The sequence below is a fragment of the Lactuca virosa genome, chromosome 5, assembly GCF_052849685.1.
Source record: "Lactuca virosa cultivar CGN04683 chromosome 5, Lactuca_virosa_CGN04683_v6, whole genome shotgun sequence".
Classification (NCBI taxonomy): domain Eukaryota; kingdom Viridiplantae; phylum Streptophyta; class Magnoliopsida; order Asterales; family Asteraceae; genus Lactuca; species Lactuca virosa.
The window spans coordinates 317833136-317905224 of record NC_136430.1 but is presented as its reverse complement, the minus strand read 5'-3'; the positions used below and the strand labels follow the sequence as shown (position 1 = coordinate 317905224).

Here is a 72089-nt window from a genome sequence, read left to right as displayed (position 1 = left end):
CCATGTCTCATATCCATACTCCTGGTGTTAGTGGGCCAGGAGTTGGTGCACATCCTTCTAACCATGGCGAAAGTCATGGGCATTCACGAGAGTGAACTTATAAGGATTTTTCTAATGCCAAACCCAGGACCTTTAATGGGACTGGGGGAGTTATGGCACTAAGGCAGTGGATGGAGAAGACAGAAGCAATTTTCAAAATTTGCTCATGTCCGGAGGGTAGCAAAGTTAAATTTGTTGCCTGTACTTTTTCAGATAGGGCCCTAACGTGGTGGAATGGCCACATTAAGTCACTTACTCTGGTAGTGTCTAACTGTATCAGCTGGGAGAGCCTAAAAGCCATGTTAATGCAGGAATACTGTCCGCGAGGGGAGATACAGAAACTGGAGCAAGAACTATAGGGTCTTACAATGGTTGGTTCTGACATATCAACCTATACCAGTAGGTTCTGTGATCTGGCAATTCTTTGTCCAGATATGGTTCCTATGGAGAGAAAAAAGATTGAGAGATATATTTGGGGTATGTCGCCCCAAATTCAGTCAACTTCGAAGCCTATTACTTTTGACAGTGCCAAAGTGCTGGCACAATCTCTTATCGACCACGGAGCCCGTCAAAACTCTGTGGTTTCTCTTCCAGAACAACCCACGGAGAACAACAACAACATCAAGAAGAAGGGTTGGAACAAGAGGAAGGGCAAATCTCCTCTGGAACCTGCAAAGAAGCAACAAGTAGTGGCAGTCCATGCTACTACTGTACCTGCTACCATACCCGCTACTGTACCTGCTGCTGTCCCTAATAACCTTGCACCAACTAAGCCCTATGCTGGTAGCCTCCCTAAATACATCAAGTGTAATTTTCACCACAACGGAAATTGCCGAGAAATGCAGTGACGTAACTGTCGGGTTATGAGCATTCTAACACTCCTAAGTGTACATGCAACCCTAAATACCTTGGATCTATGTTTTCTCTATTATACATACAATTATGAACATCCAAGGTATTATCCTAATCTAGCATACAAAATAATAAATATAACAAGATAGAATACATACCTCTTTGATGTAGAATGTCTTCATGAAGCTTGAGTGCCTAGTGCCCCAAGTGTGACACCTCAAATGGTTCACACAACACCAAATACACTTGGAATAACTTGAGAGAAACTTGAACACTCCTTGAAATCGTCTAGCCCTCACACTCACACATTAGTGCACGATTTCTTGAGCCATGGGATTTTTTTATATGGTGGCTATTAGGGTTACACCATGTAACTCATAACTTTAGCCATTCCTTATGCTCCATGGATTTTAACCTCCATGGAGTATCCATGGGTCACCCCATGGACTTAGTCCAACATAAGGAATCTTGGATCACAAGCCTATATATATAAGAATGAATGATTTACACAATCAACCCATATATTTAATTAGTCTCCTTTTGATCACTTAATTAATTCCAAATTAATTCTTGATCAATACTAATTAAATAACCTTATTAATATATTAGAACTTATAATATATTAACCAACCTTAAGTGTTATTTCTCTCATTATAGTCTATCCAAATGCATGATGCCATGCAACCCAAATGGACCATGCCGGGTCGGGTCAAGTCTTACCAGTTATAGTTATGGACTTAGACGTTAATCCAACAGTAACTGCAACAGGAAAGGGCATACTGCCCAATTCTGTAGAATACCACCCCAACCACTTAACCAAGTACCTGCCGCTGGAGTAGGCCGAGCATGCTACCAATGCGGTGATGTGGGGCATTTCAAGAAAGATTGTCCAAAAGCTGGAAATGGCGGTGGAGTTGGGAGGATTCTAGCACTAGGTCATGAAGAAGCGGTGGCAGACCCTGCAGTGGTCACGGGTACGTTCCTTCTCAACAATACTTATGCATGCATTCTATTTGATTGTGGTGCTGAGAGGAGCTTCGTGAGCCATAATTTTAAACATATACTAAATCAAAACTCCCAACCACTAAATGAAACTTTCACAGTAGAAATGGCTAACAGGAAATCTGAATCCACCAACAATATATACATAGGATGTATCCTTACCTTGAATGACTTGTCTTTCCCAATAGACCTTATGCCGGTCTCTATCAAAAGTTTTGACATCATAATAGGTATGGATTGGTTGTGCCCCAACGATGCCGACATCCTATGTTATGAAAGAGCTATTCATTTGAACTTGCCAACTAACGAAACTTTTATTATCTATGGCGACAAACCCGGAACGAACCTTCGGATCATTTCTTGCATCAAGGCACAGAAGTACCTTCACAAAGAGTATTGTGCTTTCTTAGCTCACTTCGTAGACAAAAAGCAAGAAGTGAAAGATATCGCGAGCATTCCAGAGGTTTGAAACTTTCCCGATATCTTTCCCGATGATCTTCCAAGAGTACCTCCCGAACGACAAGTCAAATTCCAAATCGACTTAATCCCTGGAGCTACCCATGTAGCCAAATCCCCCTATCGTCTTGCACCTTCTGAAATGCAAGAATTATCCAGCCAGCTTAACGAACTCCTTAGAAAAGGTTTCATAAGACCAAGCTTCTCACCATGGGGAGCACCGGTTTTGTTCGTAAAGAAGAAGGATGGATCATTCCGCATGTGCATAGACTACCGCGAGCTGAATAAACTTACCATCAAGAATCGATATCCTTTGCCTCGTATTGATGATCTGTTCGACCAAATTCAAGGTGCGAACTACTTCTCGAAAATAGACTTAAGATCCGGGTATCACCAGTTACAGATTTGGAGGAAGACATTCCCAAGACCGCGTTTAGAACTCATTATGGTCATTACGAGTTTATAGTGATGCCATTCGGATTGACGAATGCACATGCTGTGTTCATGGACCTAATGAACAGAGTGTGTCGTCCATTCCTGGACAAATTCGTCATAGTCTTCATCAACGACATCCTTATCTACTCAAGAAGCAAAGAGGAACATGGCCAACATCTTCGTCAAGTATTACAAACCCTTAGGACAGAAAAACTCTATGCGAAGTTTTCAAAGTGCGAGTTTTGGATTAAGAAGGTTGAATTCCTAGGTCACGTGGTCAGTTCAGAAGGAATACACATGGACCCTTCCAAAATCAAAGCAATTGAAAACTGGCCAGCACCCAAAACACCTACAGAAATCCGACAATTCTTAGGTCTTGCTGGCTACTATCGCAGATTCATCCAAAATTTCTCCCGAATCGCTAAACCGCTTACCACCCTGATGCAAAAGGGTGTATCTTTTAGTTGGGGAGAGAAGCAAGAAGCAGCATTCCAAATGCTCAAACAATCCTTGTGCAGTGCACCGATCTTGTCTCTACCCGAAGGGACAGAAGACTTTGTAGTGTACTGTGATGCTTCAAATCAAGGGCTTGGGTGTGTACTTATGCAAAGAGGAAAGGTTATCTCCTACGCCTCAAGACAACTTAAGACGCATGAAGTCAACTATACAACACACGACCTTGAACTAGGAGCGGTGGTGTTTGCTCTGAAGATCTGGAGACATTACTTATATGGCACGAAATGCACAATATTCACGGACCATAAAAGTCTCCAGCACATCTTCGATCAGAAAGAGTTGAAAATGAGACAACGACGATGTGTGAAGCTACTGAACGACTACGAATGTGAAATTCTTTATCACCCTGGTAAAGCAAACGTAGTAGTTGATGCCCTTAGCAGAAAAGAATACTCGGGACGCCGAGTAAAGTCGTTGACTATGACAATCCATTCACATCTGTCCACGCAGATCAAAAAAGCTCAACTTGAAGCCTTGAAACCCGAAAACGTGACAGGTGAAACTCTGAGAGTAATGGATAAGAACTTCGAAGTCAGGGATGATGGAGTCTATTATTTCATGAACCAGATCTGGACACCAAAGTTCGGTGGTTACAGAGACGTGGTTATGAATGAAGCACACAAAACCAGATACTCCATTCATCCAGGTTCAGACAATATGTATCTGGTCCTGAAGAAACTATACTGGTGGCCTAACATGAAGGCCGAAATCGCTACCTTTGTGGGCAAGTGCCTTACTTGTGCCAAAGTCAAGGTAGAGTACCAAAAACCTTCAGGTTTATTACAACAACCTGAAATCCCTGAATGGAAGTGGGAGCGAATTACAATGGATTTCATAACCAAATTACCCAAGACTTCGGGTGGTTATGATACTATTTGGGTAATCGTCGACAAATTAACCAAATCCGCACACTTCTTGCCAATAAAAGAAGCCGACAAGATGGAGAAACTAACCAGAACTTACCTCAGGGATATTGTTAGACTGCATGGTGTACCAATATCTATTATTTCGGACCGAGATAGTAGACTCACCTCTCGTTTCTGGCAGTCTTTACAAAACTCTTTGGGAACCAGGCTGGACATGAGTACAGCCTACCATCCACAAACCGACGGACAAAGTGAGAGGACGATTCAAACATTAGAAGGCATGTTGCGAGCTTGCGTGATAGACTTTGGAAAGGCATGGGATATTCATTTACCCCTTATTGAATTCTCTTATAACAATAGTTATCACACTAGCATAAAGGTTGCTCCATTCGAAGCCCTCTATGGCCGCAAGTGCAGATCTCCTCTTTGTTGGGCTGAAGTGGGTGACACGCAGCTAGCTAGAGGTCAAACTCCAGGCAGTGCTCTCACTGGTCCGGATATTATTCGAGAAACCACCGAGAAAATCGTACAAATTCGAGAACGACTCAAAGCGTCTCGAGATAGACAGAAAAGCTACGCCAACAAAAGGAGAAAACCCTTGGAATTCCAGGTTGGTGACCGCGTCTTGTTAAAGGTCTCACCCTGGAAGGGCATGATACGCTTTGGAAAGTGTGACAAATTAAATCCAAGGTACATAGGACCATTCGATGTTCTTGCCAGAATCGCTCCTGTAGCTTACAAACTTCGACTACCCCAAGAACTAAATAACATTCATCATACCTTCCACGTTTCGAACTTGAAAAAGTGTCTATCCGACGAGACTCTGGTAATCTCACTCGAGGAAATCGATTTAAACGAGAGCCTCAACTTTGTGGAAGAACCCGTAGAGATTCTAGACAGGGAAGTTAAGAAAACTAAACAAAGTCGTATCCTGATAGTGAAGGTTCGCTGGAATGCAAAACGGGGACCTGAATTCACTTGGGAACGGGAGGATCAAATGCAACATAAATATCCACATCTTTTTCCCTAGTCTATCTGTAATGCTAATTTTGGGACGAAATTCTCTCTAACGGGGGGATAATGTAACAAACCGTTATTTCAAACCTATGTAATAATGTAGGTCAATTTGTATTTCTTTTTAAAATAATAAAGAGAAATTTTAGCATACTGTGTATATTTACATAATTGAACCTCAAAAATAAATTATTAAACAATCTCAATTGGGATGAACCAAGTGATAGAGATTGTAACAAGGTTTCCAAAAACATAAAGAACACTAAAATCCGAGTTATAACGAAGAAGTTATGACCAATCGAAGATCCGCGACAAAACCGGCAAAACACTGTTCAGTGTAAAAACTGAATTTTCAATAAAAGGATTTTTAGCCTTAACAATCTAAATGAAAGTTATATTTTATGTTAAACCGAGAACTTTCATAAAAAGAACGTCAAAATCTGACTTAATATGAGGAAGTTACGATTTTCTAAGTTTCAGTATAGCAGTGTACAGCTAAAAACTCGAAATAAAGATCGAGTGATTTTTAGCCGACACAATCTAAACAAGAATTGAAGGTCACATCAATAGTAGTACAACGGTAAAAAGACAGACAAAAACGGACGTCAGATGAAGAAGTTATGAATTTTTAACGGATTTCCTGTCCCTGTCTGTTAAAAATAATAATATTAAAAATGAAGTCAAAATCAGCCGACGAAGTCTAAACGAAAGCCGTAGAGTATAATTTTACCTACGCGTGCATATAAAGAACGTCGAAAACGGAGCTCGTATGCGAAAGTTATGATTTTCGAAAGTTTTTGGCACAAAAATCAAGAAATATTGAAAATCGGGCAATTTCGCAAGGCTGACCTTCGGCCACGTCACATCGCATGCAAGGCCTCCACGTGTCATCTTCTAGTTGGACCGCAGTTCACCATGTAGCATTCTGATTGGACCGCAGCCGAGGTCCACTAAGCAGCTGACACCCTCGCATGAGACACCTCCGGACACCCCTCGGACACATGTCTTCTTCCCATTGGACCGAAGTCCGGTCCAGTCCGAAGCCACCACCTGCGAGCCACCTGTCCGAAGCAGCCTCCTTCCTTCGCCACCTGTCCGAACACGCGTCAGTCTCGCATAGCTTCGGATCCGAGGCTCCGGCCTATATAAGGCATGCGAGGGCTTCCGAAGAATTCACATATTTCACCCCAAAATTCATCTTTCTTCACACTTTCTACCCCCACAAACATATTTACAATCCATAAAGCCCCGATATCCTATTTCAAACCCTAAGAAAGCCTCGAAGCCCTGAGATTCCCGAGAAGTTAACCTCTCTCCAGTCGACACTCTGCCCGATTTGAGCCGGTTTTTCGTCAAATAAACTCCTTTCCGGGAAACGAAACGCTGTCCGAATCACCACCTATCATGTGAGTTCATACCCCCGTATTTTCATAATTTCTACTATTTTAAGAGGGGGAGGGGGGATACAAGCCTAACACAAGAACTTTGTGTTATAAAATCATGATTTCAAATCATGATAAAATGACATTAAATCATCAAAAATACTCAAAACATTAAACTCTTTTATAATCTTATATTTTTCCCCAAAATTCATATTTGTATATATATATATATGTATATAAATAAGATTTAAAAGGCTTAGGACTGATAACTCATTCTGGGTCCTTTTCCTTGTTTGGATGTGGGCTTATAGTTCCGGTTTTTGTCCGAGTGTCGTTTAAATTTTACTTATATATAAAATTGTGTATGTATATAAATATAAAAGTTATTTCATCAGTTCAAATACCTTTGTAACATGTTGAGCAAGGGGTTACATGCTAAAAACAGTTAAATACCGATTCAGAAAGTACATATAAATTATAATAGGTATAATTTATGATACATAGAACAATAATTCATGATTCAAGCATACTAGAATACACTGTTTTACAAGAAACAAGGGTTTTGATTTCAGAACAAATCAAGGGTTTACACTTGTCAAATACATGTTCGGAATACTAGTTCAAGAACATACTGTCAATCATTTATTTCAGAATGATTGGGTTTTCATGACTAATATACATGTAATGTTTATATGCTTTTTATGAGACATTCAATTTAGGTTGTTTAATTCATTTTAGACAACCAAGGTAAAGTCCTGGCATTATAACTAGAATCTCCAGCCCGGGGATCGAAACAAGTTGTGTGTAGATCTATATCGGGATTGATAACCCCGCACTCAGGCTACTAGCTACAGTCAGGCATACACGCTAATGAGTGGCAATTGTTATCAACAGTTTAAACGCCCACAAAGCGTTTGTTTCAGGCCAACCGTTATAGTATGGTTATTATAACTCATTAAAAAGATATTAACAATACGTTAATGTATAAACAACTAAACGAAAGTACACCTTCAAAGTACCAGTTTACAGAATACATACTACAATGGTTCAATACAGTTTTCAATAACAGATGGTGGAGCCAGGCACACTCTCAGTTACAAGTTTTTCATAAAGGAATACAAATAGAAAACATTGATACAAAGAGAACGGTTTTATGGGAATAAAACTACTTTTCATATACAACAGAAAATATAGGATTTTCTGGAACAGTTTACATATACAAGATACAGAGATACTCTTTCAAACATAAACACTTATGCACTCACTCAACTTTATGTTGATACTTTCTTTTCAAATTACTTGTATTCTCAGGGAAATAATACACAGGTACTCCTCGAGCTTTTTGAGAAGATGGAGCTATGTTGAGTCATATCTTCTTTTGTATAACTATTTTGGTTCAATATATATACAATGATTGAACACATGTAAATACTTATACTTTTTAAATACAATGGTTGTTTGTACTTTGATTACTATGATGCATGTGTTGTGATACTACAATTGAAGTCCTCCACCCCCGGACGTTTCTGCCGTCTGGTTTGGGGGTGTGACAGTTTCTCCCTCATCTGCGCACCACTCCTCCTTCACCTGTCTTTGTCGATGATAAACAACTGGAGTTATAACTGCAGAACTTGTTGAAAACATTTCACAAGGTTCCACCAAAAGTTAGAACTCAGGTACTATATCTAAACTTGTTTGATAAATAGATGCACTTATAGAAGAAGTAGGTCTGGTTTGTATTTTTTTCATCTCTTAGTCGCACCAAAGAAGAAGTAGGTTAGGTTTTTGTTTGATGAAGTTAGTACGGATACAAATAGATCTCCCTCAAACTAAAAAATAGGACCCCTAAATCTTGGAAGAACAAAAATTTGTATTTTGTTCTTTTCCCGACATTGTTGTATAAAATATAGTCTATTCGAAGAACATGTACATGAGTCTGGTTGTTCAGACTTTTGTGTGATATTTTATAACCTATTTTCTGATTTTGTGAGGTTCAATTCAAAATTTTCGGATTTTTGGCAACTCAAGGCCTAATTCAAGGATTGTAATCCAAGGATTCACTGAAGCGGACATTGACAACGCTCCTGTTGAGCTTTCTTGGTGGTTGAATAATCAGGTATTACTGTAACCAATATTTCATTGTATTTTTATGTAATTGGTGAATAAATAGGTATTTATTCCATTGCAAAAAAAAAAAAAAAAAAAAAAAAAAAAAAAAAAAAACTGAAAGGGAAACCTGAAAGTTTATTTTATCAAAGTTAAGATTTTGACATAAATTTAGTATTTTTTATTAATTATTCTTAATGTATTGTCGGTAGTAAATCTATCAGACCTTTATAGCTTAAATTAAAAATTTTAGTATTTAGATTATTTTGAACAAATTGAAGACATCTAATTGTTACTTGAACTTATCTAATTGTTACTTGAACATCTGTCTACTTCTATTTGTTTTACTTTTTATTGTTGCAATGTTGAATATGATGTCCTGTGTACTTGCTTTGGTCTAAACAATCTAGCTATGAAATTTATTTCCAACTAAATCAAACCACATAAAATCCAAACTCCCAAGTCCTTTTATCTTAGCAAACTTATCAACTTTCATCTAGATCCTTTTCAAATTCTTCAAGGAATTAAGTGACAAATAAAGAAAAACACGTTGAAACGTTAATGGAATAACATGTATTGGCAATATTAACAACATTTCAAATTTCTAAATGGTTTATATCTATGATATTAGTTACAACTATGAAAATCTTTTGGTTGAATTAGTATTTTACAAAGAATGTTGGATAGGATACAAAGGATGAAATTTTCTATTTTTTCTCAAAATAATCTCAAGATCAATTTTTTTAATTTAAGCTATCATTTTCATGCTTCATGTTAAGAAAACATTGTTGTCTTATTTGAATTCTAATTATTGATAAGCACTTAGAATTGGTAAGATACTCATGTAGTTCTGTTTGACCAAAGCAGGTGAAACAACAATTTATTAAATATTAATGAATCAACATAACTGTCATGATTACTACATGATAATGCATGGATGAGTTAGTTTCATGAATTTATAAAAATTTCATTCTGATGTTAGATGTTAGTCAATTTATCAGTTTTGAATTTCCTTCATAATTTGTATATGTTTCTATTATGTAATGATGGTTACTTTTTATCTTTTTCTATTATGTAATAATGAGATTTAATTACATGGTGAACAATTGACCTTGCATCTCGACTCCTACAGTACTCCCCAAGTCTTATTTCTGATACCTGGTTTATTTTTCATTCCTGAATCTCCTCGTCGCTTGGTAAGATTCATAAACTTGAGTTTAATCAATTAAATAACTCCCTTAATTTCATATAATTTAATCTATATTTGTTTGCTTTTTCTATTATTAAGATTGTGAAACATCTTTCCAAGTTTTGCAGGTGCTTTATTTAGATATTTCCTCTGAATTTAATGAGATCAAGGTATAAGATTTAATTAGTATCAATTTGACATTTCTGAAAATTATCCTAAATTCCCATATACTTGATACCTATAATGCAATTCAAACAGAGATATGTGGGAAACTCAGGAAAACGAGCTACAATTTGATTTTCTAAACTTAATAGTATGATTCACCAACTTTCTACATTTAAATTTAACTTTTTTTAATCTTAAAAACATTTAGAATCAGTTTTCTATTTTTTTCTTGTTGGACTATGTCATACACATAGGAATATGGTTACTTTTTCGTCAACACCTTAGTTCTGTTATTTGATTTATTATGAATATATTAATTTTTGTTGCAAGGTGATTGCATCTATCATGTCTTTTCCAGATTCTTCAACAGTTGAAAGGTTACTATTGTTGCTTAAATACAACAATGAGGGGCTGTAAATGAGACAAGTCTTGAGCAATTAAGAACTGAAAGTTGTAATAAACTCAAAGTAGAAACAAAAGCATAACAATAAGAAGTTAGGGAAAACCTCTTAATAACAGAAGCAATAAGATGTCCCTTAATAGCAATGTAGTATTATGATATATAGTTAAGGAAAACCTCTTACAATCAGGTCCCCTTAATACCAATGTATTATAATTTTTTGACATGATGTGATTGGATGAAATTGATTGTTTTGGTATATATTTGTTTCGATATTTTTGTATTATGCGTAAGTGAGTATCGTAAAGACGCGTCGTAAATGTATATCGTAAATGGTTGCTGAAGTTTATGACACGCAAATGTGTGTCATCTTCATTTATGACAGGGCTATAATGATACGCAATGCGCGTCCTAAACGCGCGTGGTAAGGTTACGACACGCAAATGCGTGTCATCTTCCTTTATGACAGGGCCTTCCTTGACACGCAATGCGTGTCGTAAATGCGCGTCGTAAACGTATGTCGTAATTGCGCGTCGTAAATTCGTGTCGTAAACAGACGACGGGCAAAGGCGTGTCGTCTTTCGTTATGACAGGGCCTTCCTTGACACACATTTATGTGTCGTCTGAGCGTTTTACGACACGCATTACATGTCGTAAAAGGCTTTTTTGTAGTAGTGAAATGTTGGTGAGACTGTAGAAATACAAATAGAATTAGGAATGAGTGATGTTGGTAGTGGTAAAGTTGTTGAAGTTGCAATGGAAGTTGTGGCAGAAGATTCGAGATTAATCATCCCTTCATCCATATTGACATTTGTGTCCTTATTATATAAGTTCACAGTGATGTCTGAAGTTCTGACCTCCTCCCTAAAGGACTTGGTATTCGAAACCTCAGATTGTTTGACTAAAGCATTCTCACGGATGTTGGTTTGTTGTTGGTCAACCGAATCGATGTTTGCACCCGTATTTGATATGTTTACAGTAAGATCAGAAGTACTTGTCTCCTAGAAAGTCAATTTCATAGGGACATCCTTTCGTGGTGATCCAATAAAAGAATCCTCAATTTGAATGTCTGACCTGTCACTATCACTATCATTCTCAGTCTCGAATGTTACTTCCTCAAGTCGAACTTCAGCATGATCATTCTTTTTCTTCTTTATCTTTTGCACAACATCTATAGCTCATCGCTTCTTTGTTGCTGGGGAACCAGGACTCGAAATCTCACGGATTACAACTCCTCGTCTAGTAAACCGTAACTTCTTAACTCTTTTGTAACAACACTTTTTCCCAACTGGTGCACTTTCCTGTGTAATTATATCTATATTTGGAACAGAAGTTTCAACAACAATGGACTCCATAGTCTCGACAACTGGCTCTGGCTCTGGAGTAGGTTTCGTGATTGCAGAATCAAAAGTTTTTTTGGATGGCTTCTTGGTTCGTTTGAGTACCCCTTTACCAGTCTTTGTTGGTATAGTCTCTTTAACCAAATACTCCTCTACAGCTTTGAGCTTAGATGTTTGTTTCTTTGTCTTTGGAACGTTATACCCTTTTGAAAAACCTTCGACCCCCTTTTAAGAAACCTTTGGTGGAAGAACACCAGTTCGAGTTGAATCAATGGAAGCCAAATACTCCACCAGCAATTGATTCTTAGGGTCCACTAGATTGAGTATCGAATCAGGGATTCGAGCAACAACAGGAAAAATAGTAACATCATCAAGAATCAACTTAGGAACTGTCGTTGTGGGAAATTCAGTTGTAACAACCCCTGAAGGAACAAGAATATTTTCTTGGCTGTAAATTCCCTTCAAAATTAACCCCTAAAACCTAGCACTCGCCACTCCAGTTACTAGTTTACAATGCGAAATCGAGGTCCCCAATTCTTCCAATAGTAGAGAAGCATAGTCTACATTCATAATGTAGTATAGACCCGCCAGCACTGACCAAACCTCTAGTTTAGCTTTATCCAACCCAGAACTCCTCCCTATCAAGCACCTTAAGATAATCCCAAACAGAAAACTCCAAATACTAGGAAGACTCGACTTCTTAAAGGAACTAATATTCACCAGAGAAGGTTGATGTCCCATATCATTGAACATGTGAATAACCTGATCATTAGAAACTTCATAAAAGTTACCTGAAGTTGGTAACTTCAATATTTTGGCAAACTGCTTCCGAGTAAACTTTATCGTCTTTAAAGAGGAACTCTAGAAAGTGCGACCTTTGGCTGTCTTGTTAAAAACAGTTGTAGAAGCAACACGAGATAACCATTCCATTGGAATCGCAAATGTTCCAGATAGAGAAAATGAAAGAACACTGTTGTTCAAAATCTAACCAAGCAGATGAAATTCACTCGGATACACATCCAGAGATGGAATTAGATGAAGATTGGTGTGCAAAATCTTCATCATCGGTTGGTAAATTTAATCTTCATTGGTTGTAACAGGATCGACATTGAGTTGAGTAGCAGCCATTTGAGATAATATTTTTAAGAAATTTGGAATGAAAACCGCTAATGAACAGTTAGGGTTCTTGTAAAATTGAGAGAGCATAAACTGAAAATCAGAAGACCAATTTGCCTTATATAACTGGCGTGAATTTTGAATTCAAACCGTTGTCCAATGGAAAAATTCCACGTGGAAAAGTGATGAGTACTTTTCTCCTAAATTACCGTGCAAATCTTGAACTGTCACTTCAACCAGATCGTTCGCTTCCCCCAATCAGATAAGAACCGTCAGAAGTTTCGATACCAAGAGAGATCATAAAAGTTTTGTGACCAATAGAGAACCATCCTTCAGCATGGAGGCTAGGCTCATTCACTTATGGGAAGGATAAGTAAAATCATTTGTTAGTCTTTGCAAAATCTAAGTTTCGAGTTGGTAATACCCAAAACCTCAAGGATTTTATTGCTTTCGTGTGCCAAAGAATGAGATAAAAGCAAGAAAAAAAATTGTGGGTATTGTTGATGGGATTTAGGTAAACAAACAAAACTAAAACCCTTAAGTTTGCATGCAACCTAAGTAGGATCTATGTTTTCTCTATTGAACCTATAACTAAGAACATCAAAAATAACCCTAAAACCCCTAGGATATTTTCGAAAAATAGAGGATATGGTTTTAGGATTACATACCTTTTAGTTGCTATAGCAAACAACTAGAAATTTCTTTTCCAAATCTCTTGGAAGCTAGCACCACAAATGTAGTGCCTCTAATGGAATCACACCCAAGCTAGCAAGAGGATAACTTAAGAGAGAGGAGATGGGATAATCAATTTTCGTCCAAGGATTGTAGAGGGAAGCAGTGGAAGAAATCAAGGGGCTAGGTGTTCCTTATATAGTTGAAAATACTTGGGGCTAAAGCTAGCGTTTAAGGGATAAGCTCTTCATTCCATGAGGTTCTAGAGCCTTCCTTTCTCAACTATCAATAAATAACCAAACAGTCCCTATACTTTTAATTAATCCAATCAATCCCAAAATTAATTCCAATTAATTTCTGATTAATTATTAATTAAATAATATGATTTCTAATTAATATATTATTTTCATAATACATTAATAAACCATTTACTTAAATTATTATTCACATGATAAATTAATCTCTCTCTCTCTCTCTCTCTCTCTCTCTAAAAGTCATCCTATCTAATTGCTAGGTTTAAGGGCAACCCAAAAGGATTGTGCTACTATCAATTCAGGTATATGCCAATTTTAGTTATGAGATTAGACACCTAATCCAATAGTCTCCCACTTGGATAAGTCTATAACTATAATTTCCAGTATAACTTCTGAATCGGTCAACAAATTATAGCTTCCAAATGTCGTTGTCGAACTCTGACCCAGTCAGTTACGTGTTCTAAGATAAGTGATCATATAATCCTCTGTTCTGCAAGATATCATTTGAACACGAGACATGGAATAGAATTAATCTTATTGTCCAAGACTTTGTTACATGATTTCTGATTTGTAATGACATAGAACTTCTAATTGAACACATCAATTTAGTCCTGTCCGGGATCGGCACTATAAGTCAACACCAAATCACCGAGGGGCTCAAAGATATCGCTTTTCCCATTCGAGAAAAAGGAACGAATAAACTTTGACTTGTATGCTTGCACCATTTACTCATCAAATCATGCATGACAATACGTTTTATAGCATTAAGTTACTGATGCGTTTACGTATTGTCAATGCACAACCGACTTGTAAACTAAAACTCATATATATCTCCGTTATAAGATTATAAGATGTTATCATCTCAGAATTACTCATGATAAATTCCATGAAGTAATTCTCTGAGCGTGGGTTTATCCAATACTTAAATCTCCATTTCAATGTACTCATGGACATTGTAGCAATACCATTGCTATGTCTAAAACTCTTTAGACAATCTACAATTCAATTCATGATAGTCTTAATTCACTACATACTTCCAAAAGTACGAACGATTGTGGAGTTTGAATAATCAAATTATCCGGGAAGTAAAACATGCAAAATTGAAACACAGAAATAAATAATTGACAAAGCAGTAAACAAACTCATAAATAGTTCTCTATTATTTAATAACCAAAATCAATTACATTTAATATGTTTAAAGTTTCAAACAAAAATTTAAGTAACTACTAAAACTAATATCATCTCTCAGGCCTATGCTCCTGGCATGCTGAATGTGGTTAGCCTTACTCAGACCCTTTGTGATTGGATCTGCACGATTCTCTTCAGATGATATTCTCTTCACAATGAGACGACCTTCTTCTACTCTATGTCTGATGAAATGGTACTTTTTGTCGATACTCATTGATCTTCCATGATCTCTTGGTTCCTTTGTCAAGGCAACCGCTCCTTCATCATCACAGAAAAATTCCATCGACTCTTTAATGGTTGGAACAACTCCCAGATCTCCGATGAATTTATTCAACCAAATTGCATCCTTCGATGCTTCACTTGTCGCTATGTATTCTGATTCACAGGTTGAATCAGCCACTGTCTCTTGCTTGGAACTTTTCCAAGTAAATTCTCCTCCATTTAAAGTAAACACCCAGCCAGATCGAGAACAGAAGTTTTCCCTATCAGTTTGAAAGTTGGCGTCACTATATCCAGTTGTTCTCAATGTATCACTGCCACCAAGTACTACGACCCAGTCCTTAGTCCTTCGTAGATACTTGAGAATATTCTTAACTGCTATCCAATGAGCTTTACATGGATTTCCCTGATAACGACTGACCATGCTCAAAGCAAAGGACACGTCAGGGCGAGTACATGTCATAACATACATGATTGATCCAATGGCGGAAGCATATGGAATCTGACTCATTTCTGCCATCTCTGCATCGGTACTCGGACTCTGAGTCTTACTCAGTTTGGTATTACTCTGGATTGGCAGTTTTCCTTTCTTGGAATTTTCCATACTAAAACGTTTTAGCACATTTTCCAAGTATGTACTTTGACTAAGTCCAATTAGTCTTTTACTCCTACCCCTTTGAATTCTTATCCCCATAATATATCACCTAGGTCCTTCATAGCAAAACACTTTCCAAGCCAAGACTTAACCTCTTTCAAAGTTGGAATGTCGTTTCCTGTAAAACGTATGTCACCAACATACAATACAAGGAAGGTTACTATACTCCCACTAGCTTTGACATATACATAGGACTCATCTTCACTTCTAGAAAAACCAAACTCCTTGACTTTCTCGTTAAAGCAAATATTCCATCTGCGAGATGCTTGTTTCAACCCACAGATTGATTTCTCAAGCTTACACATTCTATTAGGAAACTTTACCTCAACAAAACCCTCTGGCTGACTCATGTAAACATCCTCAACCTACTTCCTATTAAAGAAAGCGGTTTTGACATCCATCTGCCAAATTTCATAGTCATGAAAGGAAGCTATTGCTAGCATTATCCTAATAGATTTTATCTTAGCCACTGGTGAGAAGGTCTTATCATAGTCAACCCCTGGGGTTTGAGTAAAGCCCTTTACAACCAGTCGTGCTTTGAATGTGTGTACATTACCATCCATGTCGGTCTTTTTCTTGAAGATCCATTTGCAACCTACTGTCTTCCGACTAGGTTGTTGATCAACCAAATTCCAAACTTGGTTGTCATACATGGACTTGATCTCGCTGTCCATTGCCTCTTTCCATTTGGCTGCCTCAGGTCCTGCCATTGCTTCCTTGTAGTTAAGTGGTTCATCCAAATTTACCAGTATACTATCATTGATAAACGCATCACCATCTGTAGTTATATGGAAACCATAGAACTCAGGTGTCATACTAACTCTAATAGAGCGACGAAGAGGTAATGAATTGTCAACTGGAATCTCTTCCTCTGGTTGAATCCTTGCATCTTCAGATGTTCTCTTCAAGATCAATGGTGCTCTGACTGTCCTCTTTACATATAAGCTCTCTCTCGCGAAAGAATCTTTTTTGTGGTACAAAGACCACGTTCTCACTAGGTCTGTAGAACAAATATTCAAAGGAATTTTGTGGGTAGCCGATGAAAATACATCTCTCACTTCGAGGTTCAAGCTTATCGTGAGTCTCTCATGTAACGAAAGCTTCACAACCCCAAACCTTGATATGTGCTAACGAGGGAACTTTCCCTGTCCACATCTTGTGAGGTGTTTTGGCAACCTTCTTAGTTGGGACAAGATTAAGAATATGAGCAGTAGTATCTAAGGCATACCCCCAGAATGAAATTGGAAGAGAAGCTCGACTCATCATGGAACAAACCATTTCCAACAAGGTTCGGTTGCGCCTCTCAGCCACACCATTAAGTTATGGTGTCCTAAGAGGGGTCAATTGTGAAACTATTCCACATTCCTTGAGGTAGTCATGGAACTCGATACTAAGATACTCTCTGCCTCTATCTGATCGAAGCATCTTTATCTTAAGTGATTCTTGACTTCATGTTTAAACTCTTTGAACTTTTTAAAGGTTTCTGACTTATGTTTGAATAAGTAAATATAACCAATTAACCATATATACTATAATCATATGTAAATGTTATATAAAAACAATTTGCATCCCTTGTGGTGGATCTGAAGGGCCCACACACATTTGTGTGTATGAGTTCCAACAAACCTTCTCCTCTTTCTCAAGATACAGTGAAATGTGATTTTGTCATGTTACCCAAAAGACAAGAATCGCATGCATCATCTGACCTTAGGTCAAATGATTCCAACACTCCATCCTTTTGGAGTTGGGCGATACGTTTGATGTGTCCAAGATAACAATGCCACAAGCATGCTTTGTCTATACCATTATACGAATCAATTTGAAATACACTATTGCCTAAATTGTCTACACACATCACAGTTTCATACACACCATTACAAGGTAAAGCTTCAAATATAAAAACACCATTTTATAAACTAAAATAGAACCATTCAAATCATTAAAAGAATATCTAAAACCTTGTCTGAACAATGAATGAAAGGAAATAATGTTACATGTCATTTCTGTTGAGTAGCAACAATTTATTAAATCTAAACAAACACCACTACTAAGCACTAGACTATAAACTCCAATCTTGGTAACAGGTGAAGATCGCCTATTCCCCATGATCAAGTTCATTCTACCGTGATCCACCTCCTCATTTCTTCTTAGCCCTTGTAAATCGAAACAAATGTGAAATCCACATCCTATATTAAGGACCCAAGAACGAGAAGATGATGAGTTATTAGATGACATAGTGAATATACCTGCAGCAGTTGGATTCACTTTGCCATCTTTGATATCTTGCAGATACTTCGATAAGCTTCTTTTCTAACGCCCCTTGTCGTTGTAGTAAAATAAAATAGCCTCTTTGGGATCAGAAGAGGGTGGATGATCAGAACTGTACTTTCCTTTAGGGTCACTACTAGATGACCATGCATGAGACTTTCCCTTCCAATTTTGCTTGGGAGGACCTTTCCTCTTTTTACTCTTTCCTTGTCCAATGGCTAGGACGGGAACACTAGCAGGAGTGGAGGCTATACTTTTACCTTTCATTCTTGCCTTAGTAGTCTACACAATATTGTGCAATTGAGCCAAGGTGGTCTCACTGTTGTTCAGATGATATGTCAAAATAAACTGATCATAACAACTAGGTAAGGAGTTTAGGACTATGTCAATAGCCAACTCCGCATCAAAATACACATTCAACCTAACAAGGTGCTCCACGTAGCGTTGCATTCTTTGCACGTGGCCACAGACAGATTCTCCCTCCTTCATCTTGCATGCCATGAGGGATTTGACCACTTCGTACTTTTCTTGACAAGTTCGCTTATGGTACTTTTCCATAAGGTCCTTGTTCATGTCGTAGGGCCAATAATCCTCATAAAACCTTTGCAGCTCAGGGGTCATGGTGGCTACCATGATGCAAGCAACTTTTGTTGCATCATCGTAGTGATTTTGGTAAGAGGCGTATTCTTCAGGAGTAGCTTTGCCTTCTTCGACTTCAATGAGTTCCTTTTTGAGAACATACTCTTTGTTCTCAAATCGAAGGGCTGTCTTAATGTTTCGCATCCAATCATTATAATTGGAACCATCCAATATGAATTTGGAGTAGATAAAGAGCAAGGAGAAGTTATGGTGGTTGGAGGAGGAGGAAGTAGAAGCATCAGTTGGAGTAAACATCTATAAAAGGAGGTAGTTTTAGTTAGAAAAGAATAATACTTAATATATTAACCCAAAATAAAATATTAAGGCTAGGATCCAACTATATAATTCACAACTTAGAAAAGGGATGTCGTAATCTAATTGTAAATTTTATAAATGTAGGTAAATGACGATCTACCAATTCCACCAATAGTAAATGAAATTCAGTTAAGTGAAATTCTTAAGTCTTTTGAGATTCATTGAAACTATTCAATGACATATTTAATCTCAGATTATGCTTTTCTATTCGTGACTAGGATACCGAGGATCATAAACAAGATGTGAATAACCATACAAATGTGCTTGGCAACCTCATTGTCATTTATCATCCCAATTAATTTGCTGGTAAACCACACACGCTACATCAACAATGATAATTTATGATATACCCATTACAACTCTTTATTAGTCTGTATTAGTGTGTTGGTTAACCACACACGCTCCACTAACGACTTATAAAGTGTAATACGTAATTTCATGGGTCAGCATACAAATTCACATTTTTCCTAAAGTAACTAGATTTGGGATTTTAAAAGAAAAATCTAGTACTTTTTAATATCATTATACTTTTAATGAGAATTAATGTCCTATCAAGTCCGTTCTGCTAACGACCCTCCACCAATCAAGGAAGCGGTGGGTGAGAGTGGAAACCCCTTCAACTACCATTTTATAGGAAGTTTCCTTATACCCCTTTATAGATCGGCTTTGTGTATGAGGCATACTAACGACTTGACTGACTTATTCTCATACATATAATATATTAACAATTTATAATAATATATAAGGTGTATTTTAAAGTTTTCAAAATACTAGGGTTTATATTTTAAATTTCAAAATTAATGTCTAATTAATTAAATTTAAAATAAACCAATAATGATTTAATTATTATCTTTTAATTAACAATTAATTAAATAAATTAGATCAATTAAGGATTATATAATTAAATTAATCACATAATTTAATCCTAATCCTTACCCTCTAATTTTTGAAAATTAGGGTATAGGATTTATCCAATTTTATAATTATCCCTTTTAATCATATTAAACTAACAATTATCTAATATATGGAAACCCTAATGACCTACCATTTTCGAAAATACTTGGGGAGGAATGCTAGGGTTTTAAATTCCCAAAACTTGGGGAAGGGGGCTAGGGTTTCTAAAACCCTAACCCTATTCGAAACTCATGGCCTTTTATGGTTTAATTTCTCTAAACCCTAATTGATATATTCTTTTATTATAACTATTCAATAGAAAATAAACCAAACGCTCTGATACCACTGATGGGATTTAGGTAAACAAACAAAAATAAAACCCTTAAGTTTGCATGCAACCTAAATAGGATCTATGTTTTCTCTATTGAACCTATAACTAAGAACATCAAAAAGAACCCTAAAAACCCTAGTATATTTTCGAAAAATAGAGGAGAGGGTTTTAGTATTACATACCTTTTAGTAGTTATATCAAACAACTACAAATTCCATTTGAAAATCTCTTGGAAGCTAGCACCACAAATGACGTGCCTCTAATGGAATCACACCCAAGCTAGTAAGAGGATAACTTAAGAGAGAGGAGAGGGGAGAAGCAATTTTTGTCCAAGGCTTGTAGAGGGAAGCAATGGACAAAATCAAGGGGCTAGGGGTTCCTTATATAGTTGAAGATACTTGGGGCCAAAGTCGGGGTTTAAGGGATAAGCCCTTGATTCCCTTGCTTGGTGACCAAGCAGGCCAATCCCCTTATCCAAGGGGCCTTGGAAGAAATCATTCAGGCCTTACCCTAGATGATTTTTGTCCACCTCATTCCATGAGGTTCTAGAGCCTTCCTTTCTCAACTATCAATAAATAACCAAACAGTCCCTATACTTTTAATTAATCCAATTAATCCCAAAATTAATTCCAATTAATTTTTGATTAATTATTAATTTAATAATATGATTTCTAAGTAATATATTATTTCCATAACACATTGATAAACCATTTATTTAAGTTATTATTCACATACTAAATTAATCTCTCTCTCTCTCTCTCTCTCTCTAAAAATCATCATGTCTGATTTCTAGGTTTGAGGGCAACCCAAAAGGACTGTACTACTATCAATTCAACTATATACCAATTTTAATTATGGGCTTAGATACCTAATCCAACAATCATGATATCAGAGATTTCTTTGATATGAAAATAGAGTGATCCCGGGTAAAGGTATCTTCATTCGACATCAAGAAAGATGACAAATTGCTTGTGTGGTTTCCCGTGAAGTACAATAAAAAACTCTTTGAGGAGTATGAAGGGCCTCTTTTTCATTAGGTTCGAAGGTAGTTTCGTTTTGACATAAGTTCACAACTTAACATAAGTGTGACATAATATGTAAAAAATACTTGGATGACTAGTGTAGTCAAGAACATGTCGGTTTGTGAAAATTTTGAGTAACTAAGAATGCAAAAAAGATATTCAAACTGAAATCACATTTCATAATCAAATGAAAATCTGGATCTTTTTGGGTAAAAATGACTAGGGATTAGTACATTTTATCAAGAGCATGCAATACGAATGAAACGAGAGTTTGAACAACAGAAAGTGGTACATTGAAACAAAAGTTTCTTTAAAATCTTGAACAAGAATGTTCACCGCAATTCATTGAAGTTAAAGTTTGTTGGGTTTCACCATCAACACAGAATAATGATTCAGGATCATTAACACGGAGTTGTGACATACCTATATCCTGGTAGGTTTCGACCAGAGATGTCTTGGGTATATGTCATTGTGTGTGAACATGAAAGAATGTTGGGTGAAAAAGATTGGTTAGAAGAACTTATTGTACCTCTACAAAAATTATGGACTTAGCAGAAATCTGTTTATTCTTCGTGAGAAGAGAAAGGTTGCTCATTGACTAATATGAATATAGCCTGATTAGGAAGAAACTTTTGTGTTGATAGTTTCATTAAGGCTTCGAATACATAGAGTCTTTCAGGCTTGAGGACAACATGTTCCAGCATGCTTCTAGGGACACTTAACTAGTTCATAGTTTCGAATCATACATGTTCCCGATTCAAGATACTCATGTGGCATGCGAAATTACAGCATATTGTTACAATGAGTTTCCCCAAATTCAAATAAAACAAAAATATTTTTGGATTTTTGATTTACAGAAAGAAAAACATAATAAGAAGAAGAAAATATTTTTGGATTTTTGATTTATAGAAGTCAAAAACAAAAATAAGAAAATCTTTTTGGATTTTTGATTTATAAAAAACAAAAACAAAAATAAGAAAATCTTTTCGGATGTTTGATTTATAGTAAGCAAAAACAAAAGTAAAAAAGTAATATTACCAAGATCTATCCATTCCAACCATGATGTTGTAAGCGTGATCATCCTCCAAAAATAAAGTCAGGTATCGAAAATCATCCTCCATACGCGAAAGTGATACTGAATGATTCAGAATGAACTCGAATGCGAAGGCAGTCGAACGCTTAATATGAATAGTAACCTCTGAATAAAAATGGAACAAGAAACGAGAGTTAAAATAACATTCAAAACTCATACCTACGAATCGAAAGTGATGTAAACAATCAAAAGTAAGGTAAACATATATCCAGAGCAAACATGTTAAATGTAGAGCAGGACATGCATCCATCATGCCCAAACCATGAAAAAGCCTTAAAAATAATTTTTCATCCAAAGGTTTTGTGAAAATATCAGCAAGTTGATCTGTTGTTTTGACGAAATCAACTTCAATATTTCCATCTTCAACATGATCTTTATGAAGTGATAATGAAGAGCAATATGCTTGGTTTTCGAATGTTGAACTAAATTGTGACAAATACGAATAGCACTTTGTGAATCACAATACAAAGGTATCTTCTTCATATTTATTATATAGTCATGCAATTGGCTTTGTATCCAGATCACTTGAGATGTGCATGCAGCAACAACAATGTATTCAGCCTTAGCTGTTGAAATAGAAACACATGTCTGCTTTTTCGATTGCCAACTCACAAGTTTCCCGTCCAGTAATTGGCATCCTCCAGTAGTGCTCTTTCGATCCAATTGACAACCCCAAGATCCGCGTCAGAAAATGCTTGGATAAAGAATCCAGTTTTCGCCGGATACGACAATCCTAACGTTTTTGTACTCTAAAGATATCGAAAGATATTCTTCATTGCAGTAAGATGGGGTTCTCTTGGATTCGATTGATACCCGACAAAATTACATATAGAAAACATAATATCAGCTTGACTTGCAGTTAAATAAAAAAAGCGAACTTATCATGCTTCTATATGTTGTAAGATCGACAATAGGTTTATCCAACGAAGGACTTAAGAGTGTGCCAACAGCCATAGGTACTTTAACTTTCGAGCAATTCGTCATCCCAAATCTTTCAAGCAGGTTTAGAGTGTAGTTCTCTTGATTGATAAAGATTCCTTTCTTGCTTTTACGAATATTTAAACCCAAAAAGTGATTTATCTTACCCATCATGCTCATTTCAAATTGAATCTTCATTAGTTCCTCAAACTCTTTCGACAACAAAGAATGAGTTAAACCAAATATAATGTCATCGACATAAATTTGAACAAGCATCAAATGATCCCCGACTTTCTTTCGAAATAAAGTAGGATCAACAGATCCTTGTTTATATTTACCCATTTTCAAAAAATTGGTAAGTGTGGCATACCAGACACGAGGTGCTTGTTTCAACCCATAAACTGCCTTGTCGAGAATATAACAGTGATGATGATACTTATCGTTAACGAAAACGGGTGGTTGTTTGACATACACCGTTTCTTCAAGAACTCTATTGAGGAATGCACATTTTATGTCCATCTGGAATACGTCAAAATCTTTGTGACCTGCATAAGCAAGAAAAATCCGTACCACTTCGAGTCTTGCTACAGGAGCAAACGTTTCTTCATAGTCAATTCCCTCTTGTTGACAATAACCTTTTACGACTAATCTTGCTTTATTTCGAACAATATTGCCTTCTTTATCGGTTTCATTTTTAAAAACCCATTTGAGACCAACTATCGAAACATCATCAGGTTTAGGAACTAATCTCCAAACCTTGTGTCGTTCAAATTTTGCCAACTCAGATTTCATAGAAACAATCCAATCAGAATGTTCTAATTCAATCTTGACAGTTTTTGGTTCAATTTTTGAAAGAAAAACGTTGAACATACAAAACTCTTGATGTACGTTTAAAACTTCGTTTTTGGCTCGAATCTGGGATCGAGTCAAAACACCGGCATTTGGATCACCAAGAATATGTTCCTTTAGATGATTTTTCGTCTATTTGTCCATTGGTGGAAAGTTAGAATCAAATTCCAGTGGCGTATCTTCATAAACTTCATCTGTGTCCTGTCCTTCTCCTGTAATTGAGATATTGTCAGTAAAATCATGAAAAACATTATTTCCATCATTACCCTCATCATGAGTCAATCCACTTGGCTCCCCCTCAACATGGGAATCTTGTCTTTCATTGTGTGACGAAGAAATCAAGTGCTCCCCCTCTACTTGATCTTCAGTAGAAACTTGCATTCGTTCAATATTAACTCTTAAGGTTGATGAAGAATGTGCATCATTTTCTTCAACTGAAATTTTCGAATCATCAGAATGTTTCGATGCCTCAGGAATTTGATTATCTTCAACATTGATCTCTGCATCAATTTCCCTATGAGGAATACCAAAAATAAATCAAGATCAACATCAATTGTAAACATTTTCTCATACTCATCATTAGATTAAGAAATTATTGGTTTCTGAACAAAAGATTGTTCACTTCTCTTGACATAATAGTCATCAAATATGAGCTTGAAAGTTTCGTCAATCTTCTTAGTTCGCTTATTCAACACTATGTAGGCTACAAAATTGTGAGAATATCCTAGGAAAATTCCCTCATCAGCTTTTGTCTGAAATTTGGAAAGATTATCCTTGATATTCATGATGAAACATCTGCACCCAAAAACATGAAAAAATTTAACATTAGGTTTCCTTTTGTTTTAAATCTCATATGGTGTAATATTGAAATGAATATGAATAAAAGAGCGATTTTGTTTAAAGGAAGCAGTCGAAATATCTTCAACCCAAAAGTATTGAGGCAGATTCACATAAGTGAGCATTGTTCTCACCGCTTCATATAAGGAACGATTTCTCCTTTCGACTACACCATTTTGTTGTGGTGTGTATGGAGACGAAAAAATATGTGAAGTTCCCAGTTCTATTATAAGCGAATCTAAGATTCTATTTTTGAACTCTATTCCATTGTCACTTTTTATCTTTCAAACTTTCAGACTTCTGTTGAAGAAAGAAAACCCAAGTAAACCTTGAAAAATCATCAACAATAACTATTATATACTTATTCTTATTGAGTGACTCAATGGTCGAAGGTCCACATAAGTCAATGTGAAGAAGTTCCAATGGTTCAATGCTCTTTGAATCAATTATGATTGGATGACTTTGACGATGTTGTTTTCCCTGTTCACATGTTGCACATAATGAATCATTGCCACTCAAACCCTCCATTGCCACTCAAACCCTAATTCGTTCCTAAAGCTTTCTTGGTGGTGTTCTTAAGCCTTGATTGGATTCTTGTGTTTATTTTGCTCATTTCTAAAAGAAGCTTTGAAGATTGAAGGTGCTTAGCTTGGAAGGAAAATCATAGATCCAGAATCTCTCCACTTCTTGCAGTCTCTTTGAGGTATCAAGTTTGCATCCTGACTTGTGTTTGATTGGATCTCCTCATGGCTAGTTATTATGATTTTGGTCTCCTTTCGGGTCTATGGACGATTTGGGTTGTTAAGGGATTGTTCTTTCAGATCTAAGTTGGGTTCTTAAGGGATTCTTCTTTCAGATCTGAGTTTGTTTTGGTATCCTTGAGCATAAAGGTGCAAGCTTTATGTGAAGAATGATGTCATGCATGCTTCAAGCCCTCTATTAAGTCCCTTTTTAGCTTAAGAGCTTCATTTAGTCATGTAGGGACGTAAAGATGGCAACTTTACGTGATAATCCAGCTCAAGTAGGTCAGGTCTATGTTTTAGGGCCATTCCTTTATGGATTAAGTGCTTAATGGTTGAGCTATTGAATCTCAGGCAAACACGGTGTGTTGGCTAAGGATTTCTCGATTATCTAGATGACGGAAGAACATGGCGTGTCCAAGGGGCAACACGTCGTGTTTGATCAACCTGGGATGTTGACTTTGACTTTGACCAGGAGTTTGATCAGGGTTAACCAGGAGTTATGTTCGGCTATGTTTGGGTATTAGGGTAAGACCCATGTAAGGGGTTTGGGCCCAATTTGAAAAATTGGGCCAAGTATGGGCCTTGAGTGATTATTTGGTTTTGGGCCTTTTAGATTTCGAGTTTGGCCCAGTCTTGGACCAAGCTAGGTTAGGGGTAAAATGGTATTTTTACCCCAAGTATGGATTTTTGGATTATGGATTAGAACCCAGTTGTTAATTGGGTGTTGTTTTGATGTTGGCAGTTCGGGGATCTGTCAACCAGCAGCCAGGGATCGTTTGTGTGATTCGGCAGTGCGAGGTGAGTTTCCTCACTATGTTTAGCGGATCAAAGGCACCAATATTGGCCCATGGTTTTATGTTAGGATGCTAGATGTTTGTTCGACTCTTGCACGTAGTATATGATGATATGCTTACCGGGCAAGGCCCGATGCCAGGCAGGGGCTAATGAGGATATCATATGTTAGTTATCAATATGTGTATTTATGAATACTGGGTGAGGCCCGATGCCGGGTGGGGCCCGATGACTGCATGGTATGCTATAGTCTTTGTTATTATTGCATGTGCTAGTATGGTTTTATGTTTATATGGTTATAGGGTTATGTGTGTACCGGGCGGGGATCGATGTCAGGCGAGGCCCGATGACTGGAACATATGCTAGTGTTTATGATCATTTTATGTGTTAGCATGATTATGTGATATATTGTATGTGTATGGTGGGGGAGGCCCAATGACAGGCGAGGCCTAAGAATAATAGATATGTAATCCGAGCGGGGCTTGATGTCGGGTGGGGCCCGAGGCCGAGTGGGACTAGAGACCGGGCGAGGCCCGAAGGAGGGCGGGGGCCCAGTATGTGATTTATGTATGTGTGGTATGAGGTATTCTGGGAAACTCACTAAGCTTTGTGCTTACGATTTTTAGCTTATATTTTAAGTACTTCGGTTTTCAAACGAAAGAGCTCGGGATGGTTGCAGGACACACGCCACATGTTTCCGCATTCTGTGATTTAGTCTGATTTGTTGATGTTTTACTAAATCATGATAACCATGGTTTTATGGAAATGATATGTATTAAATATTTATTAATTTAAGAACAAAATTTTATGTCATTATTTTTGGGACGTTACACTTGATCTTCCACCACTCGTGGAATTGGTTTCTCATTTGAAACTTCATCATCATCACTCACATAGTCCTCAACAACAACAGTATCATGAAAATCACAGTTTTTGGTTGTCGAACATTGATCATTGTTTGTCTTTTCATTGGATCATTATTATCATTGCCTTTAGCCATTGAATTGACATTAATGACTGACAATTGTGAGCAATCAACACATTCCTCTTCCTCAATTTCACTAATATTATCATAATCATCTTTAATATCAGCAAATTTTTGTTGAGAGTTTTATGTCGACTTCTCAGTCATGTTCAAAATCTTAACTTGTTCATTTTTTGTTAATGTCTCATTTACAATTTTCACAAGATCATTAGCGTTCAAACATTCATCAATATTGACAATACCATATGCATACGAGTCATTAGGTATCTTATCAAAATCAGCTATCTTACTTTCACAATGATATGTTGTTTCATCAATTTGTTCTCTTTTATATGAAAGGAAAGGAAGTAACTTCGAATAATATCTATCACAGATGTCAGCAGAATGATAACATTCAGTCAATTTACCATACAAATGTTTAGCTGAATTACAATAAATGTTCCTCTGTTTGACAAGCATCATATTGTCCCTTCTAAGTGTGTCTCTATCTACTAAAAAAATTGTTATTCTTAAGTCTTGAGACTCCAATAATCCCTTCTTTTCTTTGAGTCTATTCCTAGCTTTATATAGTTGGGATTTGGACTAATCTGCTTCACTACTCATGGAGATTAACATGTCATTAAAATAAACACAAGTATTATCAAACTCAGACAAAACGTCATTATAAGAAGATGAATGAATTTTAAATGAGTTAAGAAGATCACGTGGCTTTGCAGTCATTGGTGATTTAGTCGAGTCTGTCGACACGAAACACCTGTCTAAAATCCTTTCTCCTTTATTCTCCTCATCCGAATCAACCTTCTCATCTTCATCCTCTTCTAGCTTCGCATACATTGCACCATGAGTTGGATGGCGCATTTCCTCATCATCTGATCCTGAAGACCAGATTTGATAGGTACCATATTCCTCATCATTTCCTCTTGCAACTAACGAAATGTTCTTCGTCTGAGATCGAATCTCTTCAAGCCTCTCCACGGAGTAAGCTTCATATTTAAATCTCTCATTTTTCTCTTCCTTCTTCCTCAACATACAACTTTTTTCTAGATTATTAGAACCATTACAATAGTTACAGTTGTAACCTGAGTCTCCTTTCAATTTCAACTCTTTCTTCTTCTCATGAAAACTCTCGACATCCTTATTCTCTACTTTTGAATCCTCCGTCACAATTTTTCCAGATGAAATAACTCATTTACCCTCATAACTATTCTTGAACTTTGGATTAAATGGTTTTTTAAAGAACTTCTTCACCTTGTTATTTGAATAGTGTGCAACAACTTCGTCATCAGAGTTAAACAAAAATCCTTCTTCACTATTTTTGGATTCTTCATTTAATTCGACTTCCTTCATAGAAACGTTCGACACTAATGCCAAAGGTCCACCCAGACTTAATTTGTTTTCTTCAGCAATATCTTTAACCTCATTTTCATGAGCCTTCAAGATATTGTAACGATTCGAGAGTGAAATACCATCAAAGTTCTCTTGTGTTTTTATCATCAGACTTATGTTCCTCCATTCTTTTCTCAATCCCATGAGAAATTTCAAATGGTACTCAAGAGACGAATGTGTAACTCCATATCTAGAACACTTAAATATCAACTCATTCAATCGATCATAAAATGATTCGATTGATTCACCTTCTTTCTGCTTGAAATCACCCAATTCCAAGAAACATTGTGTAACATAACTCTTCTTCGACTTCTCATTTCCCTGAAACTTCTCCTTCAGAGTATCCTAAATTTTCTTTGCAGTTACACATCCTCGAACATAATTTTAAACTACTGGTGGAAGAGCACCACGTAATTCACGCATACATTTCTTATTGTTTTCCTGCATCTTGCTTCCTCTTGTGATCATGTCCTCAGAAATTGCAGGCGTACCAATAATAACTAACATATTCGGACTAAATGGTCCTCTTTTGATGGATCTTCATCAATATCACTCAAGTAATCCTTCATCCTATCAACCCATTGTTCATAGTACTCTGGAATCAACATAGGAATTTTTGTTGCAGATCCAAGCAGATGAGAGAAATTAGTCATCGTATTCATGTTGAAGTTCTCCATTGTTGTATGGATTTAGAAGAAAGAAATTTATGCATCAAAGAGAAATCAAATATAAATCAATCAAAAACAATCAGAAATAAACACGAGATCAATCGTTTTAACACAAAAAATGCTGAATTGATACAAATCAATCGATCGACACAAGTTTTCAGTTTCAATCAGCAGAATATTTTGAATCGGGACAATCGATTCAAAAAGATGAAAAGTACGAAAAAACTTCAACTGATGATATGAATCTTGCTCTGATACCAATTTTAGTGTGTTACAATTGATTAGAAGTCTTAATCGATTCAGAAAAGTAATCAAATACATGAGATCTAAATAAGACCTGATTGGTTCATTATATTGTCTGAAGAATCCACAGAGAGAAAGAGATAGAGAGAGAGAGTACATAAAATTGACTGGATGTTCGAATCATTACACCAATTCTACGTACTTATCCTATTTATAGGATGCAACGGACTCAAAAAGTACAAGGACTAAACATGACATAACGAAACATACAATGCCTTGTAAATAGATACTATGTCGAAAGTACAACTGCTTTCGACACATACAAACAATAATTGAAAGATTCAACTTTCGACTCTCACTAAACAACTTTCGACTCTACAGTATTGTTTCCAACCATATTACGAGAAGTCCAAGCTTTCCACACATTTTCAAAATTCGATCTCACCACTACTAACCAAGGGGAGTCTGTTCCAATTCTTCCTTTTTATTTTTATGTTCTTTAATTGTTTTAGTATGCACTGGGGACATTGCATCATTTAAGTGTAGGGTAGGGGGTTAAATCTAGGAATACAAGCATTCTGATTTTAAAAAAAATGAAAATGGCTAGGATTTAAAAAATTATTAGAAATATTTGAACTAATAATCTAAAAATTGAATCTAGTTAAAAAAAATTGTTGTGTTGAGATCTAGGTTGCTAGTGTTGTGCGGGACGATCTGATGCGAGTTTCATTGTTTATTTTAGCCAATAGATGTTTTAGTGTATTTGTGGCTTCCCTATCTAGTAAAATCATGGAACAAAACACGACCTTTCTTAGTTTAAGGGTCGCAATATGTTTAGCATCGTGTACCAAATGTATCTAGGAGAGCTTATGTAGTCATTGCACCTTAGACTTATACTTTTAACCAATATGGGTTGAAGATATGTTCCCTTGCTTAAGCATATGTTTTTATAGGATTTTTAGTTTTGAGTGAAAAAAGTGATAAAATGAAAAAAAGTTGTGAAAAAGAAAAAAAGAGAAAAAAATAGAAAAGAAAAAAAAAGTTGTAAAGTGAATAAAAGTTTGCAAAGTATGTAGATTTTGAAGAAGTGAAGAATAAGGCGAAATGTGCTAAGTTATTTATTGTATTTTTATTTTCTAAGTTATTTTTCTATATGTATGCTTGGGAGTTTAACCAAAAATACTTTCAGGTTAAGAAAGTTTTCTGGGAATGGATTCGGAGGGATGCATAAAATGAGCGTTGTCCAAAAGAAGTGAGAAAGTGTTTATGAAGATTGTGAGTATTTAGGATTGGGGAAGTTCTTAGGTAAATATAGACATAAATACATGTATTGAGGTCTTGGAGTAATGGAGAGGCTCAAAATGGATTGTTTTGTGTGATGTTCGTAGCTAAAGTCTTTATATGATGATAATAAAATCAGTTTTGCTTGAGGGCAAGCAAATGGCAAGTGTGGGGTATTTTGATATGTGCATAATTAACTACATATATAATAAATATTTCTAATACTTTTAGCTACAATTATGCTTAATATGGAACAAAAGATACTTAATATGCTTAAATTGTGTTTTGTAGCTACGAAGACTTGCTCGAGACAAAAAGGAAACATACGAGGAGCTGGAAGCAGGAAACAGGAGCTAAAACAAAAGAAGAAACGAAAAGTTCTAAAGACCACGTCGTGGTGCCTTAACCACAATGTGGTGATTGGAAGAATCGTGACCCTTATGCTGGCGTGGCAGATACGAGATTAATTCGAAGACCACGTCGTGGTGGCGGTCAAACACGACGTGGTGGTCAGATTTCCTCAATTATAAAAACCCGGACATTAGGTCGAAATTAGAGGATGCATTCGGTTCCGTGAGGTTAATTGCTACTAATAAACCCTTAGGAACCCAGAGGAAGTCGAAATTCAAGTGAAGCTCAAGGATTGAAAAAGATTTAGAAGATAGTCAACATTTATCTAGCTGGTTTGCTTATTAAACTTATGTCTAGCTTAGTTTACTTAAATCTAATGTGTTTTTCTGCTACAATGAGAGATGCTAATCACTTTTTACTTTTGTTTGGTGAAGATGAGTTTCATACTTATGTGTTGATTTCTATATTGGATGATTATTATTGACTTTACTTGTGTTTGATATATATACACCCTAGCATGTTTTAGTTCTAGTTTATGTTGCTTATAAATCAGATTTTGTGTGTCAATTGATTATATTAATTGCATGAATCTATCTTCTGATTGTTTATGATCATTAAATAGTTAGAGCTAGGATTAATCACATCTTAGTTTAAGTAATTAAAGCTAGTAACTTTAATTGTGTTATAGAGCATAATTAGTATTAATTTGTGTTTGGTTGCTTGAATTGATCATAGGAGAGTAACTCATATAAATCATAGTCCACTTGTGTTATTATCAATTTAGTGTTTAACTTGTGCATGATCATTGCTTTGTCATTCATAAATTGGTAGTCCTAGATATTTGATCATAATAACTAGATAATTGGTAATCAATATAATTCATCCATAAGAAATCAACCATAAGAGAAAGTGAAATTGGATCTAGGCAGAAGTATTCTTTTAATTCTTGAAGTTTAGTGGTTTTCATTGCTTGCTTGTTTAATAGTTTAATTAGAAATAGTTAAGTTAATTAATTGAATTCCGTTCCCTGTAATCGACACCCGACTTACCTGAGCTATTCTATAAACTGACTAGGTACACTGTCTCTAGGTGCATAGATAGTAAAAGTTGGTTAGGTTATAAATTTTAAACTAAGTAAGTACTTTCTGCACGCATCAGCTGGCGTTACATTAAACACATGATGACAACTCGTTTTCTATCTTGTTTATTAGAGTAGTAATGGACATTGTTGGTCATGTGTTTGAGTCAAGTTTGAAAAAAAAATAAAGATATACAAAGTTTGAAAAAGATGAAGATGCAAAATGTTGATTAACAGTTAAAAATAGTAATTGGTAGAAAGTATGTGAGGAAATGAAAATTTGGAAATGTAAAAAAGTTTTTTTTTATTTATTTAGTTTTTTTTGGCGCTCTGAAAACTCTAAAAAAACAAATAGTCTTCTTCTAATAGATTTTAGATGTTTGGTCTATCTCGTCTTCTTTAGATGTTTGTGGATGTGGTCCGAAGACTGTAAATATTTTACCTCTTAAAAAACAAACAACACTTTAGTTTTTTATATTCGTAAAAAAACAATAGAAAAACAATTACTTTTGCAAATATAAGCATATAACTTGCACAATATGTTGGTTTAAATTAAGGTTCTTCCATTCCTTATTTCATCTCTAAACTTTCCACTTTTGGAATAATTTCCAAAACATTTGAAAAGAGTTTAAGTCATTCTTAATCATTAATTTTTCAAAGTACTTTATTTTAGTTATTATATTTTGTTTAAACTATCATTGGTTATTAAACTTGTTTATTTTTCTTCATTTTAGTCACTATAACTGGTGATAGTTGTTTTATAACATGAAACAAGTTCGTCAATGTTATAATTAATCATTAAACCTTTTTAGGTGTTTTATTTTAGTAATTATATTTTATTTAAGCTACGATTAGTCACTGAAGTTGTTTAAAATATTCATTTTAGTCACTCTACTTTATTATTATCATCTATAAAAAATAAAAAAATAAATAAACAGTAATTTTTTTTCTTTGCTCCGCAACTAAATTTGTTATAATTATTTATTTTAGAGTAAATAATACGAATGATTCCTATGATTTAGGATAGTCTGCGTATTAGTCCTTAACTTTTTTAACTCAGACAATCCTCATGACTTTAAAAAAACCTATTTTGTCATTTTCCATCCCATCGTTTTTGTCGCCAGAAGAAATGCACCCAAGACGATAATTAATTTCAATTACTCCATTCTCTGCATTTAAAATGTTATCATTTTGATGTCTACAACGTTAATGTCATCTTGGTTCCCTCCTTATATGTATTTTGGATTTCTCGACATCAAATGAAATAATCGATAATAATTACTTACCATAATTAAGGCAACCATCAAACCTCTTACCTCCATTCTCTTTTGTCTAACTTGTTTGTGTTTTCAGTTGATTCACACATACCAAAATATTTTTCTGTATTGGGCTATTCGATACGAAAACTTCCTAGAGAGGTCACCCAAAGTGAAACTATTTTTTCGATGATGATTTGGTGCATTTCTACAAGCAACAATAGTTATGTGATGGATAATGGTAAAATAGTTTTTTTTTAAATCTGTTAGGACCGTTCGAGTTAAAAAAAAATTAAGGACTAGATATATAGACTAACCTAAATCACAAGGATTATATGCATAATTTACTCTGAAATAATTGATGTAACAAGTTTAGGTGTAGAAAAAAGAAAATTTCTTTTTTTAATTTTTTATAAATGATAAATAAATAAATAAATAAAACTAGAATGATTAAAATAATAAACAAATTCAATGACCAATAGTAACTTAAATAAAGTATAATGATTAAAATAAAACTTTCAGAAAAATTCAATGATTATCTCTAATAACGTCATTTGATGTTATACATCGGTTATTACCGGTTAGAATGACTAAAATGAATAAAAATAAAGAAGTTCAATGACGAATGATAACTTATATAAAATATAATGACCAAAATAAAACGCACATAAAATATCCGCAAAAACAAAATTTTAGAGTTTCTTTCCCCTTTAAAAATGTAACTAAGAGCACAATATAATAGTTCGAAGGTTGTAGACCTCTTTCTCACTCAAATTTAAACCATAACTCATTTTCTCATCAAAATATGTTCTCTGTTAATATTTTATTTCTGCCTTATTACATCAAATATAATTCTACATAAACATATACAACGTGCCATAAGTTATATATATACACACACCAAAATCCACATCTTACAAGAAAAAGATGAGAGTAGAATGAATTAAAATATATACATGCACATTCTTCGATGAAATATATTGTGCATCTTGATTTTCTGATAACCATGGTCTTTCAATAAAAAATAATAATTAATGGTTTATAGCACCAAATTCACTTCAGTGAACATGTCATTTTTCTTGTTTGCCTTGGAGGACGAAGAGGTTGCGGGAAGCAGTGCACCAACGATCATAGTAGTGATGGAGGTTAGGCCAATCGGAAGATGGACAATGAGCGTAATGGTGGAGCCATAAAGACAATACTTTTTCTTGTTCTTGTTCATGTTTTAAGGACTCAATTAGCTTTCCTAACATGTTTTCAAGCTCGGCTTTTTCATTGAAGGTTAATACAGGTGCTTCTACACCAATTGTCGCTCGACACAAAAATGGTAGCCATGACATTAATAACTTCGTTTTGACTTTCCTTGATTCCTCCATGTCATCATCTTGAACACCCATAGATACTGCCTCCTTAAACAAGTACACTGCAGAGTATGAACATTATATTAACAACATATCATATATTGTACTTCAATCACGTATACGGACTATGTAACATAATATGGCTTCAAAAATAATTATAATAATTTATGGGCTATTTGGTAAGTCTGTTAATTATTCGGGCCATTTGGTAACATCAAAACTAACCTGCCAACAGTTAAGAATGCTCTGGATCACTCATAGAATAATCAGTGTTGTAAAAATTAGTTTAGACGGTCGATTAATCGGCCTCCAACAGTTTACGATTAATGATAGTCGGTCATATTAATCCGATCACGATGATTATTTAAAATATCAACAATTGTTTGTAAAGTAATGTAATATTGTTTATAAGAATATGTTACTTTAAACTATTTATTATTAATAAATTTAAAAATTGCTCATTTGAATTTTTTTGAATTATTGTAGAAAATAGTATTTTGTTTTTTTAGTTTATTTGACAGGTTGGTTTAGGTTTTACATTTAAAGCATTTAAGCCTTTTTAACTACTTTAAAAAATATTTTTTGAATACTTTTTTATATTTATTTGATATTTTGATTTAGATTTTAGATTTAACATTATATTCAAATAAACAAATTAAAAATATTATATTGATAATTTAAAATTTCTACCAATAATGTAACCATATTTTACATTTTATAAAATATTTAAATTAGCAAAATTAAAAATATATTATGTTGAAATTACTAAGTTAAGATCTAAAAACATATTTAAATTAGCAAATTTTAAAATATATTATGTTGAAAGTACTAAGTTAAGATCTAAAATTATAATTATTTTTAATCATATCATTTAATCTCCTTATATGCGATTTCCATGTGAATAAAACTAAATATAATTTTCGATTTAGTGTTACTTTTATCTTTATGCTTAATTAAATTGGAAATAACTTATTCAATCTTTTTTTTATTTGGACAATGATGATTATATACAACATTAACTATTGTTTGTAAGACAACATAATAAAATTTATAATTATATGTTATTTTAAACTATTTATTATTGTTAATTTTGGAAAATTTTCAATTATTATAAAAATAGTTTTTGGTTATTTTTAGTCAATTTGACATTTTGATTTAAGTTTTACAATTAAAACATTCATTTTTTTAAATTATTTTAAAAAATATTCTTTAAGTTTACTTAATACTTTGATTTAGGTGTTGTATATTTAACATTATATTTATATAAAAAAATAAATATATGCTATTGATGATTAAAAAACTCTACGATTTAATCTCATAATATTTTATATTTAATAAGATTTAATTCAATAAACTAAATATAGTATATTAAAAATAAGAGTTAGTAGGTTTTAATTTTAAATGTATATAATGCAAAAGAAAATAACTTTATCTATAATATATAATATAATAGATAGAAAATATAATAATATAATAATAAATACTACCATTCATCTAATAATTTTTTATATCTATCTTCTTATCCGTATTAATATTAAATGATAACAAATGAATTAAAATACTATTAATTTAATTAAATATGACATATGTGTCAACATATTAATATGTGGATAGAATGATGAATATAAAAAACTAAAAATAAATAAATAAAATAAGAGGAAATTTAATTTATTTATAATAATAATAAAAGATTTGTTAACATTTTTAACATAAACGTTTAAACATATTATGATGATCTGTTGTAAACATCTTAACTTGATATAAAATTATGACTACAAGGGTTATACAAAATTTAAAAATAGTATTATTCATGATATTTTTAAGGAAAATGAAGATGTGGTTCTGATACGAACATTCGAGTTCATGTGGGTAATGGAGTTAAAAGTCAAAGACGGTAGAATCCCATACCTGAAAGTTTGACCAACGAACCTTGTAGCCGCTGCTGAGCCGAGAGAGCCACACAAGCCAACTTAGAAGCCGAAGCCCATTGCCGCACAGCTTCATCGGCGCTTCCACACGCCACTAGTTTCTCCGCCAGCCAAAGCAACTCAGCTGACAACTTCTCAGCCGAAACCCGCAACCGCGTTTTCGGTTTCGTGAACTGAGTCCAAGCAAAATCGCCGTAATGGCCAACCGTTTTGATCACCCGGTTCAACCCAAAGTAGCCACCGCCCTTTTTCGTTACATCTCCACCGGTGGCTGTATTTTTCTCAATATCATACTTCGACGCCGCCACCGCCGCCGATTGCAGTTGTTGAAGTGCCCGTGAAAACGCGGCGGAGAGAACCTTGGCGTTCACTTTCCGTAACGGCTCGTAGCCCTCCTCTAGATTTTCATTCATCAATTTCTCGGCGTACGACCGGACGATCTCGTACTTCCTCGAACTTACGGGTATTTCGTTGATTATAGCGAGCAACTGCGTCAGTGCACGCGCTATGCACGTTTCATCCACTAAGCTACCATCGGCGGCGTCATTACCCTTTAAAAATGGAACCCATGGATGAGTACCAGAATCGGAATCCAATTCGGAATCGGCGTTGTGATTTTGATTTTGATTTTGATTGGGGTGAAGAGAATAAGAGATGAAGGAGGGGATGACTTTGAGGAAGAACAGGAAGGCGGTGATTAGAGTATAACGGATGATATGGAATAGTTTGAATTTGTGGGATAAGTTTATCAAGGTTTTATCGCTGTAGATGAATAAGGGTAACAAGATGTTACGAAGAAGCAATGGAGCTAGAGGTGTTGGTGCTGTTTGAGCTTCTACCATTTTCTTTTGCAGGAATTGATCTGTAAATGGCGAATTGATAGGGGGAGGAGCGGAGAAGGGGATGAAGATTTAGTGGATAAGGAGACGAGAGGAAATGAGAAGATTAGAAGGCGCCAACAGATCGAAATGGAGAGGCGTGTGAAGATAATAATTTTGTTACGTGAAAAAAGTTCCTAGGGTTCTAGCAGGAAGAGGACAATCAGATGGAATTCTATGATTGGAATATTTGAGATTTTTACCAAAATCCAATAATTTATTTGTCAGAATAATTGGGATATCCCTACCAAATTTGTGTTTACTATTAGAAAAAATAAATAATAAATAAATAAATAGTTTATTTCTTTGAAAAATTACTATTTAAATCGAAATCGAAAGACCTGTGGAAATCGGATCATTCACTTTTTGCGTGGTATCTTCCATATAAATGGGACTCACCTCCAACCCTAATACGGTTTTGGACCATTACAAAAACCCTGAACACATTCCAACAAAAGTTTTCAAGTTATTTTAAAGAGAATAAACATATCCGGTGAATCAGATTAGTTTTGCATATTTTTGTATACGAATTAAACTCATAATGAAAAAAATGTTTAACTGAATTCCGAAATGCAATACACAAGTTTGAAATACGATGAACAATGTTGGATGTGTTTTATTTCAAAGTGTGAATTAAACTCTATTATTTTTTTTTACAAGTGTGAATGATTTTCATACAAATAAATTTGTTGAATCGGTCCTAAACCCAAAGCAATATTTTGAATAGTTCAAATTTGTATAGGTGTTGCTTAAAATTGATTTACAGATAAAGATATAATACCACACATACAAGAACTTTCAGAATTAGAGTCGTTTAAGGCAAACAATCTTTAAATAGATCTATTATATTTGTATTTTGTAATACTAAATAATTTATATTTTATCTATAGAGACAAACACGGGTTGTGGAGATAGAAACAAATTCAAACCCACCGAAGCCAAATTTTGAAAATAAGGACATAAAAAAGTGTTAAAATTGAAACTAAAAGCAATAAAACTCTTACTAAATTGATTTCAAACCTAAATTCCATCGCATACATCTACATTATTTTTCGTGAACAATAAAACATCTTCTAATTCTAATAACATCTTCAAAACGGGTTCGTTATATCATAAGTTTGCTAGTTTCAGCATCCACACCACCGATTCACTTTTTTTTTGACACTTAAAGTGTTTTTCCTTTTTTTTTTTGTATCTATTATCCATTACAACTTTTCCTTGAACTATACTAAGAAGATTTTTACACGTCCATCAAGTATTTGATTCTTTTATGAGCCTTCTGGTTGTCTTCTTCATCGTCCGTCTTCTTTTCGAATATGTAATCAAGTATCTTAACCAGCACTAGTTCATTATGATGATTTGGGCCGAAATTAGGAAATGGGTTAATATATGAACAAATATAACAATCTTCTTCGCACTGCCAAATATCATCTTCAAATAAACTCATTTTATATGAAAGTTAAGGGATATTATAGTGAATTAATCGGTTCAACTTTTGTATGAATAAGAGTATGTTAGGATTTTTATATAATACTTGAATATTTTGGTGTTTGGAAGGTAAATATTGCTAGATGAATTAATAAAGTTATTGTTAGATTTCAGACCACTCACAATCTCCGATTCTAGAGGACTTTGTGTCATGTCGCTCAAGTCCGGAATATACCTTATTGCATATGTAAGATTCATATAATTTCGTTATATATATATATATATATATATATATATATATATATATATATATATATATATATATATATTGAAATTATTTCCATATTTATTTGTATCGTTATGTATTCTAAAAATGTTTGGTATATATGATGTTTGAAATATGATAACATAAACATAAAAGTTAACAACCTAAACACTAAACTCAATTACATATAAATAAATAATAGTCTTGACATTTTTAGTCCTTGCAGTGAAAAGTTTTATATTTTGGTGTTTTTGCCACAAATCTTTAATGAATTTGACACTTTTCGTCCTTATCGTCAAAACTTTTACATTTTGACATAAAAACCACACAAAACCTCCTTTAGAATTTTGTCACCATATTTTCCCAATTGTGACAACTTTAACATTATTGTCACAACATTTTTGGATTTTCTCCACCGGTGTCCATTTTTTTGGTTGTACACTTTTGACATCTAATTTTAGGGGCTGTCGACTTACTCCTCTATTTGTGGTGATTTACAATTTCAATACATATTTTTTAAAATTTGCTGATTTTTCCCATATTACCCCAAAAACGGCATAGCCGCGGGCTCTTTACTAGTTTGAAATTATTTCCATATTTATTTGTATCGTTATGTATTCTAAAAATGTTTGGTATATATGATGTTTGAAATATGATAACATAAATATAAAAGTTAACAACCTAAACACTAAACTCAATTACATATAAATAAACAATAGTCTTGACTTGGTGAAATCCAAATTAAAATATTTGATTACAGAAACATAAACCGAACATATTAATAGACGTTAATGCATTAGAGGGGTAGCACGACTATCATTTCATTGGGTGTTTCTCATGTAGATATAGTCGGTATATGATGCATTATTCCCGTCCAGTACGTAGCTTTATATAAAATAAATTATCATTGTTCATAAATCATGATTGATTATACTGTCGTTATTGGTTGACCACGAGGTATACCGTAACTTTTCCATTTCCTACATGTACAAAAATGGTTTTGTATATTAACAAAACCATTGTCCATACTCCATACCATTTTTTACTTCAAAGTTGAAGATATGGGGTGTACCCACTAAGTTACTCACGTGCACATCCTTCTTCCAAGCATCATCTATCTATATATAAGGGGTGAGTTCATCATGAAGTCATAAAAACCACTATAGTTTGGTATATGTTTTTTGGATCGGTAACATGCTCCATAAACTCCACACGTCTCTTTGCACCGTCATTGTTGTCTACTATGACAACGTTAGTACTATCTATATGTCGGCCAATCCAATTCAACAACCTTGATATTCAATCTGTAAGAGACGAAGTTGTCACCGTTCACATCCGAATTCTCCACATCCCTTCACACTATCCGTATGCCAACATTTTTACTAAAGGGTGTATACAATCTTCCATATTTACAGAGTTTAAGTGTTCATTGACCTCCTGCTCAAATTCGGGGTATAGGTTCGCTGTGTATTTGTACTTAAGCCCTAGCCCATGTATGGGATGGTATAGATTTATTGTGTTTTTATACTTAAGCCCTAGCCCATGTATTGTATCCTCTTGTGTTGGGAAATTTAGGGTTTGTGGTGGAGATCTGGATACCAACTTGGATCGTGATATCACTTTCCGAACTGATATTTCTACCCTATGCCTGGGTTACAAGAAATTCAGCCTAGGATAATCCAAGTGGACACTTACGTTTCTAGGCACAGAAAACGTAAGCCAATATGCTAAAGGGTTCTGTGAATGTGTGATGAAAAACAAGAGCTAAAGAACGTACCCCACTTCTGGAAAGGAAGAGTTGTTTATATATTAAACACGATTAGGGTTTCATTAGGGTTGGGTCGTCATTAGTTGCTTTCGAAGCAAGTAATAATAATCCGGATTAGGGTTACCAAAACTAACGAGTTTCGTTAGTTTTACCATAATCACCCTCAAGAAATTGAGTTTTCCATTATGTTCCCACATGCAAAATTCAGCGGGACCCCAGCCAGGGGCTCTGCCCCTTGGACCCTGCTAGGGGCGCTGCCCCTAGACCCCGCCAAAGGGGCGCTGCCCCTTTGGAAACCCCGGACCCGGGGGCGCTGCCCCCGGACCCCCGACTAGTCGTCGAACCGGCTTCTGACTCGATCTTATACATGTGTGCACTCCGCACAACCCCGTACATATATTAGAGTACAAATCATGAAGCCCCTTAGCTCACATGTTAGTTCCAGTTACTTAAAATGACATGGTGACACTAAAATCACCAACATTCCTCCCCCATTTAGTGTAACCCTTGAACAAACATAACCTTATCAACAACAAACCAAACTAGTACATAATGAAAATATCGAAACGATTGAATTTTCACTTAGTATCATACACTTGCAAATACTCGAGAATTAGGGTGTTCTAAGAATTGAACCCATCAACCCATTTGAATACCAGAAAGTAAAATACATACTAGTTTATTGAATTTCTAGCATAATACAACTTGACACTGTTATAAAGTTGTGTGTCCCAATCCTCTCATGATCGTATCAAGGTCAAGTCCACAACCTCTTGAAATGCGGCTACACTTCACAATCACGTAGGTAACTCCTTTCCATGTATCTGCACATACATTTATCAAAGGAATTATTAAGAAGTTAAACTTCAACCTGGCTAACTTGCAGAACCGAACACATACCTGGGATGAATACTTCATGTGTTCCAATCTAAAAGTATGAGCTTTCCACATTGAATTCAACTCCTAACATTATATTATGAGGGAATTGGGTGTCTCATCATTATAGAATTAAATGGACTTTAATCCCATCTCGATTACAGACTTGTGCACTAAGTCTCTTGTCAGACCTTTAGTCAAGTGATCTGCCAAATTTTGTTGCGATTTCCCAAACTCAACCGAAATCACACCATTCATGATTAGTTCTCTAATCATACTATGTCTAACACCTAGGTGTCTAGACTTGCCATTATAACATGGCTATATGCCTTAGCCAAAGCGGCAGCACTATCACAAAGGATAGAAATAGGTGTTATCGGTTTAGACCACAAAGGAATCTCATAGACCAAATTCCTTAGCCACTCTGCTTCTTTACCAGCAGCTGATAACGCAACAAACTCAGATTCCATTGTCGAGTTTGTAATGCAAGATTGCTTCTTGGAAGCCCAAGAAATGGCACCTCCCCCAAGCAAGAATACCCAACCAGAAGTTGAGGAATGGTCCTCCATGTTGGTAATCCAACTTGCATCTGAATGACCTTCTAAAACCGAAGGACTCCCCAAGTAACTCAAACCATAATTCATGGTTCCCTTGAGATACTTAAACACTCTATTCACTGCTTGCCAATGTTGAGCACTAGGATTGCTAGTGTACCTGCTCAACTTACCCACAGCAAACGCAATATCAGGTCTGGTACTTGTCATGGCATACATCAAGCTACCAATAGCCTTAGAGTATTCCAACTTGACCTCTTTTGTTTCTACGAATATCTTGTGGTTCTTGCACGATACCACCATCTTGACTTTCTGAATTTTGCTCTTTATTAGCATCAAAAGTCAGATCCTTAGGCCTTTGAATCGATGAAAACCTCATCTCATCAAAAATTATGTCCCGCGATTCGATAACAGTGTTAATTGAAACCGAATCATTAGGTTCTATTACATAAAACCTATATGCCTTGGAATGTTCAGCATATCCAATGAATATGCAATCAATTCCACGTTCTCCCAAATTTTTCTTTTTGGGCTCGGTAAGTTTTACAACTGCCCGACATCCCCAAACCCGAAAATAACTCAAATTCAGCTTTTTCTTGAACCAAAGTTCATATGGGACTGTTTTGTTCCTTTTATTTGGAACCCTATTTAACAAATAGCAGGCCGTTAACATGGCCTCTCCCCATAATCCTTCACTCAATCCCGAGTAAGACAGCATCGAGTTTACCATTTCCTTTAAAACTCGATTTTTGCATTCAGCAATGTCATTCTGTTGAGGCGTGTAAGGTGCCTTGGTCTCATGAATGATACCCACTGATTGGAAGTATATGGGATCCATATATTCACCTTCCTTATCAGTCCTTAGACATTTAACCGGAATGCCCACTTGCAATTCCACCTCGGTTTTGTATATTTTGAATTTATCTAAGGCTTCATCCTTAGAATGCAACAAATACACATAGAAAAACCGAGTGCAGTCATCAATAAAAGTGACCACATACTTTTTATTTCCCAAAGAAGGAGTGGAGTGAAAATCACACAGGTCACTGTGTACAAGTTCCAAAACAGTTGAATTTCTAGTAACACTTGGAAATGGCTGTTTTGTCACTTTTGTAAGCATGCATGTTTTACATTTATCAGATGTCATATCAAAGGCTGGGATTAATCCATCTTTTGACATCTCATGCATCCTTCTAAAGTTGACATGACCTAATCTTACATGCCAAAGCATAGATTTATCAACATTAGAAGCAGAAGATACAAATGCAGAATTCTGAACAGATAATACTTTGTCAACAATATTTAAACGAAACATTCTATTATTTAAATATCCAAAGCCAACAAACATTCCACCCTTAGACAAAACAAACTTATCCGACTCAATAACTTGTTTAAAACCATCAGAATTCAAGCAACTAGAGCTAACAAGATTCTTGCGAATCTTGGGAACAAACAAAACATCAAATAATCTAATTGTCTTTCCATAAGTAAATTCAAGACACACGACACCTAAACCACAAATAGGAATAAAAGAATCGTCTCCCATTTTCAGCACCGAGCCATCTTCAAGCGGAGTTAATGTTTCAAACATCCGTTTATCCTTGCATACATGGTTCGTTGCTCCGGAGTCGATCCACCAAGCAACATCATCATCCTGCACATAGAATGATTCAGGGATAAATGAAACATAATAAACATAATTCTGATTAGAATTATCAAAGTTAGTAAAAAACTGACCTCCTTTAACTTGGGCCGAAGACCCGTTCACTTTCCCATTGGCTCCACTGTTTCCAGCACCATTGTTGCCCAAATTCACACGACAATCACGCTTGCAATGCCCAACTTGATTGTACCTCCAACAAACCAGATCCTTTCTCTTTTTGTTGGAGTTGCTTGGGACATGTTCCTGCTTATGTTTGCCATGTCCTTTGTGGTTCTGGTTCCTTGGTTTGTTTTCAACCATATGAACCGAGGGCTGTCCAGGTTCAACTTTTCCTTTGGGTTTTTCAGATTTGTCACTTTCCTTCTCACGAAGAGATTCTTCATTACGAATGTGACTAGCTGTGACATCCCCTAATTTCTCGGCCAGAAAAGACTGATTTAATTTATGCTTTTTAAAATAAAATCAAATAAATCTTTTTAAAAGATGTTGCGGAATTGGTCCCCAATACAAAATATAAAAAAAAGTTTGTCAAAACCTTTCTTTAAGAAATATATAATTTCATTTCATATCAAAACCTCGGGATGTCATGTTCCGATACAGATCAAAAGCATAAACAAGACATTATAAGCCTTTCAACAGTTATTTACAACTACTGGCCTATAATCCAAAAATCTCTCATCGTCCTCCGACTATGCTCGGGGTCCACTACCTGTAACCATAAAAAAACTGAGTGGGTCAGGCTTGGGAGTCTGGTGAGCATATAGGGTTTTCAACCCACAGTAATAACAAAACTTATTAAGTTCACCAATCAACAATAACCCTGATTACCCATTCCCGTTATCCTCACTTTACGTCCCTAAACACTTTTCACAAGGGACCTAACCTAAAGAATATCATCGGGATGGACACTACTGCTAAGGGGTTTCCTCAGCCATACATGTCCTAAAGGAAACCATGAGGGGGATGGAGTACAGCGAATGAACACTCTAGTTCATTAACACCTACAGGTTGCGGACCTGCTAATGTTTCCCACTGGACTGTCTAGAAGGTCTGTGGTCGTCATCCAAACTCCGCTAGATGACTGAATCACAAATCACATCGAGGCCTCTCATTACTTTTATTTTATCACACATCACTATCTACCCATGTTCTACCCAACATATTTGTAGATAAAAATACTTATACAGTTTAAAACTTGTATAAAACATCAACTCAACAGTCACCTCAAATAAACAATTAATATATTTGCACATAGCACGTATTATAAGGTAAATACTTCATATCTATGTGTAAAATGAAAGTGACTATACACTCACTTGTTTTGATGAAAATCGGGCAGCAATTCGTTTCCTAAAACGTTCGTTTCTAATAAAACTGGGAGTTTTATTCAGAAACCGGGCTCTGCGAGGGTCGGGCTTCGAAACTGAAAAGATAAATTTTCCGGGCTTCACGGGCACTTCGTGGCGTATTCCGGGGCTTATAATAGATACCGGGGCTTTGGGGGATGTTAAGATGAAGAAAATATGAAGAAAGGGGTGAAAGATGGTGAAATCCCAAAAGTACCCGAGAATGCTCGCAGGACCCTTCTATTTATAGGGGTCCGAAGTCCTGATCCGACGGCTGAGAAGGAACCACGCGTCGCAGATCCGAAGCTCGCAGGGGGATGGCTCGCACGAGGTCTGCGCGTGCAAAGGCTTGCTGTCCTCTCCTGATTGGACCGAGGCTTACTGGTCCGAAGTAGAGGCATCGTGGCACTCATGCGAGGGTTCGGTCTCGTGCAAGAAGGTACGTGTCGCATCGCTACTGGACCACTTCGGATAAGGCCAGGTGCTCGGATGACTCAGCAGCTCGGACACGTGGCTCGCCTGACTCACCATTTCGGACACGTGGCACGTTCTAAGCGAGGGTGACGTGGCAAATCGTGACTATGCGAATTTTCTCGGTTTTTGTGCAAAAACTTCTAAAATTCATAACTTTCGTATACGAGCTCCGTTTTTGACGTTCTTTATATGAATGCGTAGGTAAAATTACGCTCTACAACTTTCGTTTAGACTTCATCGGCTAATTTTTGACTTTAATTTTTATATTATTATTTTTAACAGACCGGGACAGGAAATCGGTTAAAAATTCATAACTTCTTCATCCGACGTCTGTTTTCGTTAGACTTTTTACCGTTGTGCTACTAATGACGAGAACTTCGATTCTCGTTTAGGTCGTGTCGGCTAAAAATCACTCGATCTAAAATTCGAGTTTTTAGCTGTCTACTGCTAAGCTGAAACTTCGAAAAATCATAACTTCCTCATACGAAGTCAGATTTGGGCGTTCTTTTTATACCTACTCTCGGTTTAACGAACACTACAAGTTTCGTTTAGATCACTAAGGCTAAAAAGTAGTTTGTCAAAAACTCACTTTTTACGACATTCAGCACCGAGCCGGTTTTGTCGTGAAACTTCGATAGGTCATAACTTCTTCGTTATAACTCGGATTTCGGCATTCTTTATATATCTGTAATCCTTGTCACGCCCACTACAAGTTTCTTAATAGATATCGGCTTTATCTAAAATTTAATTTTTGACGCTCATTTTTATTCTTAATTAATTAAACCCTAATAATTAAGCATAAAACACATAATATTCACATAATTCCTTTTTCATTTCTTCAAAATGAGTTAGAAAGGTTAACCTAGACTATAATGTCAATATTAATGCCTAGCCTAGAAACACGGGCATTACAATTCTCTCCCCCTTAGGATGATTCCGTCCCCGGAATCATACATCAGCAAACAAATGCGGGTAGCGACTCATCATGTCACTCTCCGTTTCCCAAGTGAGATTTGGCCCATTTGTATGTTTCCAACGCACGAGCACTAAATCGACCATCTTGCGTCTCAGCTTCTTAGTCTTACGGTCAAAGATTGCCTCAGGTTCTTCAATCAACCTCTTGTTTTCATCCAACCTTAATTCAGAAATGGGAATTATGTCGGGCACATCTCCCGTGAACTTTCTCAAATAACACACATGAAATGTGTTATGAATACCCTCCAGTTCTTCCGGTAATTCTAGCTTGTAAGCTTGATTCCCGATCCTCTGAAGAACTTTAAATGGTCCAATAAACCTTGGACTCAACTTTCCTCTCTTACCAAATCTTATAAGTCCCTTCCCTTATCACTTTTAACTTTTCAGCAGTTTGATGGACTATCTCAGGTCCCATAAACTGCTTTTCCCCAGCTTCCAGCCAGCATGACGGCGTTCGACACTTTTCTCCATACAAAGCGTGATAAGGTGCCATCTTGATGCTTGAGTGGAAACTATTATTATAGGAAAATTCTACTAGAGGTAAATGTTCATCCCAGTTACCTTGGAATTCTAGGGTACATGCTCTCAGCATATCCTCCAATGTTTGAATCGTTCGTTCGCTCTAACCATCAGTTTGCGGATGGTAAGCTGTACTCAAACACAACTTGGTACCCAATTCCTCTTGTAGACTTCTCCAAAACCTTGAGATAAAACGGCTGTCACGATCGGATACAATCATTAACGGAACACCGTGTAGCCTCACAATTTCCTTCACATAAGAATTCGCAAGTTTATCCATAGACCATTTCTCGTTAGCGGCTATGAAATGCGCACTCTTAGTGAAGCGATCAACGACCACCCAAATCATGTCGTGACTGTTCCTTGTTCTGGGCAGTTTAGTCACAAAATCCATAGTGATATCTTCCCATTTATCCATGGGTACAGGTAAAGGTTCTAAACTCCCATACGGTTTCTGATGTTGTGCCTTAACCCTAACACAAGTTACACACTCGGCCACATACTTAGCAACATCGAGCTTCATCGTCGGCCACCAGTAATAGGGTTTTAGATCCCTATACATTTTCGTACTGCCGGGATGAATCGAGTACATGGTTTTGTGAGCTTCTTCCATCAGAAGACCTCTTACTCCTCCCGTCTTAGGTACCCAAATCCTATCTTTGAATACCTTCAATCCCTGACCGTTCGTATCAAACACCAACGTTTTTCCCAAACGTTCCTCCTTTCGGTCAATTTTCTCTAAAGCTTCCTCCTGAGCTTTCTTTATACTTTCCACAATTGTCGAGACGACTTCAATTCTCAACGCTCTTGGCCTTCTCTTTTCAAGATTTACCTTCCGACTGAGAGCATCAGCAACAACATTTGCTTTACCAGGGTGGTAAAGTATCTCACAGACGTAGTCCTTGAGTAGTTCCAGCCAGCGCCGCTGTCTCATGTTCAATTCCTTCTGATTAAAGAGATATTGAAGACTCTTATGATCAGTGAAAAGTTTACACTTAGTACCATAAAGATAATGCCTCCATATCTTTAAGGCGAACACTACCGCTGCCAACTCCAGATCATGAGTGGGGTAGTTCTTTTCATGCTCTTTCAACTGCCTCGAGGCATACGCTATCACTTTATCCCTTTGGGTCAGAACACAACCTAACCCAACTCCAGAGGCATCACTATAGACTGCGAAGTCATCAACTCCTTCAGGTAACGAAAGAATCGGTGCTTCACACAATCTCTTCTTCAACTTCTCAAAGGCTTCCTTATGCTTTTCATTCCAAGCATAAGTAGCTCCTTTGTGGGTCAAAGCTGTTAATGGAGTAGCGATCGAAGAAAAGCCTTGGATAAATCTTCGATAATATCCAGCTAATCCTAGAAAGCTTCGAATCTCTGTAGGACTTTTTGGTTGTTCCCACTTCATCACAGCTTCAATCTTTGCTGGGTCAACCATTATTCCTTCTTGGTTAACCACATGACCTAAAAACTGGACTTCTTGAATCCAAAATTCACATTTGGAGAACTTTGCATACAGCTTCTCCTCTTTCAGAACTTCTAGCACTTCACGCAGATGCTTTTCATGCTCCTGCTTGCTTTTCGAATAGATCAAGATATCGTCTATGAATACTATCACGGATTTATCAAGGTATGGTTTACAAAACCTGTTCATCAAATCCATGAAAGCTGCTGCGACATTGGTTAATCCGAACGACATAACCAAAAATTCATAGTGTCCATATCTTGTTCTGAACGCAGTCTTTTCGATATCCTGCTCTCTCACCTTTAGTTGATGGTATCCCGACCTAAGATCGATCTTCGAGAAATAGCTCGAACCTTGCAATTGGTCGAACAGGTCATCGATCCTCGGCAACGGATACTTGTTCTTTATCGTTGCTTTATTCAGATCTCTGTAATCGATGCACATTCTCATGCTCCCATCTTTCTTCTTTACAAACAACACAGGGCTCCCCAGGGTGATGAACTAGGTCGAATGAAACCTTTGTCCAATAACTCCTAAAGTTGTGTCATAAGTTCTTTCATTTCGGTTGGCGCTAATCATAGGGTGCTTTGGCTATCGGCGTCGTTCCTGGTAACAAGTCGATACGAAACTCAACTTGTCGATCAGGGGGCAATCCGGGAAGATCTTCGGGAAAGACTTCCGGATAATCACACACCACCGGAATATCTTGCACCTCCTTCTTCTCCTTCTTAGCATCGATCACGAACACTAGATATGATGTACATCCCTTGGCCAAACACGTTCTGGCTTTCATTAGGGAAATGATTCCAGAGTTTACTCTGTGTTTGTCTCCATACACCATGAACGACTCTTTCCCTGGCGGGTTTACTTTTACTATCTTCTTCCTACACAATATTTCGGCGTCATTGGCGCTAAGCCAATCCATTCCTAAAACTACGTCGAATCCATTTAACTCGATAGGCAATAATTCCTCGTGGAACTTATTTCCATCCAAGTCAATGAGGATATTTTTCATACGATGGCTAACAGGTACAAACTTGCCACTAGCAATCTCGACTAATAAGGCATTAACTAGTCTATCTACAGGCAAAGCTAGTTTTCTACCAAATTCATGCGATATAAAGGAGTAATTGGCTCCAGAATCAAACAAAATTTGGGCAGGAAATTCGTTTACGAGAAAGGTACCTAAAGCGACATCGGTTTCTTCTTTCGCGGCTTCAAGTGTCATCTGAAAGGCTCTCGCCTTCGGCCTTGGTGGTAGATTGGGCTTTGCTGCATCCTTCCTCTTTAGACAGTCTTTTAAAACATGCCCTGCTTCATGGCACTCAAAACATACCCTCTTGTTGGACGGACACACGTTGGCATAATGCCCAGTCTTTCCACATTTGAAGCAAGTCACCTCCTCACTACATTTCCCAGAGTGCTTTTTCTTGCACTTCTCACACCACTTCACTTCACCTCCTCCTCCAAACTTCTTGGACTTTGAAAATTTGCTTCTCTTTTTGGAACCTGAAGTTCCTTCAAATTTTCTCTTTTCACCAACTTCTGCCCTCTCCAGACCCTTCTCTCTGATCTGAACCTCCACATTCTTAGCAGCCCAGATGGCGGCTTTCAAAGTGGTTGCTTGTTTTACCATCGGACCAAAGTCCGCTGGTAATCCGAGGGCAAACTTGTTAACCTTAGAGAGTTCAGTTGGAACTAGATAAGGAACAAACTTCAGCTTTTCTGTAAAACTAGCAGTGTATTCAGTAACGCTCATCTTTCCCTTTTTTAAATTCTGGAACTCATTATTAATTTCCAGAAGGTCCTGCTCAGAGCAGTACTGCAATTTCAGTTGTAGCACAAAGTCTTCCCAAGACATCTTACTAGCTTCTCCCTTGGGCATCGAATCAGCTAGTAACTTCCACCAGCTCAATACACCAGACTTTAACAGAGGAATTGCAAGTGCGGTCTTTTGTTTGTCGTTGCACTCACAACTTTCAAACATCGTCTCCATTTCGGAGATCCAATTCATGACTTCCACCGGTGTCGGACTTCCAGATAGACATGGTGGTTTAGATGCCATGAAATCTTTATATTTGCATCCGCGTCCATCAACTCCTCCATCCTGGTTGTTTTGTCTAACTATCGGTGGGTTGGCTTGACCAAGAGTTCCACTGTAGTTCCCTCCTACTGATTGCCCTTCATTCACTACGGGCTGTTCAACAGGTATCGTAGTCTCTTCCCTATGCTGTTGTAGTAATCGCCTTGTCTCCTCCATCTGGCGATCTAACATCATCTGCATCATTGCTTGTACCCCAGCCATCGTCATTGGCTCAGGTGCAGCTCCTACAACAGGTACTTGCTCAACTACTTGAGGTTGAGGTTGTTGATCCCTGTTTCCGTTTGCATTTGCAACTCCACTACGAGTTCTTGCCATTACAATCTATATAACGAATAAGGCGAATTTAGGTCTTTATCCTTGTTAGACATTTCAATTCCATTATCACTCCGAAACGTTTATATGTTAGTTCTAATCTCGTAATCGTACGGTTAGAATCCTACACACATAAGGTTTCCAGATCCGGTCGGCAACAGACCATAGATCCGAACAAATAATGGCATATATGGCAAACACATAGCATTTAGCACATAAGGGCATTTTAGGCATCTTTCCTAAAATAAACTAGTGCTCGTGTCTAAAATATGGTAGACACTCATCTCACAATCATCACTTAGCATTCTAAGTTTAAGTCTAGAAATCCTACAATTTCTTAGTTCGCTTAAACTAATGCTCTGATACCAACTGTGACATCCCCTAATTTCTCGGCCAGAAAAGACCGATTTAATTTATGCTTTTTAAAATAAAATCAGAGAAATCTTTTTAAAAGATGTTGCGGAATTGGTCCCCAATACAAAATATAAAAAAAAAGTTTGTCAAAACCTTTCTTTAAGAAATATATAATTTCATTTCATATCAAAACCTCGGGATGTCATGTTCCGATACAGATCAAAAGCATAAACAGGACATTATAAGCCTTTCAACAGTTATTTACAACTACTGGCCTATAATCCAAAAATCTCTCATCGTCCTCCGACTATGCTCGGGGTCCACTACCTGTAACCATAAAAAAACTGAGTGGGTCACGCTTGGGAGCCTGGTGAGCATATAGGGTTTTCAACCCACATTAATAATAAACTTATTAAGTTCACCAATCAACAATAACGCTGATTACCCGTTCCCGTTATCCTCACTTTACGTCCCTAAACACTTTTCACAAGGGACCTAGCCTAAAGAATATCATCGGGATGGACACTACTGCTAAGGGGTTTCCTCAGCCATACATGTCCTAAAGGCAACCATGAGGGGGATGGAGTACAGCGAATGAACACTTTAGTTCATTAACACCTACAGGTTGCGGACCTGCTAAGGTTTCCCACTGGACTGTCTAGAAGGTCTGTGGTCGTCATCCAAACTCCGCTAGATGACTGAATCACAAATCACATCGAGGTCTCTCATTACTTTTATTTTATCACACATCACTATCTACCCATGTTCTACCCAACATATTTGTAGATAAAAATACTTATACAGTTTAAAACTTGTATAAAACATCAACTCAACAGTCACCTCAAATAAACAATTAATATATTTGCACATAGCACGTATTATAAGGTAAATACTTCATATCTATGTGTAAAATGAAAGTGAATATACACTCACTTGTTTTGATGAAAATCGGGCAGCAATTCGTTTCCTAAAACGTTCGTTTCTAATAAAACCGGGAGTTTTATTCAGAAACCGGGCTCTGCAAGGGTCGGGCTTCGAAACCGAAAAGATAAAATTTTCGGGCTTCACGGGCACTTCGTGCCGTATTTCGGGGCTTATAATCGATACCGGGGCTTTGGGGGATGTTAAGATGAAGAAAATATGAAGAAAAGGGTGAAAGATGGTGAAATCCCAAAAGTACCCGAGAAGGCTCGCAGGACCCTTCTATTTATAGGGGTCCGAAGTCCTGATCCGACGGCTGAGAAGGAAGCACGCGTCGCAGATCCGAAGCTCGCAGGGGGATGGCTCGCACGAGGTCTGCGCGTGCGAAGGCTTGCTGTCCTCTCCTGATTGGACCGAGGCCTACTGGTCCGAAGTAGAGGCATCGTGGCACTCATGCGAGAGTTCGGTCTCGTGCAAGAAGGTACGTGTCGCATCGCTACTGGACCACTTCGGATAAGGCCAGGTGCTCGGATGACTCAGCAGCTCGGACACGTGGCTCGCCTGACTCACCATTTCGAACACGTGGCACGTTCTAAGCGAGGGTGACGTGGCAAATCGTGACTATGCGAATTTTCTCGGTTTTTGTGCAAAAACTTCTAAAATTCATAACTTTCGCATACGAGCTCCGTTTTTGACGTTCTTTATATGCACACGTAGGTAAAATTACGCTCTACAACTTTCGTTTAGACTTCGTTGGCTAATTTTTGACTTTAATTTTTATATTATTATTTTTAACAGACCGGGACAGAAAATCCGTTAAAAATTCATAACTTCTTCATCCGACGTCCGTTTTCGTTAGACTTTTTACCGTTGTGCTACTAATGACGAGACCTTCGATTCTCGTTTAGGTCTTGTCGGCTAAAAATCACTCGATCTAAAATTCGAGTTTTTAGCTGTCTACTGCTAAGCTGAAACTTCGAAAAATCATAACTTCCTCATACGAAGTCAGATTTGGGCGTTCTTTTTATACCTACTCTCGGTTTAATGAACACTACAAGTTTCGTTTAGATCACTAAGGCTAAAAAGTTGTTTATCAAAAACTCACTTATTACGACATTCAGCACCGAGCCGGTTTTGTCGTGAAACTTCGACAGGTCATAACTTCTTCGTTATAACTCGGATTTCGGCATTCTTTATATATCCGTAATCCTTGTCACGCCCACTACAAGTTTCTTAATAGATATCGACTTTATCTAAAATTTAATTTTTGACGCTCATTTTTATTCTTAATTAATTAAACCCTAATAATTAAGCATAAAACACATAATTCACATAATATTCACATAATTCCTTTTTCATTTCTTCAAAATGAGTTACAAAGGTTAACCTAGACTATAATGTCAATATTAATGCCTAGCCTAGAAACACGGGCATTACACTAGCAAGTTGAACCAATGACAGTTCCTCCTTTTGATGTTTCAAGTTATGTTTGAAGTCTTTCCAGGACGGAGGCAGTTTGTCAATGATAGTGGACACAGCTATGGATTCATCCATATTCATTTTGTGCAGTTTAAACTGTCCGTATATGCCAAGGAGTTCATTGTACTGTTCAGTGACAGACCTTGAATCTTTCATCTTATAATTATTAAAGTCACTAACCAGAAACTTCTTGCTAGAAGCATCCTCAGTAATGTATTTCAGTTCAAGGGTATCCCACAACTCCTTGGCACACAAGGCTTCACTATGGATATCAAATAAAGCATCAGACATACCGTTCAGAATGTGACCTTTGCAGATGTAGTTATCATTGTCCCACTTCTGTCTCATTCTTGTCTCTTCAGCCGTCTCAACAACACCTTCCTCAGGCTCTGCTGGTCTTGGAGTAGTCAGCACGTATGCTGCTTTCAGAGTGGTCAGCATGAAGTGCATCTTTTTCTTCCAACGCCTGAAATCGACGCCTTCAAACTTCTCCAACTTGGCAAACTTAGTGGTCATCTCGCGGATTGAATCACCCATCTCCAGAAACAGAGAATATCAGTTCGATTGTTGGGAAATTTAGGGTTTGTGGTGGAGATCTGGATACCAACTTGGACCGTGATATCACTTTCCGAACTGATATTTCTACCATATGCCTGGGTTACAAGAAATTCAGCCTAGGATAATCCAAGTGGACACTTACGTTTCTAGGCACAGAAAACGTAAGCCAATATGCTAAAGGGTTCTGTGAATGTGTGATGAAAAACGAGAGCTAAAGAACGTACCCCACTTCTGGAAAGGAAGAGTTGTTTATATATTAAACACGATTAGGGTTTCATTAGGGTTGGGCCGTCATTAGTTGCTTTCGAAGCAAGTAATATTAATCCGGATTAGGGTTACCAAGTACCCCACTTCTGGAAAGGAGCGTACCCCAGCTAGGGGCTCTGCCCCTTGGACCCCGTCAAAGGGGCGCTGCCCCTTTGGAAACCCCGGACCCGGGGGCGCTGCCCCCGGACCCCCGACTAGTCGTCGAACCGGCTTCTGACTCGATCTTATACATGCGTGCACTCCGTACAACCCCATACATATATTAGAGTACAAATGATGAAGCCCCCTTAGCTCACATGTTAGTTCCAGTTACTTAAAATGACATGGTGACACTAAAATCACCAACATCTTGTATAGATATCAAAAATAGAAAATATTCCTACTTTGAGAATGATCACGATTTTTGAAATATGTAAAATACAGTAATATTTTATTTTATTTTTTTGAAATATATCAATATTAATGTCTAGTGACCAAAAAAGTCATTAGGTTTAGGTTTGATACGCTTTTAGATAATAAACAAATAGTAAAAAAAATAATTTAAATTGTGATCCCTGCGAAGTAAAAATATACTCTCTCCGTCTCATAATTATTGTCCACTTTTGACTTTTGAAGTCTTTGTTCATCATCTTTGACTTTAAATATTTTTATTTGTGTTATGTATTACTTGATGAAACTTATAACAGTCAAAAGACATTTAAAACACAATTCATTCATATATTTTGCATCAAGTATTATATATCAAGGACAAAAATATTTAAGGTCAAAAGTTGAAGAATAAAGACTTTAAAACTTATGCACAAGAAAGGGATAAAACTTATACAATTCGTCTATTCACACACCCTCGATAAGTCCGATATCCCTATTTACCCGGATGACAAGAAACACAACGGCCGACCAACAACGATTATTCCTCCAGATTTTGCCATCAAAACTTACCAAAAAACAAAAGGAAATATATAAATCTACACATTCAAGAAACGAAAAATCAACAAGCCCACAATCACTAGCAACAACACTTCCATATCCATAAACATTTTAAGAAAAAAATAAAAAAAAAAAAAAAAAAAAACCTACTTACGATGGCAATGAACTATGTAAATTTTTCCTTTGCAAATCCTGCAAACCATAAACCCTCAATAATTTACATCTTCTTATCTTATACTGCACATACTCATTCCTAAATCCATGCAGATTCTTTATATAGAGTTTCTTTCATCACTTAAACCGAACAACAATGCAGGATATATCATCTTTACTTTCTCGATTCAGTGCTTCAACAGCTAGTTGCTTTGCTGCCTTTTGTGGGTCCCGGATCTTTATCGCTACATCCACTGCCTCTTGGTTGCTCATAACCTTGATCAACACCAATCAAACAAAAGTCAGTGTGTTTCTTTTTTACTTAAATAATACATAAAGAAAGTTATACTTTTGTTTTTACCTTCCATAGACCATCACTTGCAAGAATGAGAATCTCGTTATCTGCATCAATATCTGCATTTGTTATGTCGGGATCAGAGCGCAAATGATTTTTGAGATTCTTGTCTCCAAAAGCACGAGAAACCGCCAGCTGTCCATTCACTCTTGCTACATCTCCTGATAACAAAATCTTCATCATTTACTGTATTGTATCTCCTCAAAAGAAAATCACATTTCCTTATACATTGAAATGTCTTAAATAGTAAATAGCGTTTAATGACGAGGCCATTCATAGTTTGTTGAGTGAGAAATAGAAATAGGGATGATTAGAATTTAGAAAAGGTGTAGAAGTAAGTATCTATCACCTGGCATGTTTGAGACGAAACCTCCTCTATTTTCAATACTGCCCCTCTCAGTATTGGGCTCATGATCAATGCTCATTTGAATTGCCTGCCCTTTGTTGGAAAGAACTGCCCGAGAATCACCGACATTTGCTACCCATAACTTACGACCATTGATGAGAATTGCAGTGACTGCAGTGGACCCACCTCTTCCAAGGTCAGGATTGTGGGAAAGAATGGCTTGGTCAGTTCTTTCATAGGCTTTTGAAATTGACCTGTTTGGATCAGTCCAAAACTCACCCTGCAATAACATAAAACATCATCATATACAGTCAAATCAGTTTTCAAAAATAAGTTGGATGGACTGGACAAACTTTAAATGATGAGAATGAGAGGGGTATTCAAGTCTTTTGCACAAACGAGAGATCGATACCAAGTTCATGTCCCATTGACATTAGTGATTTGTCTCATCAGTCGAATGCCTGCCAGCCAGGACTTAAATGTCTAAAATACCATAAGTACTTTATAACGATTTAGGATAGGAAAATAGGTAATTTTAGCAGTGGATAAACAAATTTTAAACATTATAAGTTTATGACGCACAAAATTTCTTGAAATAATTGTGACGTGTGAAAAAGTATGCTTTATGAAATGCAAAGGTGATTGGTGCTGAAAATATGAACGTATAATATTTAGCCGAAATGGGGACGTATGTAGACTCTTAATTCTTTATTTTTTTTTGTTCCCTCCCAATTCTGAGAAATTGAACTTATAATATAACCAAAGAGATTACGTATGTAGATTACACAAGAATATGACGCATACAAACAAAAAAGGAATCAACATACGTATGTACTACACATTCGTCATAGTCAATCTTTATCCATTTCTAGGTTCCCCATAAAAAAGACAAAGAATTAATGGGGACAAGACTTTAATCCAATAAACTATTTATGAGTGTTCCTTTTTGACACAATGCAGAAAGAACGACTCAATACAGAAAGTCAGGAAAACGAGGTTTTCCCATCAAGTCCTATCCTTTTATAAAATTGCCCTTATTTTGTTATTAACTTTCCGGATACAAAACTTTTAGAGTACTTTGTTTATAAAGTGATCATGTTTTAGATAAAGGGAAGCATTTTCATCCAAGTTGTTGACTTTAAAGTCAACTTTTGAGTCAAAGGACAATCGTAACGCCTCACCTCCTTCAAGATATTGGAGAATAAATGCTTTTGAAGATACGAGGGGACACTATCCCCAAGATGCCCGTCGTAAATAGCAAAAAGTCCAAGTTCACGCCCTTGATAAGGGACAAATTTGGCAACATGGAAATCTTCCATTGGATGATTAGCCTTCCCTTTAACTAGAGTGTACCCATATCTAATTGACCCTTGATCACCTCGTCCCTTTCCCGCACCATTTGATGATTGCCCATTTGCAAGCTAAAGTTGACAACAACAAAAAAGTTCCGTTAAATTACGTATATACCCTTTTATATCAAATTCTATCTAGGTCAATCTTGGAAGAAAGTAGGGTTCCCATATTGTTAAAACAAGCAAGTCAATATGAAATAGTCGACCATTGAGCTTACAATATGGATACTAAAACCATTCACCAATTATGAACACAAAATGAAGATTACATTACAATTTACAACTCCAACTTCAAATTGCACATCAAGAAAAAGGTTAACTTTGACCATGATGATAAAATGGCATTAATCATGGTCTTGTTAAATAGGAAATTCAGTATGTTTCGAATCGCAAATAATAGTTACCAAATTCGGGGCAAAAGTTTTAATTTTTTCCAAGTCAACCGTTGACTTTCAACTACTATTTGGTCAAAAAAACAAAAGTTGCATTAAGCTTGAAATTGATGGCAAGCATGATGAATACACTTGTTAAATAAGTTTTGACACAGGATAAAGATCAAGTTTATGTTCTAAATGAATCACAAAACCGGATTAAATCACATAATTCGGTTTTGAAAAGAAGTTAAGTTTGACCACACCTGTAAAACGACAAAATTCGTGATCTCATTAACTATAAAAATCTAGATTTGCACGAATTGCGGCTCTATTGTCAGCAATGAAAACCATTGAATTGGCAACGAATTTGGATATAGTTCAAACTTGAAAAGAAGCTTGTAGGATTTCATAATCTAGCAATCTCATAAGTTGGTCAAAATTGAAGACTTTTTTGCTTTATCATATAAAAAAAAGATAGATTTAATACAAAAAACTGTAAAAATAACTCTAATTAGATGAAACCCTAATTGGATGTTCAGTAGAAAGCAAACCCCTAATTACAGCGATCATAAAAAAGCAATTCCATCGGTCAATTTACTTGACCATGCTTATATTCAAACAAATTCATAAATCAAATTCAAGAACGAACTTGAAAAACATGAAATTGAAAACATATAGAAAGAGGGATGAACAATCGTCACCTTGGAACCGGAATTGCTGCATAAATTACCCATTTAGTAATTCGGCCTCCTAAACCTTGAATTTCACAACCTGAAAAATAGTCAAAAGTAGTAAATAGTTTTATTAAAATAATAGGCAAAATATTGATCATCATCCATATCAACAAACCCACTAACCCCATCAACAAAAACACAATCTTTAAAACATTTCTTAAAAATTTAACAAATGGGTATCTTGAATTTGAACTCACCGATCTCTAATCTTCTCAAACATCACAAGAAAAGTAAACACAAACTGAATTTGAGTCTGGCAAGATAGATACATAAGATGTAAGCGGTGTAGGTTTTTTAAAGGACTTTGTAACCGCTAAAGCGAAGAGTTCTTTGGTTTTTGCTCTTTTGATCCTTAAGAATGGCTGCAAAAGGGCTTTAGGCTGCTGAGACTATGCCCCTTATTTTGACTTTCTATTTCTAAATTTATGGCTTTTATTGTTTTTATATTTGGTTGTATGTATAATTAATGTGAAGAAACACACCAAGTCAGACAGAGAGAGAAGAATTGTGGAAGCTATTACAGTACAGCTGTATTTTCATCATTCTTAGCTCCATTTTTATGGTCTTTAATGGGGGTGATTGTGCTTTTGTAAGGCTCACAAAAGTAATTGGTTCCTGATTTGGGTCACCTGTTGTCCGAGGAACCTCCTAAAAGAATATGAGTCAACTCTAAAACAACCTCGATTTCAAAACCACACTCTATGTCTATGATACCTTGAAAGTAATTTGACTGATTTTCCTTTAATTATCAAAAAGTTACACCCTCCACTTATAAAATCATATTTTATTCTAAATTATTAAAAAAGAATACTTTTTTTTTCAGAATTTCCAAATTTTTTTTTTTGTTTTTGACACCAATAACCGTTACTTGAACTAGCGATTTTGATTTTGTTTCGTAAGCCTTTTTTTCTTATAAAAAGACAAATTAGAGATTAATTACCTTGTTCAAACATTTTAATATCAAGTTAATTATATTTTATATAAAGATTTTATATAGAGAAAAATATAAAGCAGATTTATCTCATTTATTTATTTTAATATTTAATAAAAAATTAACAAATAACAATTTGACCAAAATAGTTATGATTTTTGTAGATAACATTTGGAAAAATCTCTATTATTTACAAAAATCATACGTGACATGCGTAAATCGTTTTACGGGGGGGGGGGGGGGGGGGGGGTGGAGAAATTGAAAATATTTTCATATAAGTGGTGGAATTGAAGATATCATTTGAAATATGCATGCGTAGATCTAACTGGGGTTTCCCTTCTTGTAGGCTTGGGAGTGGGGTTTTCACTGTGGGGCAAGTTTTAAAAGCTGCATCAAGCAAAGTGGCAAAACATGAGAAAACGTGTATGGAAAATCAACACACGTTTATACCTTTTGCATTTACTTTCGGTTTCCTTGCGCCAGAAGCTGTTGAGCTACTCAATAAAGTCTAACGGATCATGCATAATAATGTTATGACTCCAAGATCTATAGATGTTGTTTTTAAAAGAATTAGTTTTGTCATCCAAAAATGAGTTGCGGCACAGTTTGTTGCTCGTTTACCCGCTACGTCTATATAAATTTTCTTCTTTATAGCTGTTTTCGTTTTATTTGAAATATCCATGCTACCCATCGGTGAAAAATGGATTTTCTTATATGTCATCTGAAAAAATATATATATAAAAAAAAATTCTTTATCTTGACGTCTTTTGAAAAAAAAATAGATTTCCTCAGACTAAAAAAAATATTTTGCTAAGTTTTTATTTGTGTTAGAAATCTTCAAAACCCATTTTCACCGCAAAAGAAAATTTGATATTATAGTTTCGAATTGCAAAAATAATAATAATAATAATAATAGAAAAAATTTCTCTACCATTTTTAGAAGATGTTTCAAACGGAGATCTACAAAACATCTGCTCCTTCGAGAGTTTTTCTGAAAACTATGAAAAATTGTTATTTTTGCGGATCAAAATTATAATATTAAATTTCCTTTTGATGTGGAAATTGTTTTTGATAACTTTTAACACAAAAAATAAAAAGATGTTTTCTTTCTTTTAATTTTCGTAAATAAAACTTGGATTTTCGTAGATAGTATCTGCGAAAATTTATTTTATTAATTTTTTAAGATTTTTTTCAAATCTAGTTTCGGGACCCCAACATTGTTGCAGATGGCATCCATGAAAATGGTCGGGTCATCCGGGAAAATCTTCAAAACGATAGCGTTTTGAATATTTTGTAGATATATGACAATTTTTACAAATGTTATCTACGAAAGTCATGTCTATTTTGGAGGCTTGGCTAATCTTTTATTAAATCTTGGAAAGTGGTAATATGAGATTAGCCTTATTTTCTTTCTGGTATCTATTATCTATTTATAAGTATATTATAACTGAGGCATTTTTATTTTCGTCATATTGATTTAAAACTCTTAACTTTTCGACTTTTATAATAGTTTAAGGTCGAGACATCCTTCTCGACTTGTATCCAAACTAACCCTCATTAGGGATCCAACAAAGGATCTGAATCCCTCTTACACACTAAGGTCAGATCTACATCGTGCCCCATGTCCATGTGTTTCTCATTCAGATATTTACTTCCTTATCTTCAAAATAAAAATACTCTATTATCCTCGAAACTATCATAAGTTGTAACGTCCCAAAATACAGAGTAAAGTTTTCATTTTATATTAAGATAACACCATTCATTTCCATCCCATCAAATGATAATCAGAGTATATAAAATGTGGTCTCAACAAACAACAGAGTACGACATAAAAGCATAGAGTCTGGAATCTCTGGTGGATGCGATGCAATCAGGTCGGGCTCTTCCCTTTGCTACCAAAAGTACCTGAAACATTTAAACTTAAATTGTAAGCACAAAGCTTAGTGAGTTGTCCAAGATACCACATACCATGACGGGCCTCGCCCAACAAACATATAAATTGGTGTCACAATTCCCAAAATTAGGTCAATTATCGTTTTTATGATCAAGCATAATTACATTTAAATACATATGTGTTAGACCTAATGTAATCTATTCAATTCATTACGATGCAAATAAAGTTATACACTTTGAAATGCATCTGGGATATCACACAAATCTTCGATATGTGTAGATCGTCGATAAACAAATATTTGCCATTATACATATGTGATGCTTGGATACATATGATTTGAGTAGATAGATGTATTAAATATTATTAAGTATAAATGATACGCTAAACAAAGAGTACATGTAATTACGAAACCATGGATATAAAGAGCGTTGATAAACTAAACTCTTGAGAGTTCTAAAGATTTAAAGAATAGCTCTATAGTTTAGAACGCATATTATTTGGTTATAATTCACTACTTAAGACTCGGTGGAATACTTATACATACGTAGAATAACAAAATTTTTGCATATGACTTATATTCTCTTTAAAACAATTATATTAGGACGAAAGTCATGCCTCTAAGAAGTACTCGAGATCGCCTAACACCAACACCAACACCAAAACCAATACCAATACCAACGCCACCTCTAGACTCCACATTAATCGAGGTAATGATTGCACAATGAGTTGTCGACGCCTTAGCCATTATAAAGCCAATAGAAACACCACATTTGGGCAAGGTGGGGGTAGAGGTGGAAGCATCATCCATAATGACAATAGAGGCGGTCTAAGGGCATGCACCTACAAAGACTTCATGAACTGCAAGCCTATGTCCTTCTACGATAATGAAGGAGTGGTCGGTTTGACCTGGTGGATTGAAAAGATGGAATCAATATTCCATATCAGCTTTAGTGTTGAGGGATGTCTGGTTAAATTTGCCACATGCACATTTATGGACACATCCCTTACCCGGTGGAACGACCATGCCAAGACCATGGGCATCAACTCAGCCTACGCAATATCTTAGGAAGAACTGAAGATGATCCATGTGGTAGAATACTGCCCTAGAAAGAAAATGCAAAAACTAGAACATGAGTTATGGAACTTAACCATGAAGGGAGCATAAATTGAAACCTACACCTCCCGATTCAACAATCTCATAACTCTGTATCCGAGTTTTATAATTTCGGACAAGAAGATCGAAAGATACATATGGGTACTTACCCTCCAAATTCAAGGGATGGTTACTACTTCCAGACCTGATACATACGATAATGCCAAGAGATTGGCATACAACTTAATGAATCAATCAGTCTGTCAAGAAAACTTGGTTCAAAAGGTTGATATTGCAAAGGGCGGGGATAACAAAAGGAAGTTTGATAGCGATTCCAGAGGAAACTCAAGACAATCCTTGTGGAAGAAACAAGACGATGAAAGGGTTTATGCTACAACAACCACCCCACAGAAGTAGTACATGGGAAATAGCCCCAAGTGTGACGAATGAAACTACCACCATCTAGGTATATGTAGAGAATCCGTATATCACCATTGCAACAAGAGAGGCCATACGGACGGGTACTACCGAAACACAACACCTACAGTAAAACACTGGAGCAAGTATCAATGGAAGTTGAGGTTGTTTTGAATGTGGTAAACAATGTCACTTCAAAATGGATTGCCCGAAACTCAAGAATCGAAATACTCATTGTTGTGAATTTGCAATAGGCACAAGGAACACACTTCAGGATCCGTCAGTAGTGATTGGTATGTTCATTGTTAACACTTTATATGCAAATGTATTATTCGATTCAGATGCTGATATGAGCTTTATACCCACTAAGTTTAGGCCCATGCTAAGTCAGAAATCTAGTAGACTTTTTAATTTCGTTCTAATAATGGTTAGAAATTAGTTAATATTGTTAAATAAGTGAAAAACTTAAATTGTAATCATAAATGAACTAATCTTTAGTATTAAAATATCATCTTTTACTTCTACTTATAAATTTATGTCTTTAACTTTTAACATATTATACTTAACTTATTAGTTTGAATATGTTTTTGTATGTAAATCATTGTCGTTTTAAAGTCACAAATTTTAATAATTTTTTATAAAATGCTTAAATTGTTTATTTAAATATAACGTTAAAGGTTAACTTAAATCGAAATTTCAATTAAACTTAAAAAATCCAAAGAATATGTTGTAAATAGCCAAAAGTTATAAATTGTCGTGTTAAATGCAAAATCTAAACTCTAATCCCAAATTAACTAAAAATATTATTATAATTATTAAGAGTTTTAAAATAAATAACTTAAAGATAACTTGCAACAACAAATTTAAAAATAACATTATATAAAAAATTATATTGTTACCTTTAAAAACAAAACAATGTTTGATGTTTTAAATAATTACAATGATAGAAATCAAAATGTTTAGCAAATATGTTTTTAAAATCGATTAATCACAACAACAACTATAAATAATATTAAACCATATATTATATACAAATTTATGCATGAGTAACCTATGTGTATATGTTACTGAGACAATTGAGATTATATAGTTTGGATAGATGTTTACCTTATCATATAATTCAAAATAATCAATGTTTTATATCAACTTAGTATAAGAATTAGTATATCAAAGTTTACAACACCATTGCTATATTTAAAAAAACATATATTAGTAAATATTTCAATTATATAGTTTTATTTTGCACAACTTGCGAGTATTCGCCTAGCATGTGTGTGTGTGTGTGTTCAAATGAGAAACACAATTATTATGTATAAAGTGAGAATCAATATAGACCAATCATTTGTATTTTTTGAATTTAATTAATTTAATAATTAAAATAATTAACTAACCATCTATAATTAATACAGAATGTTAGATTAGTCAAAGTGTTAATCCTGATTTATGGTGACTGTCATCCTTAAGAACTGTGATTATGGAATGTTTTAATTGTTCATATTTGATTATTTCTAAACAAAACTCAATATTCTTCAAAGGTTGAATATACATGGAGAATACACAAGTTTAATATGTTCAAGATGTATTTGAAAGTTAAAAAACATCGAAATATGTATAAATTCAAGATGCAATTTAAAGTTATATATGTTCAAGATGTATTTGAAAGTTGAAAAACATATAAATATGTATAAATTCAATATGCAATTTAAAGTTGAACATTTTCAAGTTGTATTTGAAAGTTAAAGAAGAAGATAGTAATATGTATAAATTCAAGATATAATTTACATTTTAACATGTTCAACATGTATTTGAAAGTTGAAGAACATAGTAATGTACATAAATTAAACTTGTGTATTCTCCATGTATATTCAACTGTTGAAGAATATTGAATTTTGTTTAGAAAAATAATCAAATTAGAATAATTAAAATATTTCATAATTACAGTTATTAAGGATAAGAGTTTCCATAAATTATAATTAACAGTATGACTAATATACCCTTCTATATTAATTACGGATGATTAGTTAATTAATTTAATTATTGAATTAATTAAATCCGAAAATACAAATGAATGGTCCATATTCATTCTCACTCTACACACAATAATTGTGTTTTCTCATTTGAACCCAACTATATATATATATATATATATATATATATATATATATATATATATATATATATATGTGTGTGTGTGTGTGTGTGTGTGTGTGTGTGTGTGTGTGTGTGTTAAGTATGGAAGATATTTGTATTTATTATATATAATATTTGTATATTTAGAGATAATTATGTATTGTAACGTTTCCCTTGATTTGAGGAACTTCCATTCTGGATGGCATTCTCGTGTTGTATATGTAATGATGATTTCTAATGAGAAAGGAGAGGAAAATATTTTGTTTTCATGGTATCGGAGCCTAGCTCTCTAAAGGCGACAAGTGAATCCCCCAAATCTTCTTCTATGTCTTCATCTCATTCTTCTCCTCCTACCTTACCTTCCAAGATGACTTCAAAACTTCATCTTGCACTCATAGTTTCTAATATTAATAACCATATCTCCATCACTATTGAAATGGATAATGTCTAGTACTGTAACACTTGATTCATAGTACTTTTCAGTTTAGACCCTTGGGGTGTAATGTTGTAACATCCCGGAATTTGCAGGTATTTTCGAACCCTCCCTTCATGATTATTTTTTCATTTTTAGTCCTTGGGGATGGAAAGATGTAGCCATGAGATGCCATAATGGCTAGCATTGTAATTTTGGATCAAGAGGAGTATGTTGCGCGTACATAACTGTACGCTGAGCGTACTAGGCGCGCCTTAGTACGCTGGGTGTACACTTGTGTATGCTGGGCGTACTCACGTCAGATGGAAACCCTAATATTTAGGGTTTAGGTGGTATATAAACATCCTTATGAGCTCATAACCCTCTATCATTTCAGCCTCCATAGTCTTGAGCCGTTTTCCCTAAACCCTAACCCCTGTCTTCAGTATATGAGCTAAAAGTGTGTGTCTTGAGTAGTTGAAGAAGAAGAATTTGCATCAAAGTGTTGGAGAAGGAAGGCAAGCTTGAAGATCTGAGATTATCTTCTCCTCTACAAGCTGTAGGAGGTAAAAAGCTTCTGCCTTTGTGCTTATATGATGTAGATATTTCCTTAATAGCTTTATGACACATTTCTTGTCCCAAAAAGTCCCAATATTATGCATGTTGTGTTTTGGACGTTTTAAGCTGTCCTTTCAGATCCTAGGAAGGGTTCTAAGTGATAAAAATGAGGTCCCAATGGCTAGAAGTGTCTCATGAAAGTGATAGAAAGGTCTTAATGGATTAAGACCTTCCATTAAGGACTTTCTAGATGTTCAAAGCCTTAAAGTTTGAGACTTTATGGTTCTAAGACACATTTGGTCGATGGATCTGGAATATGGGCTTAAGTGCTTAAGCCATTAAGCAATTATTAGGGTTTTGGACTCAGCGAGCGTACGCCCCGCATAGAGGGCAGTACGCCCCACGTACGCAGTCAACGTCCCCGCTTTCCAGTCAACGTGAGGCTCGCGTACGCCCCGCATAGCTTCGGAGTACGCCCATCGTACGTCTTCTGTTGGGCTTTGCGATTTGGGCTTCGGGATTGGGCCATCTTTGGACCAGTTGGTTTGGACCTTTATTGGACTTTCTGAATAGATGTGTTTTGGGACAAATATGGAAATAGACCTCATAATGAGGCCCAATTAGAGAGTTGGGCCCAATTTAGAAATTGGGCCAATTATGGGCCTTGTTAGTTGGGCTTTTGGATTAAGGAATTGGATTTGGGCCTTGGCCCAACTTAAGGAAAGGATAGAATGGACTATTAACATATGTTGGACCCTTAGCCAAGATTAGTATTCAAATGTTGACCTAGTGTTCGTTTATTGTGATAGTTTGGGATTCTCGGCGAGTCAGCAGTCGGAGATTTCAGTACAGTTCGGCATTGTGAGGTGAGTTCTTCTCACTATATCAATAGGGTCTAAGGCACCAAGGTCGGCCCTTTTTGGATTGTATCCTGGTTATAGGATGATGCTATGTTTAGTGATCTATTAGATCGGTATTCTGGTTATAGGATGATGCTATGTTTAGTGATCTATTAGATCGGTATCCTGGTTATAGGATGATGTTATGATTAGTGATCTGTTAGATCTGTATGATTATATGTACATGCTAGCTAGCGTATGATATTTATGTGTTTATTGTATGATTGGGGGTGGGTTGAGGCGGTCCTGCTTTGTGCTCTAGGCCAACATACCTAGGGCGGCCCGGATAGACTAAAGGCCCATCGGGGCGTACCAGTCAGGCCGAAGGCCCGGAGAACGGTCCAGCCAGGATGAAGGCCCGGTAGGGCGGACCAGACATGCTAAAGGTTCTGAGAGTGGGCCAGATAAACTGAAGGCCCGGTGAGGGCGGTTCGGTCATTCTATAGACTCCATTTGCATGTTGTTTGTTATGATATTATTCTGGTTTGTATGGCGTTGGTATTTTTGGGGAACTCACTAAGCTTCGGGCTTACAGTTGTTGATTTTGTTTCAGGTACTTCGGGTGATCATGGGAAAGCGAAGGCTTGATCGTACACCTCCTCACATTTTACGACTTTGATTTCTGGGATTCTCTGATATGAAACTATTTTGAAAACATTTTGTAATAACTAATGGTTTTTGGATGCATGAAAAAGTTTTAAATTTGCTTGAATTTTATGGATGTTACAAATGTTTTACAGAATTGGTCCCTAGGGGGCAGAATTGTCAATTTCAGGAAAGATGAAGTACGATGGGTGTACTCCTTGTACGCTGGGCGTACTAGCAGATGGTGGTTGTGGAGCTCATCCATGTACGTTGGGTGTACGTGGAGTACGCTTAGCGTACGTGAGCAAGTTGGGAACCCTAATTTTAGGGCTTATACCCTATATAAACCATAAGATATCCTCTTTTGGCCTTGCTTAACCAGTCTCCATACCTTTGAAAACCCTAGTTCATCCCTTGCCTTTGTGTGGTGCTTTTGAGATATTGTTTTGTCATTGGTGGGTGTTATGCATCTTGAAGTGGTAGAAGAATAAGGTTAAAGACTCATTCTTTAGAGGAGAGTCTTGAGATCCAGCTTTAACACCTTCATTTCGTGGCTTTTGAGGTATAAAGTTTACAGCTTGTCATCACATTTTAATAAATCTATTCCTTGGCTTGCTTTTGGCTGTTTTGGTTCCTTTTTGGTTGGTTTTGTGAGCTAAGGACGTTTATGGAGCTTATCCTTGTAGATCTGGGCATGTTAAGGGTTTCCTAAGCATAAAGGTGCAAACTTTATGGTGGGTTTGGTCTCATGCATGTGTTAAGTCATTTATTAAGCTCTTTTGAGCTCTAGAGCCCCATTAAGTCATGTATGCACGTAAAGTTGGCAACTTTACGTGATAAACCACCTTAAGGAAGTCAGATCTGAGTTTAGGTTGAAGTCTTAATCGATTAAGAGATGAATGTTGTAATTTGGCCAAGTTGGTGGAGTACGTTGGGCGTATAATCAGGTATGCTGTATGTACAAGCCCTAAAGCAAGTACGCTGAGCGTACAAGCTGAGTACGCCCCGTGTACTCAGCAGATTGGGCTTCAGACTTTTGGGCTCTCGGTTTTGGGCCATGTTGGACTTTAGTTTTCTTGGGCCTTATTGGGCCATGAGAATTCTATTGTTGGGCTGTTGATATTTTATTGGACTCTCATGGATGAAGGCCCATGAAAGGGATTGGGCCCAATTTGAAAAATTGGGCCATATTTGGGCTTTGGATGATTATTTTGGAATTTAGGTTTTTCGGACAATTGGAATCGGCCTTGGCCTTGGGCCAAGTTGGGTAAAGGGTAAAAAGTTCTTTTAACCTAGTTTGGTCTCTTAGTGTGATTCGGGATCCAATTATTAATTGGTTGTTCGTTTGTGGTTGATAGCACGAGGATTTTAGCGGGCCAGCAGCCAGAGATTTATCTGTGGGATTCAGCAGTGTGAGGTGAGTTTCCTCGCCATGTTTAGCTGATCTAAGGCACCAATTTCGGCCTATTATTTGTTATGTGGAATGCTAGTTGTATTTGTGATGCTTGCATGAAAGACCAGGATCTGGCCCCTGACAATTGTATGAAAGACCAAGATTTGGCCCCTGACACTTGTGTGAAAGACCGAGATTTGACACTCGACATTGCAAGGGAAGACCATGATTTGGACCATGGCAGGAAATGAATGTAAGACTATGATTTGGCCCAAAACATTCACTTTCTCATGTAGGGTATGTGGTATTTTTGGGAACTCACTAAGCTTTGTGCTTACGGTTTTTATGGTTATGGTTTCAAGTACTTTCGGTTCGAAAGGGAAGGGCCCAGCTTGATCACATCGCATCCACCCATGTTTCCGCATCATGATGATTTTGGCATTGTACTATGATAACTGTTTTCTTATAAAAGTATTTTTGAATATCTGGATAAGCATATATTGAATGTTGACTTAGAGACAATTAATGTTTTGGTTAAATTAAAAATGAAATTTTTACCTCATAATTTTTGGTCGTTACAAGTTGGTATCATAGCCTTGGTTTGAGGGATTCGGGCACACTCTTGAGTTTGACTGAACTCGAACTGAGGAATTGGTAATTTTTCTTAAAAAGAAAACAGGTTTTAAAAAGATTTTTGAAAAAGGAAAGAAATATCTAAAAGGATTTTTCGTAAAGACAAAGGGGGTGTGATGCGTGCAATCGGTCGAGCTCAAGTAAGTGATTCCCAGAATACTCATGCATGTTTGTTTCGATTATATGTTATGAGAATTGCATGCTAGGATGAGTCTAGGGATACTTTCAGGAATTGCATGATAGATTGGCCTGATATGTGGTGCCTTGTAGCGTAAGGAGCATTGGATGCTATGCTAGATTGGGAATATGTATTGGTATCAGTAATTGCTAAGTGTATGCTTTAAAAATTGTATACAATTAGGATCATATAGCCCTAGAATGATTGATTTGGCCTTATTTCCTGTTTCTTGTTTGGTTGTGGTCCTAGGGTATAGTATTTTATTCGACAATCTATTTGATCCTGTATTGTGTATAATTTGCATGCATAAGGCAACCGACAGTGAGAGTGGAAGTTCCTAGCATGAGTTGTAGTATGTGAGTTTGAAGGTTCTTTGGTTATTCTATGGATTGGAGTGCTTCTGCATGAATATTGCTTGCTTTGTGCTTGGTGGAACTCTTAAGTGATGTGAGTTAGCTATTAGGTGAATATGTTAAGTCACATGTGACAACGGTTGAATAATCTCAGAGTGATGGATTTGACCATATTGTGCACCTCTTGTTTGAGTCTAACCATTGTAGGGATGATTCTTTTACTCAAAGGATTATCTGAGCTTTGTTGCATGTGATTGTATTCATGAAGTAGTGAACTGGCATTATGGGGAGTTCCTTAGCAGCTAATGGCAGGGTGAGGTCGGAAACCTAGGAAAGCCTAGGAAATGCTTCAGTGGGTTTTGTTGCGATGTTTAGCGAGTGCTTGGAGTATCGGTTGGGAAGGTGACTTAGAGGATTCGGGATGATTCTCGAGGAAAGTATGGATAGGTGTGGAAAGTAGTACTAGGCCCGTACTTCTAAAAGCACAGGATCCATACTCGAATCGGGGAGAGTCTTGGAGAATCTAGGAAGCATGTGGGATGAGGATTCTTAGATATGTTATGATCATTTATATGGTTGTTCTTCATATTGGTGATGAGCACTCGGGAAGGAAATTCGGGTTCAGATTCAGGATTAGGTGCAGGTGTTGGGCCGATTGATGAGCGCATGCGGGAGTTCATCTCATCGGAGGTTACCAGCGGTATTTTGGAATGGACTCCTATGATCATTGGTTCAGTCAAGGAAGGGATTTTGGAGCTTTTGGATGGTCTTATCGGGGATTTTTAGACCGAGATTCTAGCGGGGAAGCTGGGGGCTCATCTGGAGCCCAAAGCTGGTGGAACCCTAGAATCCTTCAGGAAGGAGGATTCTATTGCTAGTTCTTGTCATATGGGATCAGAGGTGGGTTATGTACCATGTTTTCAGGGGGATCGATCCCATGACTGGATTGCCACAGAGGTTTCACGAGCTTTATGCGAAGAGTTACCCGACATCATTAAGCGTGTCACTGTAGATTGGTCGCCAGGTTCGAGGGTCGGACCTTGGCTGTTCAAACGGTTG

General features: G+C 36.1%; 2 protein-coding genes across 2 annotated transcripts; both read right to left on the bottom strand.

Annotated features, from left to right (window-relative positions):
* Nucleotides 1-34605: 34605 nt before the first annotated feature.
* On the bottom strand, nucleotides 34606-38176 carry LOC145115620 (1,8-cineole synthase). The gene is made up of 2 exons (XM_079051960.1): nucleotides 37085-38176; nucleotides 34606-35238 (listed from the first exon to the last, which is right to left on the bottom strand). Exons 1-2 carry the CDS (start codon nucleotides 37944-37946, stop codon nucleotides 34886-34888), a joined length of 1215 nt encoding a protein of 404 aa, XP_078908086.1. The 5' UTR covers nucleotides 37947-38176; the 3' UTR covers nucleotides 34606-34885.
* Nucleotides 38177-56292: 18116 nt separating this feature from the next.
* LOC145115267 (putative protein phosphatase 2C 9) lies at nucleotides 56293-60106 on the bottom strand. Its single transcript, XM_079051528.1, has 6 exons — nucleotides 59752-60106; nucleotides 59522-59591; nucleotides 58276-58515; nucleotides 57098-57374; nucleotides 56755-56909; nucleotides 56293-56669 (listed from the first exon to the last, which is right to left on the bottom strand). The coding sequence occupies exons 2-6, from the start codon at nucleotides 59552-59554 to the stop codon at nucleotides 56532-56534; spliced, it is 843 nt and encodes a 280-aa protein (XP_078907654.1). The 5' UTR covers nucleotides 59555-59591; nucleotides 59752-60106; the 3' UTR covers nucleotides 56293-56531.
* Between the last annotated feature and the right edge of the window lie 11983 nt (nucleotides 60107-72089).

Excerpts from the sequence above, each read along its gene's own strand:
- LOC145115620 (XM_079051960.1), bottom strand. The coding sequence starts at position 37,946 with ATGGTAGAAGCTCAAACAGCACCAACACCTCTAGCTCCATTGCTTCTT. Across the intron at positions 35,239-37,084 it reads TTCGTTGGTCAAACTTTCAG|TGTACTTGTTTAAGGAGGCA; the intron begins GTATGGGATTCT and ends CATACTCTGCAG.
- LOC145115267 (XM_079051528.1), bottom strand. The coding sequence starts at position 59,554 with ATGGGTAATTTATGCAGCAATTCCGGTTCCAAG. Across the intron at positions 58,516-59,521 it reads GCAGCAATTCCGGTTCCAAG|CTTGCAAATGGGCAATCATC; the intron begins GTGACGATTGTT and ends TGTCAACTTTAG. Across the intron at positions 56,910-57,097 it reads TTTCGTCTCAAACATGCCAG|GAGATGTAGCAAGAGTGAAT; the intron begins GTGATAGATACT and ends TTTTGTTATCAG.